Source organism: Myotis myotis, unplaced genomic scaffold (assembly GCF_014108235.1).
Source record: "Myotis myotis isolate mMyoMyo1 unplaced genomic scaffold, mMyoMyo1.p scaffold_m19_p_6, whole genome shotgun sequence".
Taxonomy (NCBI): domain Eukaryota; kingdom Metazoa; phylum Chordata; class Mammalia; order Chiroptera; family Vespertilionidae; genus Myotis; species Myotis myotis.
Genome location: NW_023416368.1, coordinates 14,293,463 through 14,365,551, shown reverse-complemented (window position 1 = coordinate 14,365,551; position 72,089 = coordinate 14,293,463). Strand labels below are relative to the sequence as shown.

Here is a 72,089-nt window from a genome sequence, read left to right as displayed (position 1 = left end):
GCCACTGAGCCAAACCAGCTAGGGCAGTGGTTGGCAAACTCATTAGTCAACAGAGCCAAATATAACAGTACAACGATTGAAATTTCTTTTGAGAGCCAAATTTTTTAAACTTAAACTATATAGGTAGGTACATTGTTATTAACTTAATTAGGGTACTCCTAAGGCTTAGGAAGAGCCACACTCAAGGGGCCAAAGAGCCACATATGGCTCAAGAGCCACAGTTTGCCGACCACGGAGCTAGGGCAAGTTTTCTTTATTTTAAAAATTTGTGTTTTTATTTTTAAATTGTTGATTTATAGGAATATTTAATACATTTGCATTTAATGTGATTAGCAATCATTTGCTATCTTGCTATTTGTTCTCTTTTCCTGACTCCTTTTGGATTAGTCAGGTATTATCTATTTTTCCATTACATCTTTTCTAGTGGCCTTTACCTACATTTCCTTGTATTGTTTTTAGTACTAATGGAGAGACTATAATATTCACCCTTTAATTCATTACAGCCCACCTTAAATTATTATTATACCAACTCATGAACAATGTTAGAACCTTACAGAAGTGTCATTCTATTCATCTTGCTTCTGCCTTTGCTTCTGCCTCATATATTTTAATTCAAAGATATTGTAAACCTGAGAATATGTTATTATATGTACTTTTAACAATTCATAGTCCTATCAAGAAACATTTTAAAATCTTCTTTTATATTTATGCACATATTTATCCTTCCCAGTGCTTTTTATTTCTCTCTGAAGCTGTGGATTGATATTTGGGTCATTCTTTCTTCAGTCTAAAAATTTTTTCTTCCTATTTTTGTAGTGCAAACCAACAGGTCATCATTCTCTCTCAGTATTTGATTGTCTGAAAATACCTGATTTCTGCCTTCATTTCAGAATGATGTTTTCACTGACTACAACATTTTAAATTGATAGTTCCTTTTTTCTTTCAGCACATTCAAGATGCCATGGCATTGTTTCTGATGAGAATTCAGTTGTAATTCTTACTGTTGCTCCCATAGATGGAATGATTTTTTTCCCCTCTCACTGAATTTTAGATTTTTAGCAGCTTGACAATAATGTACCTAGGTGAAGTTTTTCTTCAAATTTATTCTGCTTTGTGTTGTGCTTTTAAAACGTGTGTGGGTTGAAGTTTTTTATCATTTTGGAAATTTGGGGCCATTATTTCTTCAAACTTTTTTTCTCCTCTAGTCTCTTTGTCTATGAGACTCCCGACTATACTTGTTAGTTGAGTTTATATTGTTCCACAGGTCTTTGATATTGTTATTATTTTCTATTTATTTTTTCACTGTGCTTTAGTTGAATAATTCCTATTGACTCACAGTTGGCTAATCCTTTGTTCCACTCTTCAGCCTATCCAATATTTTTAAAGATATGGTATATTTCAGTTCTAAAATTTCTATTTGGTTCTTTTGTACCGTTTTCATTTATTTGATGAAATTCTCCATCTCTAACCCCATTTAAATCCTTCTTTTTTCTAAGTTCTTTAACATACTTATAATAATTATAAATAAGTTGTGAAAATTTCATCAAATGGACCCAAGTCAGTGAGTCTGAGTGTACTGACATGCATTTCTGTCTCTTAACTAAGGGTCACATTTTCCAGCTTTTTCACATGTCATGATTATTTATTGTATTTCAGACATACTGTGTAAAAGACCAGTCGAGACTGAAATAGATTATCTTTTCTTCCAGAAAGGGCCCACCCTTTTGTCTGACATGAAGCTATTATTAGGGGCTGGGCTGATCGATTTAATTAGCAGTTGAGCTGAACTTGGGCTGGATGGACAGTAGAGTAAGTCTCAGTTCCCCTCTTGTTTCAATGTCTTGAGGGAGATCGGGCCCCTTGCTCCAAGGTTCTGGGATCTCAGCACCGCAGGACTAAGATCTCTTTCTCTCTCTCTCTCTCTCTCTCTCCTTCCCACACCTTATTCCAGGCTTTCTGATGATTCCACTTATGGAATAAAATTCTCATGGGGAAAATTGGTGGATGGGAAGGGCTAACTCTGAGCTTGGAGCTCTTCCAGCTTCCAATCTGCCATGCCAGCCTATGCATAGCCTTTAAAAGCTTGGCCGATTTCTCCTTGTTCCCACAAAGTTGCTCTGCCTATGGCAAGCTTGCTTCTCACCCAGACTCAGCAACTCCCCTAAGAGATTAAAACGTCTCTTGTCTGTATGTATCTAAAAAAGGCCTTCTTCCTCTCTGGATTCAGTTTATTCAGATTTTTTTTCCCTTTTGTATCCCTAGACCTTAAAGTCTTTAAAGAAAACTAAGATGTGTGTGTGTGTGTGTGTGTGTGTGTGTGTGTGTGTGTGTGTGTATCTGTTTTTCTGTGTTGCTTTTATGATATGAGGGTGTTTTATGGACCCCTGCATCCTAACTGATAATAGAACTCTTGAATTTGATTCTGATGACTGAAATAGTAGATTCTTTTACCAACTCATTTTCATTTTTAAATAAGGTGATTAATAACTTATCAAATTATAATCTACTTACAGATAATTTTCCTATCTGTTGTGCCCAAAGTCAGCTAGCCTTTAAGGTTGTACTTCACTGGCTCTGGAAAGGTTGAGATAGAGATGATATGAGGGACCTAATTTACAGAAGGCAAATGAAGGGTAACTAATGTTTATTAAGTGCTGTCATGTAGTAGTAGGTGCCTAAGAGCTCTGCCATGCCCTTTACATTCATCATTTTATTTTTTAAACTGCAAACATATTTATTGGGCATTTACCCTGCAGTGGAAGAAACTGGTAGAGATGAAGGGTGCGTGGGAACCGTGAGGCCAAGATCCCAGCCAGGGACATGAATAGAGATGAGAAATAGGTCTTTCCAAGGAAGGAGGGGAGCTGAACTGTTAAGGGATGAGGCTTGGGAATGAATTTTACTTGTTCCTGATTTAGTGAGTACCAGGAACCAGAAAATGAGGCACCTGGACCCCACGTGTAAGCTACATACATCAGTGCTTGGTTCTCTGTCCAAAAATAGGACCTTTATGTGCCACCAGCGTGGGAATCTCCAACATAAGACAACCGTGCAAATGTGAAATGCTTAGCTATCCTGAATTTTTCATATTTCAGTTACTTTCTTTGTTCTGTTTTTTGGGAAAGATTTTGTTTGTCATTGAAATGATCATACCACATGGCACTTCCCTAAGGTGAAGGGCTGGCTCCAATGCTTTTAATGCAGCTTGGGCACAACTGATGAAATTGTGGGTAAGCCACATTATTCTCTGTGGGAAATGGTGCACTTTGAGTGATATTCTCCCAATGTTACAGTGATGCCTGCTGAAAAGAAAATGAGCAGTTTCTTCCTTTTCTTGTCACTCAGCCCTTATTTCCACTCTGTGCAATTTCACTTACTATAAATTTCCTTCTCCCTCCCCTCCCCTCCCCTCCTCTTCCTCACCCTCTCCTCTTTCCCTCTACTTTCCAGCACCTCCTATCTCATTCTCTTCTCTTCTTTTCTTTTGTTTTCTTATCTCTTCTTTCTTTTTCTTCTCTAGGTAAAATCTTAAGTCCTGTTGGTTTCACTAATATTCTTTATTCATAACCCGGGGATGCTATTTTATCATTATCCTCTTACAACTTTCATAGTGCACTTATATTTTTCAAAGCCCTTTTAGATGTGATGATGATGATGATGATGATGATGATGATGATGATGATGATGATGATAGGGGACAGTTATGTAGTACTTATTTTGTTGGTTACTATTTTAAGTGCTTTACACATATTAACTTATTAGAGACTAACAAAAGCCCTTTGAAACAATTATAATTTTAATTCTCATTTTGCAGATGAGGAAACTAAGGCATAGAGAAATAATTTGCTCCTATAATTTATAAGTGGTAGAACTGTGATTTTTAACCCAGACCATCTAGTTCCAGGGTACATGCTTCTTAAGCATTGATCTAAATCATCTCTCATTTAAATTACCTTATTTAAATGTTATTATAAGCCCATAGATCTTTAGGGAAGATACTACTTTTCTTATTTTAGAAATGAAGAACCTGAGGTTAAAACTTCTCAGAACACCCTGAAATGATGGACTTGAACTAACTCTCTAAGGAGAATAGGTTTTCAGCCTTGGGAGTGGGAGGGAAGTGTGTGTGTGTGTGTGTGTGTGTGTGTGTGTGTGTGTGTGTGTCTTATTTTAGGGCCTCAGATGTTTAGGAAAGATCCACCCCTTATATCTTTATTCCAGGCCAAATGTATCAGTTGGAATACTTTGGACTGGAAAATAATAGAAAACCTAACTAAAAATGACTAAAACCATAGATAGATCTATTTCTTACTGAAAAAAGACAGAAGTCCCAGGGATGGTCGGTAACTCAACAAAATTATCAGAACCCAGGCCTTTCCAAACTGCCATTCTCTCATTTTAGTTTTTCATTCTCAACCTGAAGGCCTCATGATTGCAAAGTGGCTGCCTCGGCTACAAGCATCACATTATTACCTGGCCACATACAGAGACAGAAACGAAGTCACCCAAGGTGCTGAGAAGTTGCTTTACATGTGTCTATCTTTGATCAGGAAGGAAAGTATTTCTCAACACACTTCCTCTTCTATTTCGTAGACCAGTACTTGATCATATGGCCACCCATGACCACAAAGAGAAGCTGGAAAAGTGAATACGTGACAAAATGAGGTCAAGTTTGTCATGATTGAATTAGAGGAGCAATCATAATTCATCTCTCAGGGTTAAATACTCAGCAGCCCAAACAAAATCAGAGTTCTGTTAGTGCTATATTGTGTGCATGGTAATTTTAAATTGCTTCAAAATAAGTGGTGTGATGTGTATGAGTGCAAGTTAATTCTAATCAACACTCTAGGAATGAGTGGTTAATTAGTATGTGAAGAGTCCTTATCTGAATCAATACTTTTGGGTTAATTAGAATAAAGAATGTTAGGAATATGTATTTATTGGAAAAATGAGTTGTGTTTAAGATGAGTTGGGAGTGAGTTAGCAGGAGCCACAAATCTGTGCATGAGTAAGATAGAAGAAACTAGTATGCTTAGCTGTCAATACCAGAGGTGGAAGTTCTAGAGCCCATATGGGAAGTTCATCCCATAGAGGATCCTACCAGCTGGCTCAGTAATGAGGCCTTCAATTATACTTTAAAGGAATCTAGTTCTGATGGAGCTTTCTGCAAGGGGCTTGACAGGGAACCTGAAGACAGAGAGAGGAGGAGAATCTCTAAAGAGACAGAGCTGTTGTTTGCCCACTTGCTAATAAACATGTGTAGGTTTGGTGAATTTTGCCTGAGACTTGCTTGCACTTTAAGATACCATCTTGTAAGCAACATTGCAGAAAATCGCCAGAGGCTACCAACCTACACTAAGAAGAATCTGATATTTGCCTAACAACCAAATTAGCTTAGGTCTGTTCACTTGAGTTAGCCAAGGGGGAAAGGGGATGGTTGGAGAGATCACCAGATTAATAATATCACTTAACAAGATGTTAAAATAAAAGCATTCAACAGAAGCACCACAATACAATGAGAATGAAATTCCAAAGTGAGGTGATAAACCAAAATACAGTTTTCAAAAATAACCAATTTCAAGGCATTGAATGATCAAGAGTAGAGGTTGAAGGAGAATTTGTGACAAACTGTCCTTGGATTTATCTGTTCCTTGGTGAATCCCATTGTCAAGATGGGGTGGTTATTCCCTCACCTCAGGTGTAAGGACAGAGCTTCATCAGAAGACCACTTGGCAAGCTGATATATGCCCCGTGAAGTTGGAGATGGACCCGAGAGACTGTTTGATACTCGTGAAATCTGAAGACTTCCTAGTGTAGATGGCAAGGTAGAAGGAAACCGAGTTGCTGCTTAGTTGTGAGTAATTGCCCTCTCCTCCACTGACGGAAGAGGCTACATGATGATTTGGGACCAGATGTAGAACCTGTGGTAGAAATGTTAGCATGGGGCTGTTTTAAAAGGAATCCTGCCCCAAAGGACTACTTCCAGAAGGCAAGTCACTCCAAAAGAGAGCTTGTATGATGTGGCCCTTCAGGAAAATAAGCTGAGTTTGAGGAGGGAAGTGGGGAACAGTTATTTGAAGGAGAAATTCTACTTGTGTCAATGGAATATCAAACAGAAGAATCCAACTGGAGAGACACTGCGGAGCTCAAAACATGCTCAGAAAATAAAGAACCTGTGTAGCTCCTACGGACTCAGAAAGTCCAATCTCCCAGCAGAATCAGAGTTCTTTCCTATTGTCTTTTATACCCCAACAGAGGAAAAAGAAGTAGAGAAAGAAATGAAAATCCCCATGCCCTGCTCAGGAGGCAGAAGGCTGGCCTATGGCTGGCCCTATCTGAAGGAAAAGAGAAAGGGAAATCATAAATCTCGTTGACAATACATTTTTTATTATTACAAGGGACTAGGAATCGTAACTACCCCAAATGAAACCATGTTTGCTATTTAAGGTGGTGGTAGGACTTTCTACCAAGAGTGATAAAAAAAAAAAAATGTCATGGGTTGCCTGGCCAGTGTTGCTCAGTGGTTGAGCATCGACCTTTGAGCCAGGAGGTGGCTGTTCAATTCCGGGTCAGGGCACATGCCCAGGTTTTGGGCTCAATCCCCAGTTGGGGGTGTGCAGGAGGCAGCCAATCAATGATTCTCTCTCATCATTGATGTTTCTCTCCCTCTCTCTTCCTCTCTGAAATCAATACACACACACACACACACACACACACACACACGTGTGTGTGTGTGTGTATGTGTATGTGTACATACATACACTAGTGGCCCGGTGCACAAAATTCATGCATGGGAGGGGGGTGTCCCTCATCCCAGCCTGCACCCTCTCCAATCTGGGACCCCCTCGGTGGATGTCCGACTGCAGGGATCGGGCCTAAATCGGTAGTCAGACATCCCTCTCGCAATCTAGGACTGCTGGCTCCTAACTGCTCACATGCCTGCCTGCCTGATCGCCCCTAACCACTCTGCATGCCGGCCTGATTGCCCCCAACTGCCCCCCTTCTGGCCTGATCAACCCTAACTTGCCCCCTTGCCGGCCTGATCGACCCTAACTTGACCCCCTGCTGGCCTGATTGACCCTAACTTGCCCCCCTGCCAGCCTGATTGAACCTAACTCACTCAGCTCCCTCTGCAGGAAGCGACCTGGCGAATCAGGGGAAGGCACCGCCCCATTACCCTGCTGTTGCTGCCACTGCTGGCCTGAGCCTCGGTCCTCGCAGCGCTGTGACTTGGTCTGGAAGGATGTCCAGATGATGTCTGCTCTAATTAGCATATTACCCTTTTATTAGTATAGATATTTAAAAAAATCATGGGTCTGCTAGAGTTTCCATCTGAGTCACTAAACACATTTAAGAGGATGGAGGGAGATTCCTCAGATGGGCATAAAGGAAACCCTCCTATTTTCCCCCCAGGTCATTCACCTCCTTTGCTTTTCTCCCCAGCATTCTGCTGCTTCTTTATCTTGGTTTCTAGATCAGTTATCTATTGCTGTAGAACAAATGACCACAAACTTAGTGACCTAAAAAAGCACACATTGCCCTAGCTGATTTGGCTCAGTGGATAGTGTCAGCCTGTGGACCAGTGGTTCTCAACCGTCTGGCCCTTTAAATACAGTTCCTCATGTTGTGACCCAACCATAAAATTATTTTCGTTGCTACTTCATTACTGTAATGTCGCTACTGTTATGAATCATAATGTAAATATCAGATATGCAGGATGGTCTTAGGCGACCCCTGTGAAAGGGTCATTTGACCGCCAAAGGGGTCGCGACCCACAGGTTGAGAACCGCTGCTGTGGACTGAAGGGTCCCAGGTTCGATTTTGGTCAAGGGCTCGCTCCTCAGCAGGGGCGTGCAAGAGGCAGCCAAGCAATGATTCTCTCTTATCATTGATGTTTTCTATCTCTCTCTCCTTCACCCTTCCTCTCTGAAATCAATAAAAATATATATATTTTTTTAAAGCACACATTTATTATCTCATATTGGCTGTGGGTCAGGAGCCCAGGCCTGGCTTCGCCGGGGCTTCTCATAAGGCTTACATTGAGATATCAACTGGGACTGCCCATCTCAAGGCTCCACTGGAGAAGCATTGCTTCCAAGCTCACCTGGTAGGCAGGATGCAGTTCCTGTGGCTTGTTGGACTGAGGGTCTCCGTGTCTTGCTGACTGATAGGTGGAAGTCACCCTTAGTTTCTGTTGGGTTATTTGTAGAAGGCTGCCCTCAATTCTTTGTCACATGGGCCTTCTGAACATGGCCACTTGCTTCACCAATGCTGCAAGAGAGTTTTTTTTTCTGCAAGATTGGCATTAAAATCTCTATATATAAAGAGCCAGGGGCCATCGCAACCGAACAGACGACCGAACAGGCTGAGTGGTGCAACCCGGCTGGCTGGGGGTTAGTGAGGGACGACCAAACGACTGAGCAGCAGGCTGTGTGGGGCAACCAGGCCAGCAGGGCGGGCAGTGAGGGGCGACCAAATGACTGAACAGCAGGCTGTGTGGGGCGGCCAGGCTGGCAGGGGGGGGCAGTAAGTGGTGACCAGGCCAGCAGAGGGGGCAGTGAGGGACAACCAGGCCAGCAGAGGGGGATAGTTGGAGGTGAACAGGCCAGAAGGGGGGGCAGTTAGGGATGACTAGGCCAGCAGGCAGAGGTGGTTACAGGTGATCAGGCTGGCATGGGAGCCAGTAGGGGCGATCAGGCAGGCAGGCAGGTGAGCAGTTAGGAGCCAGTGGTGCCAGATTGTGAGAGGGATGTCCAACTGCCGGTTCAGGATCGGGCCTAAACTGGCAGTTGGACATCCCCTGAGGGGTTCCGGATTAGAGAGGGTGCAGGCTGGGCTGAGGGGACCCCCCCCCTCCCGCACGAATTTTGTGCACCAGGCCTCTAGTCTTTTATAATATACTGAGGCCTGGTACGGGTAGGGTCCTTAGGCCTGGCCGGTGATCAGGGCAGATCAGGTTCCCCGCATCCCCACCTCCCTGCCTCCTCCTTTCCTTGCTTCCTCAGCGCCCTGCTGCTGTTAGTCACCTACCATGTTCCGTGCCACTCCCTGGTGGTCTGCGCACATCATAGTGAGTGATCGAACTCCCATTCTCCCAGTTGAACTCCCGAGGGGACACTTTGCATATTAGTTTTTTATATAGATAGATAGCGGATGTGACATCCCATCACCTTTGCCATCATTTCTATAGTTTGGAAGCAGGTCAAAAGAGGGATGACACAAGGCATGAACACCAGAAAGCACAGAATGGGGGCCATCTCAGAGTGAGTCCAGCACAGCTTCTAATCTCTTTACCTTGTGCATCTCTAGCTTGGGGATCGGAGATGGGAGGAGTTGCTGAAACGACTTCAAGGTGGCACGTCTATTAGAAAAGTACACCGCCCTGCACTGTAAGGGAGGCTGACGGGGCCATTCCCGGCTGACCCAAGGAAGGTCTGTCAGCTTGAAACATATCCAACAAAGAACACAAAATGCTCCTTTCTAAGGTCCCAGAAAGGTCTGAGAATATCCTTGCAGAGGAGCGAGGCAGCAGGATTCAGGTCAAGCACCATCGGGTTCGCTTGGACCGCCTTCTTTGGGCTCAGGATAAGAGAGACAGGACAACAGAGTTTGCTTTCTCTCTCACTAAGAAGGGAGGATGGAGTTAAGCTGGATTTGCTTTCAACTCTTGAATCAACATTGAGCTTGCCTTGTCTGCCAGGCCATATGGTTTGCAGAGAGGCAGCCTCAGATTGGGCTTTTTGGCAGGTGGAGGGAGCTATGCTGAAAACGACAGAGTCTAGCAACTGGAGAGAGGCAGAAGAGCGGGAGGAGCACTATTTGTCTTGGAGAAGAAAGTACCCAGGAGCCCTGAACACAGTACTTGCATGGTGCCACATGTGTTATACCATATTTGATTAATATTTGTCTTCATACTAACTCTTGAAAAAAAAACACTTAAATTTATTTTAAAAGGAGTATGTCATCACTGCCACATGTGGAAGGTTTGTTGTAATTGGATGGTAATTATAAGCATAAATAAAAGAAAAGCAATCTGGTGACATTAAATTCTATTGCCTACTGAAGGCTATAGACTTGAACCTACTCTTTCTTTAAAAATATAATTAGAGTGTTAAAGACATAATAGCATCCAAGTAAGGCTTCTTTGGTATGATCAGAAAGTTTGAAAAAAATGATTGTTTAATGCAGCAGTATGTTCATGATTGTGTTACACTGGGACATTTTGGAAAACCCTCAGGGAGAGGGCAGAACAAACATGGCCTTAGGAAGTAAGAGATGGACTTCCAGTTCTAGCTCTGCCACCATCATCATGGACACATTTCTTTTCCATGGGTCTCAATTTTCTCATGTATTGGGAGGAATGGAGTTGAGCTTCCCAATAGATAGCAAATTGGTCTCATTTTTTGAAGTCACATATTGGGAACAATTCTGAGGCTGTATTCATTCAACTCAATGGGAAAAAATGCCTTCATAGATTAGTGATGTCTGCTACAGACACAGAGCTCGAAATGGTGAGATGCACGTTGTTCATCTGCTACTCCTAGATTAGAAAATCTCTAGGATACTCCAATTCAGGCAACCTGTGGTTGTATGATTTACATAATCACTCTAAAACAAGTCATACTTTGCTCATGACTGGTGAAAAAGTAGGAAACAAGAGAATTTTTGTAAGTGATAGGCAAAAAGTTTACACATATCAATCCAACATACACATATCCACTTCTAATCACACTAATCACTCTTCAAGGGTAGCCACTCTCCTGACTTCCAACAGATTGTCAACTGTTTTTAAACTTTATATAAGTGGAATCAATCAACCTGCACATTTTTGTTGGACTTATTTTATGAGTTTCATCCGTGGTGACAATGTACTAGAATTCATTTCATTCTATGGCTATAAGGTGTTTCATTGTATGAAACTATCAGGATTTGTGTCTGCACTCTTCTCTAGGCAGGCTGTTTCTAGTTTTTAGCTATTGCGTATCGTGCTGCTATAAACTCTTGTACATGTCTTTTGCTGCACATAGGTGAGCATTGGTGTTGAGGGTAATCTGAGGAGTGGAATTGCTGGATGGGAGAGTATGTGTGAGGTTGAGCTTTAACAGAAACTGCCAAACTGTTTTTCCAGACTGGTTGTACTAATTGCACTCTCAGCAGCAGTGTATGGGCATTCCAGTCTCTCCACATCCTCCCTAACAGTTGGTATTGATTCTTTTTCATTTTAGCCCTTCTAGTTTAGGTTAGGAATTTAGTCTTGCTAAATATGGTGAACACAAGTGGTGAGGTGCTAATTTGAAGACTCTTCAAGCTTTTCCCTGGTTACTTCTTGATGTAGGTGACCCACTCTCCTCCTCCGCTCCTTTTGTTGGGGGAATTTGGGGATATAGGCACAATTTTGTTTTCACCATCATAGGATATTGAAACTGAAGAGGTGTCTTTTAGGTTCACCTATCTCACCTCCTGATTATACAATGGAGAAAACTAATGGAGCAGGGTAGATGAGTTTTTCAGGACCTTCAAGCCTGGTAGTTAGTGCCTGAGGCAGGACTCAGACTTAAACCACCAATCATGAGTCCACTGTTCTTTCTGTCTCCTTGTGCTGTTTCTTTATTATAACTTCCAAAATTCACTACTAAACCTGGCAGTCAAGGATATTTTCTGGGGAGAGTAATACATACATATCAGCCTCAATCTGGACTGTTCAATCACCCATGCAGCCCATCCCTTTGGGTGGTAAGAACAACCAGGTGAGGGTTTCTAGATAGAATAGATAAACTACATCCCCCAGCCTTGTTGTTTTCCCTGGGGATTGAGGTGAGATTGCATTTCAAAGCTTCCAGAAACCTCTTTAATCCTCATTTCTCATCAGCCTTGGCATCTGCTCTCTAACTCTGTGTCCTAGTTTCTAGTTAGAGCCATGACATCACTCAGGGTAGAGTGTGCATTCTCTAGCTCTCTTTCTCTCCCCACATCATGCATCTTTTTATGTCAATAAATTGATCTAATCACTTTTTCTTATGTGGGGGTAATCCCACCACTTACTGGGTGCTTGCTATATACCAGGCATCGTATCATTTAATGCTCATGACAGTCCTATGAGGCCAGTACTATTTTATCTCTGTTTTATAGATGAAGCGTGGGCGTCTTACAGAAATAAACTTGTCCAAAGACCCAGTAAGACATGGTTAAGCCAGGACTTGGACCCAAGAAGTCAAGGCCACACTCTCAACCATTGTTCAGCAGCCTCCATTCCTATAAACCATTATCATGGGATTGAGTACTGGTTCAAGGAAGGCCTTTCTTTAAGAAAAACATATATAGGAAAGTCTGAAGCTATAAAGCAGATGTGTTTCCTTGCAGAAGGAATGCAGTGTTGTTTAAATCTAGTGTTCTACCGGGAACACTTAGTGTTTGTTTTCACAGAATTTACTGCTACTTGACTTGCGGGCTTGGCAGAGTCAGAGAGAAACTCAACCAGAGTGGTAGGGAACTTCTAGCCTCCAATAATCATTCAGAAATTTAGAAAGGAGGTTAGAAGGCATGGGTAATCATAGATTTTGGAGCTGCTTTACAGCTAAATACATCTGTGAATGTAAAGGTAGTAGGGGAAGAGCATTGAATTTCACAGGATAATTTCAAGAGGACTTCCTGTTCTTTTCCAAGAGTAAAGAGAAGCCTATGGCAGAGTTAAGGTGGAAGGTTTAACAGGGAGATGTCAAATGTGCATCTTGTCCGGATGGTAACATAGAGAAATAGTTAGATCAACTTACATTAGGGAGAAAGATGTCGAGGAAACCGAGTTAAGAAACTATAAAAATTCATGTGGAATTTTAGCTGTGGGTAGAAACCAGTGTTGGAAATTCTTGTTTAAGCATTTGAAACCTGCTTCTCACAGAATCCCCTTTGCATATCTATTATTGGACAAAAGTGGGTCCCATAGCTGCCCCTCGATACAGAGGAAGCTTGAAAAAAGGCTGATTAGTAAAAGTGAAAAAGTGCCAAAATTGGCTTAAAACAACTTCTTGAGGCTGGAAAAAGTATTTTCTTGAACAAAATCAGTATTCTATGAGCAAAGAGGAAGCTGAGACTGGCCGTGGGGTAGGTTTCTCACAGCACCCGCCACAAGTGCCATCCCATCTTCTCTTTCCAAGCCTTTTTCCATTCACATTCCTGTCTCATCCTCACACCCTTCCAGGGAGTCAGGTAGGTTCTGTGTGTTAAAGATAAAAAGTTGAATTTTGGTGGGTGAGTAGCTCAGAGTGCTTTGTACAACTTTCTAAAATATGTTTCTCAGAGTGAAAACGAATTTCTGTGAACAAAATCTTTTGGGGGAAATTGGATGTTTAAAACATATAACACTTGCTGAGCACCTCTTGTAAGACAAGAACTGTATGGGGTGCCTTAGATGTACTATCTCATTTAATCTTCTCAGATACCTTATGATGTAGCTTCTGTTATGATCATCTCATTTTTACAGATAAGTAAGCCAAGTTTTAGCAGGTTAAATACCTCTTTCAGTGACATACAGTGGGTAATTGGTAGAAACAGGATTCAGATCAAGAGAATCTCTTTCCAATGACTTCATCCTTATGAAAGTGAATTACAAAGATAGTGATTTTTCCCTAGGACTTCTCAGAGCCTTCAGTGTACTGGAATTTATTTTGTAAAATAAAGTGTATTAGAACTTCCCAAAGGAGGATCTGAATCATTGACCACGGAACTCTCTACAGGCATACCTAGTTATTATTGTCCTTCACAGATTTTGTGTTCTTTACAAATTGAGGGCAAGACCTTCCACCAGCAAAAAATATTATGACTTTATTGAAATACTCACTTTATTAAATTGGTATGTATTGCAACTCTCAATATCACCTAAGTCTGCTTGTATTCACACAAAAATCTAGCAGGGCTTTGAAGGATTAGTGTCCTCAGTAACACACTTCCAAAAATGTTGGTGTAGTGAAAAACACATGGAACCATGAATCAAAAAACATGGGTTCCCTCTGCCCCTCCCTGAAGCCCTAATTCACCTATCTGACTCTAACTTGCCTCTCAAAACTTCAACCTCTTGTTCTAGCTTTTCCGGATACTCTAGCATCCTGCAATGCATAGGACAACCCTCCTTTCCCCACAACTAAGAACTAGCCATCCCAAAAGTCAAGAGTTCTGAGGTTGAGAGACCCTGCTTTATGATTATTTCTATCATAGCACTTATCATACTTCCTGACTCTTGTATTTACTTGTCTACGTTCGTTCCTTTCTCAGCTTCAGTTTCCTGATCAGAAATCAGGGTTTCTCAGAATGTATAGGTCACAGGCAGGTCTTAACATTTCCTGATGAAGGAATGAAGTTAGTGATAGGTTGTAGTCAGTGCATTTGGGGTTGTCGACTAGTATCTAGTGCATGGCCCCCACTGCTGCATATTATAGTGGTGGGTCCGGCAGCTATATTTGTACTACACAGCGGTGAACACCAATCCCTACCTCATCCCATCATATTTCCCCTACAGAAAATTTCGAATTGATAGCAAGAGGCACTAGGCCAGCCGTGGGCAAGCTACGGCCCGCGGGCCGGATCTGGCCCGTTTGAAATGAATAAAACTAAAAAAAAAAAGACTGTACCCTTTTATGTAATGATGTTTACTTTGAATTTATATTAGTTCACACAAACACTCCATCCATGCTTTTGTTCCGGCCCTCCGGTCCAGTTTAAGAACCCATTGTGGCCCTCGAGTCAAAAAGTTTGCCCACCCCTGCACTAGGCAGTCTCTCTGGTCACTTGAACTTGAGGACTATAGAGCAGCCATCTTTGACTATGGCCTGTGAAAAAATCTAATCAAAGGAGGAGGTTTAATTCATTACACATGGTACAGACATGAGAAAATGTGGCATACTAGAGACAGTAACTTTGATTTTTAATGGCTCTCCACTTGCTGGTTCCACAGAATCTATGAGCCATCCCCTTGCATTTTCCTAGGGTTTTATTCCTACACCCTTATAATAAACTCCCTCTATTTTAGTCTGAGTGGGCTTCTGTCTACACAGAATTAAAGAGTTTTAATTAAGCTACAATTCAGGAAACAGCCCAATTTTTATAACCTTTAATACAAGTTTCTTCCTCCAAAACAGGAGAATTTGGGAGAAAAAAGAAATAGTGTCAGAGAGTCTATGAAATGTATATTAGAAGGCACCTCCATCATCCCATTTTTAATGTTCTACAAAGGATAGCTGGAAAGGCCATCCCTATTTTTAGATGATTACCCAGAAAGAGTGACTAATGTCTGGGGGGCTTGATTTAGATTCTAAACTCTATAATGTTGCAGAGCCATGAATTCCCCTCTGTAAATGAAAGGCATTAACAATTTATTTCAGTTTCAATACATCAAAAGAGGCTGTGGAGACAATTATTTGCTGAAAGGACACATGACCTTGTTGGACCTGACATTTATTTTATCTTCCTTTGAAAATAGTTAAAATTGCACAATTGATATTTTGTACTTCTAATCTTTCACTTCTTGGTAATTACCACAAGGAAATAATAGTTATAAGGGAGAATGTAATGGAGGACATCTGCAATAGTGTCAATGATAAAAAAAAAAAAAAAAGTTAAATTAAAAAAGAATAAAACCTCAGAAAATTAACATTCTGTCAACTAAATCGCTTTGGTGATAAATAACTTAATTAAAATGAATCTCATTGTCAAAGAAAAAATAATAAATAATTAAATCTGGTTGTCCACTTGGAATAGACTTAGGAATTTTTTTAAAGGAAAACAGACAAATATAAAACTTCTCTGGTTTATGAAAATAAATAATGGAAAGCCTCATTCATATAGAGTGAAGAAGCCTTTAAGGGGGAGCTCTCATGCAGGCACCATCAGTAGCTGCTTTACAGATTTCAGCAGGAAGAAGCTTACTTTACTACACCAGCAGGAGGAAAGGAGATTTTTCTCCTTGCCCAGCAACATCCCAGCCAATGAGAAATCAGCACACTCAGCCAATGAAAAGCCAACACAACCTGGAGTCTCCTCTCCTCCAATAAATCTCTCATCAAAACAGCTCCTTCTAACTTCCTCTTTTCCTCTATAAAAGTATGCTCTCTCCTTTGTTCTCCTGACTTGCCTATGCTTCACCATGGTTTGCATGTCCAGAATTACAATCCCTCTGCTATCTCTGGATAAACTCATTTTGTTGGTAAAATAATTGACAGGTTTTACAAAGGTTTCAAGTATATGGCCCAGCAAATGGGTAGCACATCTGGTTGCCTCTAGCTATGAAGGCTGTAGAAGAACAGGAAACAGCAGCTACAGTTGCTGGTGTAAGCCCAGACATCAAGTTTGATTTCGGTGGTTGGCTTCCGGTTCGGCTTGAGAACAGATTCTCTCAATGTGTTTTCAAATGCAGGACTGACCATTTCCCTAAAGTGGGCCTACCCTTTGATTGTTCCTTGACCTCCTCCCACAAGTCTGGGATAGTTTTCTAGAGAAATAGCTGTAACATTCCCCCACCTATTTTGTCCTTGATTTACCCAGCATAAATGCCAAGTAACATTTATGAGATGGGTTAAGTACAGACCCTCTGAGACCATCACTGTTCTCCATGGCAGACTTCGTATTTGCAAAAGCTTGACTACATTCTTGTCAATCACCAGACATTTGTTCTTTTCTTTGCCTATCAAAATCCCACCCCTTATTATGTTTTTTCTGGGCTTACTCATCAATGCTTTCAGATCTCAAAATGATTTTTTCCTAATCTGTTTTCTTTGAATTACAAAAACAAAATAACAACAACAAAAGTCTGTTTTTTTACAGTTTTATTTTAGGCTATAGACTTTCATTGATGCCAAGTGTATGAGGGGAGCCCCTGGCTTGGCAAGTCTTCACTTTCTGCTCCCTAAACCTTCAGTGTCAGGATTAGATGTGGAGTAAAGAGTTTAAAACATTTTATTAATTTAGTAGTCAAAGAGTATTCCCAGATGCAGAACATTTTTTACCCACATGAAAGAGTTTTGTACATTGATTTTTTGAAAGTAGCCCTGGCTGCTGTGGTTCAGTTGGTTGGGCATCATCCCATACACTGAAGGGTTGTCATTTTGATTCTTGGTCAGGGCACATGCCCGGGTTGTGGGTTTAGTCCCCAGTGGGAGTCATGCAGGGAGCAGTCTATTGATGGTTCTCTCTAATTGATGTTTCTCTCTCCTCCTCCTTACCTCTCTCTAAATCAGTGGTGCTCAACCTTCTGGCCCTTTAAATATAGTTCCTCATGTTGTGACCCAACCATAAAATTATTTCCATTGCTACTTCATAACTATAATGTTGCTACTGTTATGAATCATAATGTAAATATCTGATATGCAGGATGGTCTTAGGCAACCCCTGTGAAAGGGTTGTTCGACTGCCAAAGGGGTCGCGACCCATAGGTTGAGAACCACTGCTATAAATCAATCAATCAATCAATAAATAGAAAAAATAAAGATGATTCCTTGGATGTAAGGTCAGTAATCAGAGTCAGGATGTCTTTGACTCTCTGGAGAAAAAATCCCATGCTAGCTCCTTACATTTTTTCTTTCAGAAACCTATATTAGAATGTAGAAAAAGCAGCTGGGGGGTAGGGGGAGAGTCTGTAATTTTAATGGGCCTGCAGAGACCACTTTGAAATTTTGAACATCTTCCCAAGAACAAATATAATAGCTTCCACCTGATGTCATAGCTGTATGTCCTCTTTAAGGATCCAAGCGTGTAGGCGAGTGGTTCTGACGTAGACTGACTGGATCCTGCAGGACACTGAAGGATGTCACTCACAGGACACTGCTGGCTCTCTGCCTGTGACGCTTCCATGAGCTGGGGCTTTGGTTCCAGTGTTCCTTCTCTAAAGCCAGGGCCTTTGCAGCCAGCAGTGACTCAAGCAGATGGCTGACTGTGACAAGCCTCCTCTGATTGTTAATAAAAATACCAGAAGCTACACTGCATTGTGCATTGTGTACAAATACGTGAGGCTATTGCTGATTCCTTTGTATCTCTAGATTCTATTTTGGGAACGGGTTGATCTTTTCTACACAGAACTCTCACAGAATCAGCAAGCACACCAGGTGTGTGTTTGAAGCATCCACTGCAGTTTGTGAAGTCAGAATATTTTTATTAGCCTTCTGAACCCTCCAAGGTTTTGACAGACTGCCTGTGATTTTGGGGAGAGAAGAATTTCAGTCTTGTACAAAAATCATCAGAGGCACTCCCAAATTAAAAGTTTAACTCAAATTTTATTGCCTCTTTCTTCCCTGAAGAAATGCTGCTAATGAACAAAACAATGAGAAAATGTAGAATTGGGGTTTGGAGTTGCAGTGGGGTCAGAATCTAAATGCTGAGTAATCCATTCCCTGGGTAATGAGTCCAAGATTAGCTGAGAGTTGATTTTGAACTGGCTTTGCTTCGTGTGTTGCATTGATTCACAGACACTTCAGCATCACCTCCCCCCACCCCCGGACTCCCGGGAGCTTGTATGAAATTGCAGATTCCCAGGCCCCACCTCAGAGGTTCAGGTTGAGCACATTTAGACTGGCGCCAGGGAATCTGTATTTTGGCCAAGAAGCCTAGGTGATCCAAACCTGCTGTCGCTTCATTAAAATGTGGTATTATTACATTTAGAAGTCACAGGGCCAATTGCAGCTCAAGTCAGCTGATGGCTAACTCTGTGGCCTCCATGAAGATTCTGGGTGGAGTGGTGAGAAGCAGCGGGGTGGAGAGAAAAGATAATGGATAAGGGATCAGAAGGTCTAGTTTCCAGTCTTTGCCCTGCCATTTATTAGCCACATGACCTTGGGCAAATGTCACTGGGAGACTCAGTGCCTCATCTGTAGAATTGGACCCATAATTCATTCCTGGCTTACCTCATTGGGTCATAAGGATCAAATGAAGAAATGACTTTGTAAAACACTACATGTTAGAAGTCACAACACTTTTATAGAGAGAGAGGCAGTATTCCCCCCTTCAATATAATGGTGGCAGACTCAGATTCAGCATCCCTAGACCTAAGCATCTTTGCTCAATGAACAAAAGGTAGTGGTTTTCAGAATTACCAGCTGCATCCTGAATCAGAGTCTGCTATGATGGGAACCTGCCATGTTAATAATGCCAGAGATCATTCTTATTATATTAAAAGTAGGGGAGTCACTGGGCAGGTAATAATGGAAGCTATTATGAATTAACTGCAACCTTGCATGCCTTTTCCTATTGCCTGTGGCCCAGGATAAAAATGTATTGGGGCCTGATCCTCTCCTTTTCCTTCCCCTGCCCTTCTTTTTTGTCCCATATATTCTTTTTACCTCCTCCAGGCCAGTCTAGCTATATACCACTCCAGCCTTTGTCCTTTGCTTTGCAATCATCTCCCTCTATCAAAACTCCTTTCCTTCCTGCCAGGTCTCCAGTTAACTGGCCCCAAATCCAGTTCCCATGAAGGTGTGTGGCATAGGTTCTGGCACTCTCAAGACTCAGCTTTTGTTGTTACTGTTGTTGTTAATCCTCACCTGAGGATATTTTTTCCATTGATTTTTAGAGAGAGTGGAAGGAAGGTGGAGAGACAGAGACAGACACATTGATGTGAGAGAGACATTGATTGGTTGCCTCCCGCACACACCCTGACCAGAGCCAGGGATAGAGTCTGCAACTGAGATACGTACTCTTGACCAGAATTGAACCCACAATCCTTCAGACCACGGGCCAATGCTCTAACCACTGATCTAAACCGTCCAGGGCTCAGCTTTTGTTTTTAAACAGATTATTTGCATTAATTTTATCAGAGTATTTTGTCAAGGAATTCCTAGAGAATTTCAGTAGAGAAATATGAGTCATTAGCACCAGGTCAGCCAGGATGACATTGGGGACAAGGGCCCTGTACCCTAGCCTGTGTAGCCATCACAAGCCAAGCAAAGTGGTGTCCAGCCAGTCTGCTTGATTCCAAATGGCCAGTTTCTGGACTCTTTCATCCTCTGCCCTGCCCCCTCCCTTCCTCTACTTTCTAAAACAGGGCAACAGGGTGTTTCCTCTCTGCATAAGGAAGGCCTCCTTCCCTTGGCCGGCCTTTCATCATTTTATTACCCAGCTCCAGAGAGCATCCAACTCAGCTTCCAATTCCTTTTTCAGGGAGCTAGCAGCTTCCCTCCTGGGCAGAGTCTGGCTCATGCTGCCTTGTTTTTCTGTTTTCTGACTTCTGGTGTGCCATGGGGCTTAGTGTATCAGAATCATCAAGGCCAATATTCCTCCAAAGTGCCATTAATAAAAACCCATTTCATGAGTACTGTGTTTTGATGAGGGCAGTGTGTCTTCTGCCAACATTTTTAAGGATTGTTTTCGCATGGCTTGAGGGATGATTTTCTTAAAACTTTTCTTTTTTTAATGGAGAGGAAAAATAAAATGGACAGTAGATTACGAAGATAAATATAAGGGAGTGAGGTTGAGGAAAAGACTAATTTTTCTGGTCTCCAGTGGGGGATCAGAGTTAACGACCCCTCCAGTTGGTAGGACATAAAAGTCAGGAAGCTAAGGGTGAGAGAAAGCTGAGAACTAACAAAATGGAGAGGAGCCAGCACCTTGTTACTCTTTTATGATATCCTATGTCTTACATAAATACTTTCAGGAATGTTAGGCTTAAAAGTCCTGCTGTATCTCATCAACTTCTAAAGCAGGGGTCAAAAATTAGACTGTCTCCTGTTTTTGTAAATAAAGTTTTCTTGGCACAGAACCATACTCATTGCCATTGTCTACAGCTGTTTTTTACTCTATACCAAGAAGAGTGGCTACAGCAGACCAGATAGTCCACAACATCCCAAATCTTTGCTATCTGGCTCTTTACAGAAAAAAGTTTGTCGACCCTGGTCTGGAGTGATGAATCCTCTAGAGCAGTGATTTTTCAACCAGTGTGCAGCAAGAATTTTAGTAATTAGTTTCATGTGTGCCATGAGATGAAAAAGTTTGAAAATCGCTGTTCTAGAGCACTCCTTTACAAATTTTTTCTCTTAGCAACAGAATGTATATTTTAAAGAATATTTTAAATGTAGAAGCCCATGAAAAAAATATGGGGTGATTTGGGGAGGGATAGGAGTCCAGAGCCCCATGCTCAGTCTTTCCTCTGGTCTCCCACCCCTAATAGTATTGCAACTACCCAGGGTTCCATGGACTAGAGTTTGAAAGATCACTCAGAGCACATGCTTCTTGAGGCAGGGTACTGCCTGCTTTAGTTTCTTCTGTGTCTAGAGTCTTGTGGGGATATGTTCTGAGAAATGTATTGTTAGGTTATTTCATCATTGTGTGAAACATTATAGAGTGTACTTACATGAACCTAGGTGGTATGGCCTACTGCTATAATTGTATGTGCTATAGTTTTATATGATTGACTGCTCAGTAGGTTTGTTTACATCAGTATCATCACACAGGTGAGTAATGTGTTGCACTAAGACATCACGATAGCTATGAGGACATCACTAGGCGATAGGACTTGTTAGCTCTCCTATAATCTTAAGGGACCACGGTGGTATATGTAACCCATTGCTGACCAAAATGTTGTTATGCAGTGAATGACTATATTTAGTGCCTGGAACATAAAATATATCAAGACAGATATGATGAATGAGCAATGGAAGGATGTGCCTCCAGTCAAGATCCCATGGCCACTGTCAAATCTCTCTCTGCCCTCTGTCATCTAAACTGCCCCTAGGAGTGATTTAAACCCACTGTCTGTCCTATATCCTCACATTGCTAGTTTCTGATTTTAACCCCATTGCTCTGCTGGAACTGTTGGCACAGAGGTCCCCAAAGATATTCTTAACTACCACAGTCCATGGACATTTTTCAGTTCCTATCTTCAGGTGACCCTTTAAGTATTTGACAATTCCTGAATTTCACCACTTCCTTGGATTCTCCTGGCTATTTTTTCTCTCTTTGACCTTTGCTTCCCTGTATACCCTAAATGACCATATACTTTAAGCATTGACATCACCTCACTCTAAATCTAAATGTTAAGTACTCACAAGTCTGTACATTAAGTCCATCCTCCTTTCTAAATTTCAGACTGTCTTATCTAATCTCATGTTAGACAGCTCCACTGGCACCCCAAACAACCTGTCCCAATCTGAACTTGCTAGTCCTCACAAGCTGCTTTCTCTTTCACTGGATGACACCATCACCTGGCAAGTTCTTATCAACTTAACTCTAGGACCTTGGCATCTCAAATCCAACACCAAACACCAAATTCTATCCATTTTGTGCTCTAAGGATTTCTTGACTCAATCCCCATTCTCTACTTATCATAGCTTTTTAGTTGGCCACAGTAGTATCTTAACTGGTCTCCTAAAGTTTATGCTATAACCTGTTCTTCACTGTGCAACTACAAGGATTATGTCACTCACCCACCGCCCAACACTCCCTCACTTACATGCTCTCTCGCCATTGCTTCCCAGTGTACATGGGATAAAGGCCAAAAGTTGTTAACATGGCCTACAAGGCCCTAAAAGGGCTGGCCCCTGTTCATCTCTCCAGCTTATCGTGCATACTTTCTTCATGTTACTGTCTCTGAGCCATGCTGCTTTCTCTTTTAGTCAAACATTTCAAGCTCCTTATGACCAAAGAACCTTTATCCATACTGTTCCCTCTGCCTGATATGGTCTTCCCTACATAATTTTTATTAATTCTGTGAATCTTAGTTTGAACACCACTTTCCTTGACCAAATCAAATGAGCCTCCCTTGAAGTTGAATGTGTAGATCTGTGGCCAAGTTCTAATGGCAGTGATGTTTGAACCATTACATAATTGGGATCAATTTGTTGTATCAGCCAACATCACCAAATGAGGTTAATGATCCTTTATGGAAACAGGACAAGATATATCTTTTTATCCAGAATCTCTTATCTCAAGAGAGAATGAGAAGTGTAGGGAAGGCTTGGTCATAGCCTGGGAAATGGGTGGTCCAGGGAATTAAAGCCCTGAACCAGAGAAGGAGTGGCAATTGATGTAGGAGCTCAGCTCATGGAGACTTCTATCCCAGATCTCTGTCTTCCGTGTGTGAGTGTGCTTATACCTAATTATGCCTTTGTGCATTGAAATTCCATTTAAATCTTAAGTAGCGCCAGAGAAAACAGTCCACTAGAAGGCCTTTTATAAATGCAGGACTAACAAAAAGTTCACTTTAACAATACGAAAGTAATGTAAATAAATAATTACAGCCATTATGTGAACTTCTCATTTTGTCTAACTACCATGCAGAACAATATATAATAAGGTTTATCATTAAATATGTCAGATTCAGTTTGTGGTTAAATTTATTTGATCGCAATTCTAAACTTCGTTCTTGAATGTAGAGCCAGCATTGTTTGTTCATGTTGCTACTCACAGCTTTAAAAAATTAACAAGAGAACTTACTACCCTCCTGTCATAAACAGCTTTATGGCTGAGTAAAATTTGAGAACATTTCGTTGGTATCTAAATGTTATGGTTCTTATTAACTTGTTTTAATGTTTGGCCATGTGGACTGAATTGGAAAGGAGTGAGGAGTGAGACGTGCTGCTGAGCCAGAGACCTGAGGCTTTTGATGGGTCCTGTGGTCCCGCTGCTGGGAGGCTTTCTACCATACTCGTGGTCCCTTAGACGAGGCTGGGGCTGGCCAGTCTGACTTTGCTTCCAAGACCTCAGCATCTCTGTATATTCAATTAATTGCATATGTTACTTGGAAGATTCCTTGTATCTATTTTTTTTATTATTTTATTAAATCTTTATTGTTCAGATTATTACATTTGTTCCTCTTTTTTTCACCCCATAGCTCTCCTCCACCCAGTTCCCACCCCACCCTCTGCCCTTACCCCCCCACTGTCCTCATCCATAGGTGCACTATTTTTGTCCAGTCTCTTCCCGCATCTCCCACACCCCTTTCCCCTCCCAAGAATAGTCAGTCCATTCCCTTTCTATGTCCCTGATTCTATTATAATCACCAGTTCATTCTGTTCATCAGAATATTTATTCACTTGATTCTTAGATTCACTTGTTGATAGATGCATATTTGTTGTTCATAATTTGTATCTTTACCTTTTTCTTCTTCTTCCTCTTCTTAAAAGATACCTTTCAGCATTTCAAATAATACTGGTTTGGTGGTGATGAACTCCTTTAGCGTTTCCTTATCTGTGAAGCTCTTTATCTGACCTTCAATTCTGAATGATAGCTTTGCTGGATAAAGTAATCTTGGTTGTAGGTTCTTGGTATTCATCACTTTGAATATTTCTTGCCACTCCCTTCTGGCCTGCAAAGTTTCTGTTGAGAAATCAGCTGACAGTCGTATGGGTATTCCCTTGTAGGTAACTGATTTTCTTTCTCTTGCTGCTTTTAAGATTCTCTCTTTGTCTTTTGCTCTTGGCATTTTAATGATGATGTGTCTTGGTGTGGTCCTCTTTGGATTCCTTTTGTTTGGGGTTCTCTGCACTTCCTGGACCTGTAAGTCTATTTCTTTCACCAGGTGGGGGAAGTTTTCTGTCATTATTTCTTCAAATAGGTTTTCAGTATCTTGGTCTCTCTCATCTTCTGGCACTCCTATAATTCTGATGTTGGTACACTTGAAGCTGTCCCAGAGGCTCCTTACACTATCTTCGTATTTTCGGATTCTTTTTTCATTTTGCTTTTCCGGTTGGGTGTTTTTTGCTTCTTCGCATTTCAAATCTTTGCCTTGATTCTTGCACTCCTCTGGTCTACTGTTGGGAGTCTGTATAATATTCTTTATTTCAGTCCGTGTATGCTTAATTTCTAGTTGGTTCTTTATCACAACATCAAGGGTCTCATTAGATTTCTTGTAGATCTCAATAAGTTTATCGGCGGCTTCTAGACAGTTCTTGAGAGACCTTAAAAGTGTGGTTCTGAACTCAATATCCTCCATTGACAATTTTGTCCTGTTTCTTTGTCTCCGCATTTTTTATGCTTTCTTGGTGCACCCACTAGTGGTCTTTGTGCACAGTCTTGTTGTAGTTAAGCCTTGATTGTTGTAGTTAATACTAGGGGGATTTGACCTCCAGGCCAGCTGGCTGTGAGAATCAGCTGTGTCTGCAGTGGGAAAACTTCTGTCCTCTGGGGAAGTGCTAATCTAACCTTTGCCTGAGGCTATCTGGCAAATGGCTCTGTGCAGGGCTTGGGCAGGGCGGGTCGCACTGGATCAACAGGGCGGGTGGAGGGAGCAGTTATGGCTGCTCTCAGTCCCGTCCCCAGAGGCTCTGCCTCTCAGAGTCCCAGCAACCGCTGCAAACCTCGGAGAGAAAGCTGCCCTCGTGTTCCGACCGATGCCAGACAGTCCCGCTTTTCCCGTTTGAATCTGGGTCCCTAGAGACTCACCCAGAACTGGAGCTCAGAATCTGAGACTCCCTCCCGATTGAAAACAACAACCGCGCCCTCAGCCACCAGCCCGCTCTGCGCGCACCTCCGCACCTTTGTATTTTCCGCACTGCGCCTCCTCTGAGTCTCGGTATGCTGTTCTCTTTCCTTCTAGTTGAAGAATTTCCCCTCAGCCAGCCTTCCTGTGGTTCTGGGCAATGTCCATTCCGTCTTTTAGTTGTATTTTTGAAGTGGTTGTTCAAGGCAGCAAACTCCGGTGTTTACCTATGCCGCCATCTTGGTTTCCTATCTCCCTTGTATCTATTAAGTGAATAATAACATCCCAGTGACATTAAGGTGTTCAGGCAGAGTTGCTCTGTATGAGTAGAAATGGAAAATCTCACACTCCCACACCAGATGATGCTAATAAAATAATAACAGCATCTGACACTTACTGGGCAGATACTCTGTCAGGCACTGTGCTAACTGTTTTACATCTTAATGAATCTTTACAACAATCCCATGAGGGAGGTGGAGTGGTTCATTGCTTCCTCACATAAACTTTGCAAATGAGCCTTCCTTGAAGTTGAATGTGTGGATCTGTGACCAAGTTCTAATGGCAGTGATGTTTGAACCATTACATAATTGGGATCAATTTGTTGTATCAGGATGTGGGACTTGCCCAGGGTCACAAAGCCTGGGTAATTGGGGCCAGATTGAGGTCCGTAATCTTGTTTACCTCTTCCAGCTTCTCTCCTCCACTTTCTTCTTAGTATATTGGAGAGAATCTCAGTCCTGACTGAGACAACGTGGTGAGGTGGGGGATTCTGTATCCACTGCTTCTCTACTGGTTCTGGAAGATGCTAGGCACATTAATGTTGCTTGGAAGTGAGGTAGGAGGGCTTTCATTGCATCTGTTTCAGTGAGTATATATTAAACCAGTGTATATTTTATTTAACATATACTTAACAAATATATAGAGAGAGATATTTTAAAATGTATACCATGTGCTGGGTGCTGAGGGCAACCTCATTCTCAACAAACTTATGGTCTACTTGGGGAAGGCTAAAGAGTTAACAGACAATTGTAATACAGTAGGGCAAGTGTTGTGATGGGAAAAGTATAGGATTCTGTGGGAATCTCTAGCCCACATTTTGCCAATCAGGAAGCCTTCCTGGAGGAAGATGTGTCAATGCTGAGGCCTATCAGAGAAAAGGAACTAAACCAGGAAAGGGGGAGAAAGTGGGAAAAGGGAGTCCCAGACAACAGAACCAGCCCTGTGGTGTGGGCCAAGAGAGATTTGCATATAGCCTGCTGATAGTACACTGGCTTCTCTAGATCAGCACTGAATGGTCCTTCCTAGCAAGTTCTCCCCTGGCTGCTACAGTGCCTGATTTTCTCAACAAATACATCTATCAATAAATCAATCAGATTTATTATTTACTACATGGAAGGCACTGGGTGAGGCATTGAGGAGAATTTGAACTCTAAGACGTTGCCTCTATCTTCATAGCGTTTACTGAGTGTTGAGTTGGAACATTCTCAGAGGGAAAAGAGAAAATGTAAATAATAATATGGGCACTGAAGCAGGAGAAGAAACGTGCAAGGATGAAACACTCAGACTGTGGATTCAGATCCTACCTCTACCACTTCCTCTCTGTGCACGCTTGTATAGGCTACTTCACCTTTCTGAGGCTCAGCTCCCTGTTTATGAAACTGGGATAATAAAAGATCCCTTTCAGGACCATGGCAGGGATTAAACAGGCTATGCCTGCCTAGCACTTAGCATGCTGCTCAGCGCAGAGCAGGCTCTTACTAAATGTTTTAGCCATTATGGTATTATTATAATTAACTAGAGGCCCAGTGCACAAAAATTTGTGCACTCGGGGGAAGAGGGGGTCCCTCAGACCAGCCTGTGCCCTCTCGCAGTCTGGGACCCCTCGGGAGATAACGACCTGCTGGCTTAGGCCTGCTCCTGGGTGGCAGAGGGCAGGCCCAATCCCTAGGTGCAACCCCTGGTCGGGCTCAGAGCAGGGCCGATTGGGGAGGTTGCAGTGCCACCCCCTGTCACGCACAGAGCAGGGCCCATCAGGGGGGTTGGGGCTCCATACCCTGTCATGCACAGAGCAGGGTCAGTCAGGGGGTTGGGGAGCTCCCCCCTGTCACGCACAGAGCAGGGCCCATCAGGGGGTTGGGGAACTCCCCCCTGTCACAGAGTAGGGCCGATAGGGGAGTTGGGGCACCACCCCCTGTCACACTCAGGGCAGGGTGGATCAGGGGGTTGGGGCGCCACCCTCTATCACTCACAGAGCAGGGCCGATCAGGTGGTTGGGGCGCTGCCCCCTGTCATGCTGATCCCGGTGCCGGGAGGCCTCGCGGCTCCGCTGATCCCGGTGCTGGGAGGCATATTACCCTTTTACTATATAGAATAGAGGCCTGGTGCATGGGTGGGGCTGGCTGGTTTGCCCTGAAGGGTGTCCTGGATCAGGGTGAGCATCCCCACTGGGGTGCCTGGACAGTCTGGGTGAGGGGATGATGGCTGTTTGCAGCTGGTCACACACCCTTCAGGGTGGGGGTCCCCACTGGGGTGCCTGGCCAGTCTGGCTGAGGGGCTGAGGGCTGTTTTCAGGCTGGGACTGAAGCTCCCAACTGCTCCTTTTTTTCTTTTTTTTTTTTTTTTATTCTGGGCCAGCTTTAGCTCTGAGGCCTCGGCTGCTGAAAACAGGTTTCTGGCCTTTGTTTACCGTCTGTATTTGATACAATGTTGCGGTCTGGCTGGCTGAAGCTCCACTGAGTAAAGCAGGTTTCTGGGGTTTTTTTAGCTTCTTTATTCGCAACATAGTTGCTTAGAGTTGCAGCTGAGAGGCCGGCAAGTCAGGCGGAGAACGTCTCCGTCACTGAAGCAAGCCTCGCTGTTCACATCAGCTGCCTGGCTGCCTGCCGCCATCTTGGCTGCCAGTTTATTTGCATATCTCGGCCCTACTCTGTGAGTGACAGGGGGATTAGCCAATGGGAAGGGTAGCGGTCGTACGCCAATTACCATGTTTCTCTTTTATTAGTGTAGATTCCCTCCATAAATACTTGAGTACCTTCTCTCTGGTGCCTTTTTTACGTTTTATTTGTGGTTGCTGGCGTCATGCCACAACAGCCATTGTCCGAGCACTTGACTCTCTCCCATTGGATCCTACTCCCATATCAGGTGTCCTCTTGCCAAAAAGCAGAAACCATAAGCTCTGGGGAAGCTGGTTTGTCTTTCCCACAAGTAGGCCCCAAAGTCTCCTCCCTAAATCTCCTTGGACTGCTTGTCTCCCCACACTGTTGGGAAGACAGAGGATCCCCGTCTTCCTCACCCCTCAGCCTCCTATTTTCACTTACTTGGCAATTAATTGTATACATCCAGTGACAGCTTTAACCATGGTAAGGTATACTTTTATTTAGTATAAATGTTATTAACATCTAACATTTTCTGAGCCCATACTATGTGCTGGCAGAACTTGGTGATGGCCTTACTTAAGGGCTTCATAATCACTGGATTATGAAGTTGGGTTGAAACATCTAGTCTTAAACTGTTATGGAGTGCATGCTCAAATAGTATCAGTGACTCAAAGCATATTTATTCAAAAACAAAAAATCCAACAACTAAGATTTAGTCAATTTATCTATTAAAGAACAAGTAAGGATTTGTTATGTGATAGTTTTGACACAACACTAAAAGCAGCTTATCTATCTATCTATCTATCATCTATCTATCATCATCCATCTATTCGATGCATGATGTATGTATGTCCCTTGTATTTCCCAGCCCAGTGCCTAGAGCACTCTCAGGACAAGGCACAGGGGGTTGGGGGGTGAGGGGCGGGGGCAGGCATGACAAAGGAGAGCGGGCTTACTGGTGCTGGTGGGGAATGGTAGGTTTGGAGTTGTAGATAAGTTTATTTCAAGACCATGGTAGGCCATACAAATTAAAATGTCCAGTCCAACAGTTGGCAATTTGGAGATGGAGTTGAGCAGAGAGTTCAGGGCACCCCTAGGTTTAGGCATCCTTTCCAGAGGGGATAGCCACTTTAAATAAAGTCATCTGACATCAGAAGTGGCAGGGAAGGGGTCACATTTGACCAGGGTAACACATCACGAGTGCTGCTTAGACATTTCTGCCCAAAGTGGCTAAAATTGACTGAGACCCCAGGGGTCTGGGGCTGCAGCTCCAGTAGCTTATCTTTGAAATCTCCTGTTCTGTTTTTTTAAAATATTTTTGTTGATTTCAGAGAGGAAGGGAGAGGGGAAAAGAGATAGAAACATCAATGATGAGAGAGAATCATTGATTGGCTGCCTCCTGCACACCCTACTGGGGGGTCGAGCCCGCAACCCAGGCATGTGCACTGACTGGGAATCGAGTTGCGACCTCCTGGTTCATAGGTCAATGCTCAACCACTGAGCCACACCAGAGGGCTCCTGTTCTATTTTAAAACATCATGTGAATTTTCCATTTTACTTCACAATATGCAAATAAGATTTTAAATTACCTTTAAGTAAAACTGATTTTAGGATCACAGGCGGCATTTTGTCCGTGGCTTCACATAGGCTGAGTTATCCCTGGCACATGCACAGGGAAGGGAGCTCACACTTCAGCTTGTGAAGCCAGACATTCAGCAAGGTGTGTTGTTTTTTTATTATTTGGAGGATGGGGGGGGGGGGCATGAATCTGATCATCACATTGGCTAGCCAATTAACAGGAGCGGTCCTAGAGAGTGAGTGCGACCCCAGATGGAGAAGTTTTGATGAGGATGAGACCATCAGGAAGGGTCTGGTTGCCCAGAGAGTACATGGTTGGGGAGGTTGCCTGGGTGACATCACATCTCTGGACCTCATGGAACGGAGTAAAGGACCCCAAAAGGGAGAAAGAAGTGTTGGGCTCTGGCAGTGCTGTTGATTCCAAGTGGAAGGTGAAGGAGAAAGCATTGGGTTGAATGATCTGGGGCTCTGTGAACCAAGGACACTTGACAGTTCTCTGCCAAGAATTTCCACCACTCTGTTTCATGTCACGAAGTTGACTCTTCCACTGGCCTCCCAGCAGAAAAACCAGAAAGAAGGCCTACGGAAGCAGGGCACTAACAGGCTAAGATTTCTCTCCAGGGTGGAAACAGATTGCTAGAACTTCATTCCCACAGCATATTTCAGTGGCAGATCGGGTGCAATCCCCCCCCCCCCCCCCCGCAAGATGGGGCATTTCAAAAGCAGAAGAGGAAAGGGAGGCTGGGTAGGGAAGGCAGCTGTCAGCTTCAGTGTGGCTTCAGGACAGCTCTTGCAGATGTGGGCAGAGCAACAGCTGCCATGGGATGGGCGATTCACCAGATCCAGGGATATAGGAGGGCTAGAGCAATTCAGATTACACAAGCGACTCCCATGGCTTCCGGACACAGAATTTAGCCTCAGGACAGGTTCACTTCGAGTGTGAAAGGAACATCTCTCCTTGGCACCAAATTAAGCCAATTTGATCAAAATTTGTAATGCAGAAGAGCATAATTAAATTGAAGATTTTAATTAGGCACAGTTTTGATGAAACTTAACAGGAGCCAGCAAGAACACTCTGGCTGTCTGTTAAACATAATCCTGCCTGGTGAAGAGCTCTTTAGTTGATGATCTTTAATGACTGCCCAGCTCAGCTCTCAGCTTCCTCCTTGGTGTTCCAGGCAGCTTGGAGGAGGGTAGAGACATGGGAGATGACTGGGGGGCCAGGAGGAGGGAGTGGGACATGCAACCCACAGAGAAGTGTCTCCTTCCAAGGAATGTTGGTGCTAAGCTTTCAGGGTGCCCACTTACTCATCTGTCAGAGTGGAGAAATGGTGGGAGATTATGCCAAGGGCTGTTTCACAGTTAGGAGTTGGGAAGGAGAAGGCAGGGCTCCCTGCTGGCTGAGACTCCTCCACTGGCCTCTGCCAATTGCTTCCCCCTCTCCATTTCATGTCACCAACTTGACTCTTCCATGGCCTCCCAGCAGAAAAACCAGAAAGAAGGCCTCTGGGAGCAAAGAATTGGGCAGCACCTTCAGCCCAGAGGACTGGATGTTAGCAAACACGGCATCTTTTAAGAAATGAAGGCATGAACAAAGTAATATGTGAATAAGTGATTCACCCTGGAACTGTGCTGACAAAGGGAAGAGGTTTAAAAATAGGGGCCAGCCATATTTACAGAAAGTGGGCTCCAAAGAGAAATTCTCCCTTCCTTTCTCATCTCCCTGTTTTTTCTTTATTCAAGAGATACTGAGGCCTCACTTTTATGGCAAGAGCTCTACCAGGCACTGTCTTCATGATGCTAATAGACTAGTGGGAAAGATAGAAAGTGGGTACATATTTAGGAATTCTGAGAAAGAATAACAGAAAAGTCATACTTGGCTTAGGTCAGGATCAGTAAACCCCAGTTGAGGGGCCAAATTTGCCTGTTGCCTGTTTTTGTAAATAAAGTTTTATTGGAGCACAGTCACACCTATTACTTTTCATATTGTCTACAGATGCTTTTGCTACAAAAGCAGAGTTGAGTAGTCTTGACAGATACCTCATGGCTCACAGAGCCTAAAATATTTACTATCTTGCTCCTTACAGAAAAAATGTGCAAATCTTAGCTTAGACAATCAGGGCAGACCTTTAGAGAAGATGAGATTTGGTACAGACCCAGAGGAAGAGAATTTAGCCAGATCATGACTTCCATATGAGGGAAGGAGAAGGAGTGATGGCCTTGCAAGGGGAAGAGTTAGGAGTTGGTGTACATTCAAGAACCTGGAGGGTGGTGATGGAAGGACACAGCCTGGATAAGATGGAAGAGGAGGGAAGGCCATCACTTGGACACGGCAAAGGGATTTGGATATGATACAGGGGCATAATGTGATATAATTTTTAAAGAGGCCCCTGGTCCTGGCCCATGTGGCTCAGTTGGTTGAGTATGGTCCCATGCATCAGTTTGGCATGTGCCCCGGTTGCAGGCTCTATCCCAGTAGGGGGCGTGCGGAAGGTAGTCGTTCGATGTTTCTCTCTCCCTATCCCTTCCTCTCTCTCTCTAAAAATCAATAAGAACATATTTAAAATAAAATAAAGAGCCCCCTGGCCCTTGTGGTCAGATGGCTTGAAGGAGAAATGGTTCCTTCACCTGTTAGATAAGGCAAGAGATGGTGGTGGCTTGGATCAAGGTTTTATCAGTAGAGGTAGAGAGTAATGGGCAGATTTGGAATACATAATGAAGTGTTGGATGGGATGAAAGTTGGCAGGGTCAAGAATGAACCCACCCAGGATTTTGGCTGGAGGGAATAGGTTAATGGTGGTACCATTAGCTGATGTTGAGAATGCAGGTTGGGAGAGAAGTTTTGGTGGAATGATTTAAGTAAGAATTAGGTACTTCCATCCTCCTTAAAATTAAGACTTGTGTGAAACTACAAGTAGAGATGACAGGAAGACATTTGGACATATGACCCTGAATGCACATGAGAGGCCCTGGCTGAAGTTAAAAGCGTGTGAGTCCTGGGCATGTAGGTGGCATTTAAGTAACAGGATTGGAATAGCTCACTTAGGTTGCAAGGTAAAGAGGAAAGGAAACAGAACCCACAGCTGATGGTTTTCTGCAGTCTGCTTAGCTTCAGTTTGGCTTCTTACTCATTGATATTTATCAAAGCATTAGACTGAGTATAAATGCTAAAGAGACTTAATTAAGGAATATTCTAAAAATGCAATGAATTATTCTAAAGTGTATTCAGTTATTCTCAGGTGCCCCTCTCCCAATTGGGAGCAAATGGAAGGCCTTACATCTCTTTAAAGTACAAGTAGCATATGTATTGTTTGAATAGTGAATAAATGGTTTACTCTTCTGAGTTGTTTAAAGTGGTGGCTCCTAATCACAGCTTCCTGGCCAGTCAGTGAAAAGTATGGATTCCATGGGTTCCTACCTGAAGTGATTTGGTAGATCTGGGGTAAGGTTCCAGGAATCTGCCTTTTTAATGAAAACCCCAGGAAATTCTGATATGAAAAGTCCATAGTTTGCATTTGGCAACCACGATTTTCCCAGACATTTCAAAGGAAAACTTGAGATTGCCCCACCCAAATAGCAATACCTTTTAAACTCACAAGGATTAGAATTGTGAGGTGGGGGTAAGGTATAAATAGCATGCTTATGCATGCAATGGAATTATAGAATTATCACAATCAGAAAATGTATATTATGATATGTACACACAAGTAGAACCACATTGTTCATTGTGTTCATTCCTGAAAATTAAAATGGGAACAATGAAGGCGAGAGGCCATGAAAATTCACAGTAGGTGTCCTTAATCTGGAGACCACAGATGGACTTTATTCAATCCATGAGTCTTCCCTATGTCATATACGACTTGTGCGCATGCATGTGGATTCTTTTGGGAGTGGGTTTGTAATTTTTATAACATTCTCAAAGGGGCCTGAGACCTATAAGAGTTAAGACCCACTGATTTAGAAGATATTTTTGTGCCTTTCTTTTTTTAATGCCCATCTTTATACTTAGCACATGACCCTTAAAAGACTTTGTGAATATGAATGATTTTAATGCTATATACAAATTCCCAAGTCTTCTCAAGAATCTCCAGACTTGCTTCCTTTACTCATTATTTTAGCCTCCTAGACAAGGAGAGAGCAAAGCAGTATCATTTCTACTAAGTCCTGTAAGTAAACCAGGCTTCTGCTATATTAGATCACTATAAAACAATTCCCTGAGGTCCAAGGGATTTTGTGCTAATAGAAGAAAATGCTTTCTACTAAGCCATGCAGATGATAGAAAATATTCTCGCTATGATAATTTACACAGATTACTCCATGACAAACTGGTTGTTTTTGCTGATCATGTTGATCACTAAAACACTGCAGATTTTTTTCTGAGTTTGGAAATGTTGCAAATGCGTTGTGAGGCCCAAGGCCTTTGTTACTGACTCACCAGCATGCAAATGCACTTTAAGAAGTGCACATTGGTCTTAAAGCCAGAGGTAACGTGTTTTGCTTACAAAACAGTTGTCTTCAGTCTTCCACATCAACACATAGAAATTGCCAGGGTTTATTTAACATTCTTTGAGTGATTCTGACATCAGGGTCTGCAGAGGAAAGGACACAAGAAATCTCATGCTGTTGGATGGCCTTGGTGGTTTTATCTCTCCTGATCTCCCACTGTCCCCAACCTGTTCATCCTCATGTATTTCCATCTCATTGAATGATGTCCATTCACCCACTTGACCAAAAAGGAAACCATGGGTACCATCGTAACCCCTTTCTCTCCTCACTGACCACTTGTAAACCCAGTCATACTTACTCCCCCATCTTCTCCTATCCGTCTGCTTCCTTTGGTTCAGGACACCAAAATTTCTTGTCTGGATGACAACAGTGGCTTCCTAAATGATCTCCCTCATGTCAACTTAAATCTTAAATCTGATAAATAGGTGCCCATATCCATCCCACGTGACCATCTGCCTCCTGGGCATAGGGTGGGTGGGTAGCATTCCATATCCTTGTACATTCCACCAAAGCCTGCATTTCATAATATATCCTGAGACAGAGTCCACTTCTCTGCTGCAAGTTATAGGCCTATGGAATTTGAGTTGAGGCCATGCCCTAAGGATTCAGTCACTGGTTTCTTTGATTTCAAGAGGTTTAGAAGATTCAATTTGAGAAAAGGTCTTGTTTGGCAGCAATATTTTTTTGATTGCCTGTTTCTTTTCTTTTCCAGGAGATTTCTCATTCTCTGAGGTCCCAGTGGAGCTTTCAATCCCAGTGTTCCCACAATAGGAAGGATCTATGATCCAGACTGGACAGTCCATGTGCCCTTCACTTACTAGGTCACTGTGACTGGCTCATGTCTGGGCATGGAACTGAGCCAGGCCAGTTAGAATCTCCTGGGATTGATCATTAAACACAGATGAAAGGAAATCCTCTTTCCTTTGAGGATGCTAAACTTCAAGATGTAGGTGTAGCTGCCGGTAGCTATTTTCCCACTGATGGGATCTTATCTGCAAAACGCAGTCAACAAAGATGAGTGATGGTAGCAGTGGTAATGGTGACAGATAACATTGACTGAGTGCTACCCACATGCCAAGACCTAATCTAAGTGCTTTACATGCATTCACATACCTTATACTCATGATTATTATTGTCATGATTATAATTAGTATTGTTATGTTTATCCCTGTTTCACAGATGTGGAAACTGTGTCACTGAGTGGTTAAGTAACTCAAAATTATAAAGCTGTTAAGTGTGGAAACACAATTTTAACCCAGGCAGCATGGCTCCTGAGCTGTGTGTCTCTAAGCAGTATTGATAGGGATTGAGTCTTGTCTGAACTCAGGGCTCCTGGATCCCCAGGAGTGACCAGTACATTTCCTTTTTTAAAAAAAACTTAAGCCAGTTTGAGCTGGGTTCCTATCCCTTACTACTTGCCTACACTACTCTGCCTTCCATCATCTTTCATTCTGTGTTTTGTCTTATTGCTTTGCCTTAAACAATAACTTTACAACTTAATATTAGAACATTGTGGAAATCTGGAGAATACAAAAAGTTATGAAGATATATAAAACTAAGATATCTTAACTAAAGATATAATAAAATTTGCAAGCGATAAACCAATTCAAGATAATTATATTTGTTTTCTTCTCATTTTTTCTAATCATTTACATATAAGCACATATGAGGATACACACACACACACACACACACACACACACACACATACACACATACATATACACACACACACTAGAGGCCCGGTACACAAAAATTTGTACACTGGAGTGGGGTGTCCCTCAGCCCGGCCTGCCCTCTCTCACAGTCCAGGAGCCCTCAGGGGATGTCCTACTGATGGCTTAGGCCCACTCCCACAGGAGGCAACCAGGCCAATCATGGGAAGGCGCCGCCCCCATCACCCCGCTGGTCGTTGCAGCTGCTGGCCCTCAGCCCTCAGCCCTCACCCACTGGTGGGCGGGGGACGATCTGGGGCCAGGCCAGCTCGGGGAGGGGCTGTGGGAGGTTGAGGCACAGCAGGTTGCATCCCATCCAGCCTCTGCGGAGGCGTGGCGCCAGGACCAGACCCATGCTGCTGCCTCTGTGGCTGCCTCTGCAGAAGGGGCAGCACTGGGGCCGGGACCGTGCAGCCCCCTCTCCTGCTGCCTCTGCGGAAGGGGCCGCAGCGCTGGACCGGCGCCGCCTCCTCTCCTGCACCGCCCTGCCTCTCCCACGCCCCTCGGCCCTCACAGCTGCTGTGGCTTTGTCCAGATGGACGTCCAGAAGAAGTCTGGTCTAATTAGCATATTACCCTTTTATTAATATGGATATATATGTACAGTATTTTCACTTAATACTGGATCATGTACATTCCCCCATGTTAAATATTTTTGAAAGCATAATTTTAATGGTGGCACAATTTTCATGTGTGTGTGCAAGTGTGTCTTTCCACTGACTTCTATGTGCTTGACCTCTTTCCTGATTTAACCTTATGCTCTGGAATCAGGAAGGATACCATGGGCTGTGGAGACAGGCTTGGCTTTTCCCTGTGTTTCTTGGCCTGCATCCTAGTAGTCAGGGCCCTACAACCCACATCAGCCCCGGTCACAGCTAAGCCTCCCAGCCAGGACGGCGACTATGTCAGAAATGTCAGAGGCAGAGACCATCTTGTTGCTGCTTATCCCTCTGCCCACAAACAGAAGCCAGGAGGGCTCTGCTGCCAGCGGGCTGAGAATAAGACATGCTCAGGGAAAGGTCCAAGCCTCTGTCACAGATCAGCAAGTGGAGAGCCAGGATGGCTCGGCTGCTCTGGCGTGATTTATTCTAAGGCATGCAGAGTCACCAGTTAGCACAGTAAGAGAAGTCTTGTTCCTGCCTTTTTAACTCCATGCATCAATAACAATTTGCTTGCGAAAGCCCCGGGTGCTGGACCTAAATATGCAAACCACCAGGGGGAAACACAAGAATAACATTGAGAAATTAGATTTAAAATGCCAAGTAAACTCTTTTTGCTGAATCCCTCCCAGTTAGTGCAGTATAAAGGCCCATAACATTTATGCAGCATTAAATGCCACATAAATAACTAGTTATTGATGTGTAGATGAGAAAAGGAGGAGGTGAATGGAAGGAGTAAAAATAGCACAGCCGAATAGGATGCGGATGTCAGTCTCATGTTTGATGAATCTCTGGATGTCACCCCAAGCCATGAGCAGTGGCGCATTAAGAAGATAGGCACAGGCTAGAGACAGATGTGGTGTTAGACACAATGTGAAGCCAGAGGACTTCAGAACAAGGCAGTCATTTCAAGTCAAGTGCAATCATAATGCAGCATCTACCCATCCATCCATTCATTCATATGTCATTCTGTACTACTGCTATTACAATGATTAATTACTCAAATGTGGACTTACTATTAATTACTATCATTTATTGAGGGCTAACTTTTGTCAAGGTTTATACAAAGTGGTTTATATGAGTCATCTCAATCCTCAAAACCATCCTTTGAATTGGTTGTTTTTATCTTTAAGTTGATGAGAAGCTGTAGCTCAGAGTGCTTAAGTGACCTGTGGAAGGTCAAGCAGAGAGTATGTGTCAGACCCACAGACCCATCAATCCCGCCATCTTTTTCTCTGTATTGTAAGTGAGTTTCTACTATGTGTCAAGCTTTGGACTAGGCATTGGGGCTACAAGGGAACCTACAATATGGCCCCTACAACACTAATCATGGGGTAGGTGAAACTGGAATTGACTTGAAGAGGCCTTGGAGTCAGAAGGCTGGTGGTCCCAGAGGTTGTCACTGGGACACCCAAAAAGCAATGTCCAGAGTGTCATGGTGGCCTCAGGAAGAGATATTTAACTCTGTGTGGGTGGTTTGGGGATAACTCAACCTGGATTTTGAAGAAGGAGTCGTGTTCAAGCGATAGAGACATGAGAAACATACTCTAGGTGTGTGTGAGGGGGGGCAGTACAGGCAAAAACAATAATAATTTTTTTTAAAGGTAGAACATTGTAGGACTTTGGAAAATACAGGAAAAAAATCATGAAGAAAATCAAATTTGTAGGGATACATGAGAAGTATGGCTATAGGGAGAGATTTATTGATCACACAGAAGTGAGAGAATCTGGAAACGAAGGCATCTCCTGTACTAAACTGTGTACCTTTCCATACAACTTATTGTAAGGACCCGAAGGTACAAATGGATCAGTGTCATCATAGAGCTGACAACTAGGCAGCCAGGCCCTCCCAGCCATGCTCTCCATAGGTCTCCCCCCTATAACCCAACCTGTTACACTGGCTCTCCTTATCTGCTTGACTTTTTCAAAACTCTTATCACTGAAATATTATATAAAACTAGAGAGCCAGTGCGTGAAATTTGTGCATGGGGGGATGCCTCAGCCCAGCCTGCACCCTCTCGCAATCCAGGACCCCTTGGGGGGGGGATGTCCAACTGCCGGTTTAGGCTGAGGGATCAGGCCTAAACTGGCAATTGGACATCTCTTTCACAATCCAGGATTGCTGGTTCCTAACCGCTCACCTGCCTGCCTGCCTAATCACCCCTAACCACTCGCCTGCCTGCCTGGTCGCCCCTAACTGCTCGCCTGCCTGCCTGATTACCCCTAACCACTCTGCCTGCCTGTCTGATCACCCCTAACCACTCTGCCTGCCTGCCTGATCGCCCCTAACCACCTCTGCCTCGGCCCCCACCACCATGGCTTCATCTAGAAGGATGTCTGGAATGATGTCTGAAAGGTTGTTCTGCTGTCCAGTCTCATTAGCATATTACGCTTTTATTATTATAGATTGCTTCTTTACAAGTTTTTGCCACTCTCTCCACTAAAATATAAGTTCTGTGAGAGCAGAGATTTTGTCTTTCTATTTCTCTGCTTTTTCCTAGTGCATAGAATAACGTTTGGCATATGGTAGACCCTTAATACTTGTCAAATAAATGAATGGACCTGACATAGAAAAGAATAGAAGATCCTGCAGCTAGTGAGATGTAGGAACAATGAAGTTCTGTGATGGGCCAGAGTCCTGTTTCTCACCTGGGATGCATGCTTTTTTCCTCATCGCTTTTTTTGGGCAGTTTTATAACTTTATTTGACAATCAGCAGTAGTTTTCATCCACATTAACTGTTTTCAGAATTTTGAAAGTGGTCACAGGTACATAGGTGACCAACATATAGAGCTTGTTTGGTGAATTTTCATACTCATGTTTTCTAGACAACTGTATCTGGTTACAATATGGGACATTACTTATTCCTTTGGCCCAGGCAGCTTTGTTCAGCCTGAGGTCAATACATACATTTGGAATTCCCATTTCCTTTGTGGCAAATTTCTGGATCTCTTTGAGTGCCCAAGGGACATGCTTCTTGAAACCCACTCCATGAATGTACTGTGAATGTTGATGCTGTATCTCTGGTTACCACCTTGTTGATGGCAGACGGCCCTTCTTCTCACCACCCTTCTTTGCAGGAGCCATTATGCTGGGCCCAAGTAAGTGGTTGGGAGTCAGCATCACTTCTATTTCCCTTGAATGCCTTGTGGCTTTTAAGAAGCAGTGGTCTTAATCCTGCCATCCAAATGTTTCTTTTCACCCAACTTGTTTGCTCTTGGTCAACATTTACCCCTCCCATGCCCACAATAGACATTGCAAATCAGTCATGGCATTTTTTTTCTTGTAGCCTTAGAATCCTTGTCAATATCACTCTCTAGACAGACACTGCTAATCAATAGGAAGTGACATTAGAGAAGACATTACCTTTCATCTGACCATGACCAAAACTAAACAGATGTGAGAAGAGAGTAATATAGTAGATGTAAGGAGGAAGGGACCAATTTGTATTCCAAAGAGATATTACAACCTTCAGGTCTTTAGACTTCCCCAGCGATGACAAATGAAATAGCTTGGAGATTATGTAGCACAGTGATTATGAGCATGAACATTGATTTCAAGCTGTCTGGAATGCAATCCTCATTTTACAGCTTTCTGACTGTGTAGTTGTGGGCAAGCTACTTAACCTCTCTGAGCTTCAGTGTCCTCATCTGTAAAATAGAAACAATAATCATATCTAAATCATCAGAATTTTATAGAGGGAACAATAAAATCACCCACATAAAGCACTTAGCCCACTGCCTAGGACACAGTAAATAATCAGTAAATACTAATTACTGATTTTTTTTCAAAATTGTAAGATTTACAGGTATAAAATTAACCAGAAGCTGGATCTGGAACTCCAAAAATATTTGAGCTAAAATTGGTCCACTCCCTCTCAGGAATATATAAGACAAAATCATTCTCCACTCAGCTTCATCAAGTTTTCTATTTCCTTTATCCAATTTTTATTCATATTTCAACCACTATTAAAAACATTAAATAAAATGTTTTAAACAATAAGCACTTACCCATAATCATAGCCCTTTTACACAACTCATTTCATTTTTCACATTCCTTCCCAGTCCTTTCCCAAATGTATGTAATTTTTCAAACAGTAACCACTTCAGCAAAGGGAAGAACACAAGGTTCAGAAGGAACATGTATCTCTTCTCCTCACTTCTGCTCACATTACACAGAGGGAAGCCAGTCATGTGGTCACACCTAATTTTAAAGGAAGTAGGGAAATGTAATTCTACATGTGGCTGGGAAGAGACCCAGTGATGTTTGATGGACAGCAGTAATAACCATCATTACTCCTTAGATATTCTTTTATCTCTGTTCTTCCCAAGGTAAGTTGGGAAACAAGGGGACATAAGCAAAGGGAGGGGGGAGATCCTTAGTCCCTCCATTTCTTATTTGCAGTACTCAGGCTTCCTAGTTTCTATTTCCTTCTAGATCATTTACTAGCCTCTAAATTCCCCATTATTTTATCATGAAGAATAATTCTACTGTGGCATATAAGTTATTGCTCCCAAATTTTCATACAAATCCATCACTGGCCTCAGCTAATAAATGGACCTTCTATTAGCATATCTTACCTTCCCCAGAAGGCTGTGTGTGTGTGTGTGTGTGTGTGTGTAAAAGCCCCCCCTCCACAACCTCCAACTTTTTTTCAGATACATAGATATTTATTGACAGAGTAGGTATTTCTTTGAATTGTAAAGTTCTTAAGGGGTGAAAGTAGTTCATGTTGGAAGTCAAGAGCATGGGCTCTAGGGCCAGGTAGTCATGGATTCAAATTTGGCTCCTTCCCTTATTAATTCTGTGAATTTAAGGGAACTTTTTAACTTCTGTAAGCCTCAGTTTGCTAACCTATAGTATGAGGAATTATGTTAATTCCTATAGAGTTGTAATGAGGATTTAATAAGTACAGTCCCTGAAACAAAGTAACTATTCAATAACTTCTGGCTCCTACTAGAATGCTCTTCTCTTCCATCTAGGAATCCCTTTCTTCACCTTTGTGACCTGCACAGAAAATGATAGAGCCATCATTTCCTTGAATGTTATTTCTTTACTTACATTAAACTAGAGGCCTGGTGCACGAATTCGTGCATGGTTGGGGTCCCTGGGCCTGGCTGGTGATGGGGCCTGATGGGGGCCATCTCTCCCAGTTCCAATTGGGCCAATTGGGGCCCGCCGGCTGGGGGGGAGGAGGGGGGAGGGACCGTGGGAGGTTGGCCAGCCGCTGGAGGTTGGCTGTGGGAGCACAGTGATCACCAGGGGGCAGCTCCTGCATTGAGCGTCTGCCCTCTGGTGGTCAGTGTGTGTCATAGCAACCGGTCATTCGGTTGACCTGTCATAACTGTTGCTTAGGCTTTTATATATATAGATTAAAAAATATTAATTAGGGATTCTCTGGTTAAAAGTGCCAGAAAACCAAGCTCAAAATGCCTTAAGCAAAAAGAAAAAAAAATTATCTGTCTTGTACACATGAAAGATCAGGGATAGATAGGCTTCAGGCACAGTTGGATCCAGCTGCTCAAATAATGTCATCAGAGCTCACTACTGTTTTTATTTTCTTCTATTTGGTTTCATTATCAGGCTGAACTGCCCTTGATGGTATTAAAAAGACTGCCAGACAACTTCAATGTTATATCTTATTCTCTCAATAACCATGCTGAGCCCAGACCATTTTTAATAAAAATATGAGCATTACCTTCCATTGGAACTAGATAAAGCTGATGGTTGTAAAATATTGCAAGTGTATTAAATACCACTGAAATGTAGGCTTTACAATGGTTAATTTTATACTATGTGAATTTCATCTCTATAAAAAATAAAGTTAAAAAATATCTGCCAGTTGCCATAGTGCCTGCAGTGCTATGGTTCGGAGTAAAACTGACCATCCTCTCCCATCGCCCCCTTCCAGCCCCTACTCTTGTCTGGACCCCTTAAACAGGACCTTCTGCTTTGTCTGAAACAATGAGAAGTTTCCTTCCAGGCCTCCTTTTCTCTCTTGTTTTCTCTTCCCTGTGAGAAGAGGCAAGTCCTCCAAGATGGTGAGGTTGAGGAAAGGAAGTGAATCCTCTCATGCCTTTGTGTTAAGGACATCCACAGACCTAGATAGCAGCTCTGGGTTTATATTGTTACCAGTTAATATACAAAGGGAACTGAGGCCTTTCCAGTGCTGCCCAGAGCCACCACCTTCCTCACCAGCTGCTCCCTGAGTCTCTTCCCGCCACCAGGTCAGAGTGGAGCTCCCTATCTGTGTCCATGTTCTTGCTGGCAGGAACGCATTGGCCTTGTGTCTGGGGGAGGGGCTTTGCTTTAGGGAACATCCTACCCACTTCCTCATCCACCTTGACATTCTTAGTGTTTTAATGACCATCACCAAAAAAATGACATGAAGCTATTTTTTATAGAAAAATATGTATTTATTGATTTACTTTACATCAGCTTGCACTTTAAATTCAAGGCAAAGGCCTTTCTCACCGTCAATCACCAGCTGCTTTGGCCCTATTTGTCCTTCTAGGTAGATGGACATGTGACCATTTAAAAGGACAAGTAAGCTCATTCTTTAGAAATCTATCATGTTTGGAAATCTGGAACTTCAAAGGAAAACAAAAGGACCTTTTCATCCCCTTCCTTAGTCTAAGCTGTTTCTTCTTTGGAAGCTAATTTCTAACTGTAATCACAGGAGAAAGGAGGTTTGGGAAATTATGCTGTGAATCTGGTCTGCAGAGGCGGCCCACTGCGATGCTGTTTTCCTCAGGAGCTACAGTTCTGGCCAAAATCATCTGGGAAACTTTTCTCTCCTTCTCATTTATTCTGCCTATGGAGACCTTGTTAATCATGCCAAAAATGCTTCACATTTGTATAGCCATTTTAGCTTTTTCCAAAGTCTTGTCACATTAATCATCTCATTTGATCATTACAAGTCTCAAGAGAGGTGGGTAGAGAAGGGACTAGGATTCACATATTACAGAGGAGGGAAGTGAATCCCAGAGAGGTTAAGCAATGTGCCCAAGGTCACACAGCTTTTCAATCGAGAGAACTAAGCCTAGAGACTGATCATGCAGACCTCCAGCTTTGGTCATAGCTGAATCACAAACATGGATGGCTGCCCTCCGATCTCCATCAGAAACCCACTGTCAAAGATCCAAGGAGTGAACTTCTCCCCCAGATATATTTGGTTTGCTCTCCTCATTAATATTTGACTCGGCACCGCAGTTGCTCCTTTGGAGTTACGTTTATCAGGCTGGTGACTTGTTCTTTTTGCCATCAGCCTGATGCTTGCAGAAACCAGAGGATGGCAGAGTGACTTGGGTGCACCTTCCTTTGATCTGTTTTAAATGACATCGTATTTATAAGATACACTTCCCTTCTTTTGATGTGCAGCTCACTAATTAGCTCACATCTGAGTGCAGGTTCCCTGGGAGAGAAAAAAAATTAATTAGCTCATTCCACCTTGAAAAGACACAATTCTTGAACTAATTATGGTATTTGAATGATTAATTTCCTTTAAATACACATGTATACAGGAATTTTACAGTTAGGAAGAATATATAATGAGAAAGAAGATAGAAAGCTAAGGGGAAAGGAACATGATAGCAATTCCAGGCAATAATCATGTTCTTGGGGTCCAAGGAGAAAGTTTGGGGATTCTTTATTATCCAGGTAAAACGTCATTAATCTGCAGAGTTTGTTCTTAACCCTCCTTAGGTCTCTAATGTTTTCTTCTTTGCCAACCCCTGGTGACTAATGTCTTTAAGGCCAAACTACATATGTGAATTTGCTGTCAGAGAGAGAGAGAGAGGGGAGAGAGAGAGAGAGAGAGGTATTTAATTTATACTAAATTGCTAATGACAGATATAACTTTCCATCTAGCTTTCCTCTTTCCACAATTATTTATATTTTAATGTGAAGCTGAAAGTGTATCCTGATGAATGCTTCTCTATATGTAGACGCCACAGCTTGTGTATAATATGTTTATGAAAAATGATGCTGTGGTACATTGTGATGTCTGCCATGGGCACAGAAATTGGGAGTGGCCATATCTAAATCACATACTTACTATCCTGATTGTAGCTTGTAGGAGAGCAATATTTGTGGTAGCAGGGAGAGCTTTTCAGGATTCAAGAAATCACACTGTGCAGGGTATCACCTATTCCACTCAAAGGTTGGCTGCCACTACTGATCATATTTCCAGTGGGTGAATGTTTTTATCCATGTCAACATTTATATTATAAATCCCTTGAGAATAGAAACTTTTTCTTTTTGTATCTCAAGGGGTATGGATTTTAGTTGGTCCTGAACAAATATTTCTTGGAAAAGCACAAAAGAGGTAACATACGTAAGTGGGTAAATAAATGGCTTACTAAATAAAAGTTTAAAGCTACATGAGACTGAAGGAACGATATAGTGTCACAGAACTGTATTAGCCATGTTATTTAGAGAAATAAAACCAGTAGGAGATGGATATATGGGTGGGTGAATGTGAATGGATGGATGGATAGATAGAGATTGATAGATATAGTTTCTATTTATCTATTGACTTATGATGAGGAGCTGACTCATGCAATTTATGGAGGCTGAGACGTCCCAAGATCTGCTGTCTATAAGCTGGAGACCCAGCAAAGCAAGTGGTGTAGTTCAGTCCAAGACCAAAGGCCTGAGAACAGGGGAAGTGGAAGGTTTAAGTTTCAATCCAAGGGCACCAGACCAATGTGCCAGCAGAGAATAAGCAAATTCTCCCTTCCTCCACCTTTTTGTTCTATTCAGGCCCTCAACAGATTGGATGATGTTCACCCACATCGGGGAAGTCCATCTGCTTTTCTGAGTCCACAGATTTGAATGCTAATTTCATCTGAAAGTGTCCTCACAGATACACCCAGAAATGATGTTTAGCTAAATACCTAGGCACACAGTGATCCAGTCAATGTGACACAAAATTAACTATCAGAAGACCCTTTGGAGAGAAACCAAGATGGCGGCATAGGTTAACGCCGGAGATCGCTGCCTCAAACAACCACTTCAGAGATATAACTAAAGGACAGAACGGACATCACCCAGAACCACAGGAAGGCTGGCTGAGTGGAAATTCTACAACTAGGAGGAAAGAGAATATCATACCCAGACTCAGAGGAGGCGCAGTGCTGAAGTGAAATACTCAGGTGCGGAGTGTGCGCGCGGAGCGGGCTGGCGGCGGAGGGCGCGGTTGTTGTTTTCAATCGGGAGGGAGTTTCAGACTCTGAGCTCCAGATCCGGGCGAGTCTCTGGGGATCGAGACTCAAACGGGAGAAACGGGACTGTCTGGCTTCGGTCGGAACTCGAAGGCAGCTTTCTCTCCGAGGTTTGCAGCCATTGCTGGGGCTCTGAGAGGCAGAGCCCCTGGGGAAGGAACTGAGAGTCGCCATAACTGCTTGTTCCGCCCGCCTTGTAGATCCCCGGGGACCCGCCCCGCCCAAGCCCTGCGCAGAGCCATTTGCCAGATAGCCTCAGGCAAACGCTAGATTAGCACCGCCCTAGAGATCCAGCACAGAAGCCCTCCCACTACAGACACAGCCGACTCTCATAGCCAGTTAGCCTGGAGGTCAAATCACCCCGGTATTGCCGACATCAATCAAGGCTTAAAGGCAACAAGACTGCGGACAAAGACCACTAGGGGGTGCACCAAGAAAACATAAAAAATGCGGAGACAAAGAAACAGGACAAAACTGTCAATGGAGGATATTGAGTTCAGAACCACACTTTTAAGGTCTCTTAAGAACTGTCTAGAAGCTGCCGATAAACTTAGTAAGGCCCTCGAAAAGACTGGTGAGACCGCCGATAAATGTAGTGAGATCCTCAAGAAATCTAATGAGACCCTCGATGTTGTGATAAAGAACCAACTAGAAATTAAGCATACACTGACTGAAATAAAGAATATTATACAGACACCCAACAGCAGACCAGAGGAGCGCAAGAATCAAGTCAAAGATTCGAAATGCGAAGAAGCAAAAAACACCCAACTGGAAAAGCAAAATGAAAAAAGAATCCGAAAATATGAAGATAGTGTAAGGAGCCTCTGGGACAGCTTCAAGCGCACCAACATCAGAATTATAGGGGTGCCAGAGGATGAGAGAGAGCAAGATATTGAAAACCTATTTAAAGAAATAATGACAGAAAACTTCCCCCACCTGGTGAAAGAAATAGACCTACAGGTCCAGGAAGCGCAGAGAACCCCAAACAAAAGGAATCCAAAGAGGACCACACCAAGACACATCATAATTAAAATGCCAAGAGCAAAAGACAAAGAGAGAATCTTAAAAGCAGCAAGAGAAAGAAACCCAGTTACCTACAAGGGAATACCCATACGACTGTCAGCTGATTTCTCAACAGAAACTTTGCAGGCCAGAAGGGAATGGCAAGAAATATTCAAAGTGATGAATACCAAGAACCTACAACCAAGATTACTTTATCCAGCAAAGCTATCATTCAGAACGGAAGGTCAGATAAAGAGCTTCACAGATAAGGAAAAGCTAAAGGAGTTCATCACCACCAAACCAGTATTATATGAAATGCTGAAAGGTATCCTTTAAGAAGAGGAAGAAGAAAAAAAAAAAGGTAAAGATACAAATTATGAACAACAAATATGCATCTATCAACAAGTGAATCTAAGAATCAAGTGAATAAATAATCTGATGAACAGAATGAACTGTTGATTATAATAGAATCAGGGACATAGAAAGGGAATGGACTGACTATTCTTGGGGGGGAAAGGGGTGTGGGAGATGCGGGAAGAGACTGGACAAAAATCGTGCACCTATGGAAGAGGACAGTGGGTGGGGAGTGAGGGCGGAGGGTGGGGCGGGAGCTGGGAGGAGGGGAGTTATGGGGGGGAAAAAAAGAGGAACAAATGTAATAATCTGAACGATAAAGATTTAATTAAAAAAAAATAAAAAAAAAGAAGACCCTTTGGATAAGCTGGTAGTAAGTCCTGGGAGAAATGTACCATGTGGCTTATCCTCATTGAGTAGTATAATGGCCAATATCTTTGAAAAGTATTATGTAAGTGATCCAGTGATATCTTTTAAATGAAGTTTCTTGTATCAACTCTCTAAGATATAGTGGAGAAAGCATTCGATTGTGCCCACTGAGGGTATTTCTGAAATCATGTGAAACAAAGGAGTATGATATAGGAGGATTGCCATAGGATTTCCCATCTCCCTCCCAGCCCCAAGGTGGGCTCCAGCCTTCTCTGTCAGCCTTTTCCTTGTGCCTTGCTCTCTGCTCAGGGCCCTCCTATGCCCTGGAATGGAGCTGAGTCTCTCATTGTGAGGTGGAGGCTGAACCTCAGCTCCATCAGGTAAACTGAGGCACACGACAGTCAAGAGTACGGAGCAGAGACAGGTGCAACCCTGCCTCTGTCTCACATGTTCAGGTGCCCTTGAGTAAGTCATTTTTTCTCCCTGGGCTGTGCTTCCTCCCTTGGAAATATAGAGTTGGGTTATCAGGGGACTGCAAACTGTTTCTATAAAGGGCCAGATAATAACTATTTTAGGTTATGCAGTCCCTATGGTCTCTTTCGTAACAACTCAAAGCCGACATTACAGTGCGTACATACCCAGAGACAATATGCAAAGAAATGGTGTAACCGTGTGCCCCTGTGACTTCATTGAAAAAACCATTATAAACTTATGAACAATAATAGATACAGAGGCAGAGCTGCCTCAAACTGATTGTCAAACTGCAGCGGGAAGGCCAGGGAGGGTTGGGGGGCAGGAGGGAGGGGGGTAAGAGATCAACCGAAGGACTTGTATGCATGCATATAAGCATAACCAATGGACATAAGACACTGGGGGGTAGGGGAGGCCAGGGGATTGTCAAGGGTGGGGGGGGGGAAAGGACACATATGTAATACCCTTTGTAATAAAAAAAAAAATTAAAAAGCTTATTTTAAAAATAAAAATAAAAAAAGAAAGAAAAAACCAGACAGTAAACTGGATTTGGCCCACATGCCACTGTTTGCAGCCATTAAATTAGATGATCTAAAGACAGAGCTATGCCATAGAAATAGAATGTAAGCCAGCCCGGCTGACATGGCTGAGCATCAACCTATGAACCAGGAGGTCACGGTTTGATTCCTGGTCAGGTATATGCCGTGGTTGCGGGCTTGATCTCCAGTGTGGGGTGTGTAGGAGGCAGCTGATGGATGATTTTCTCTTATCATAGATGTTTCTGTCTCTCACCCTCTTCCTTCCTCCCTGAAATCAATAAATTTATATATTTTTAAAAAAGAATGAAAGACAGAAATACTAACCATGGACACGATTCTAACTTTTCTGATAACCACAGTTTTTAAGTTCCTCTATAAAAGTAGAATCAATGTTAATAATATATTTTATTGAACTAAGTATATCCAAAACATTATCATTTCACCATATAATCAGTATGGAAACTTACCCATGCCATAGTTTTCCCTCTTTTTTAACAGCAGGTCTTTGAAACCCAGGCTGTATTTTACACGTCAGCACGTCTCAGTTGAATGAGTCAGATTTCAAGGGCTCAGTAGCCACATGTAGCTAGAGGCTACCACACTGGACAATGTAGTTCTAAGAGGTTCTGATCTACATCTCTGTCCCACATTCTACCAAAAACACAAAGCAAGGCAGGCAGCTTTATTCCGTTTTCTCATCCTTGATAATTTAATATACAAGTCTGCAAAAAATGTGATGAGTGTTAGTAGGTCAGTGTAGCTTCTGGGTGACTTGTAGACTAGCTCTGCTGCAATTAGTAAATAGCTGAGCTTTAGGCAATGCCTCCTCCCACCTGTCACCAGGTTAGAGGGCTAAGTTTGCCCATGCACTCCTCCCAAGCACTCTCCTAAGGGGAGAGAAGTGTGAACACTTACTTATCCTGGTGGTGGTGAAGAGTGGGGGTGGGTGAAAGGCTCTGCTAGAAAAAGCCATCACAAATACAATATTTCACTAGAGTTTCATGTTATACTTTAAACTGTATTCAATTTTGTTTTCTTTACTACAATGTATTCTTTCTTTCATTTTTAATTTGTATTTCTTACCAGGTAATAGATTTAGCCGCTCTGCTTTCATACGGCCTCCCTCCCCCACCCCCAGAAGAATGTACCACCTTCACCACAGTATCCTTGGGCATAGGTTTATGCAACGTGTTAAACTACAAGTTTTAACTGAGGCCTCAAGACACAATAATTATCAAATGCTAAAGTCAACTGTGGCTGACCACAATGCAAACATTTCCTTTGAGAATCAGTTAGGTGACTCTTACATTGGTTACCCAGGGTGAGGGTATAAAAGGGTTGAGGACTTGTGGTATTTCTTTGGAGGGAGCTGTGCTGTCTCACCCTCCTTTTTACTCCACTCCCCTCTAACCTGGTGACAGGAGCTTTAAAGGTAAACAGGAGGCTTGAGGGCACACAGGGACTGAAATCTGAAGGGCAGAGAAGGACAGATTATAGCCATGGGCAAGCTGAGGATAGGTGGCTATGCTGGGATTGCCTTGAACTCCCAGATTTCCTATAGTCTGGGTACCCTCTGAATCAAACATGGTCCATGAGTGAGGAGGAACAGATGGGCATTGGGGAAAGAGATGGAAAGAAAGACATTGGTCCCCTTCCCGCACACCCTACCTGGTTGAGGGTAGGTGATGAATATGAGTGAACGAGGAGCTTTGACCTTTCACCTTAGGACCCAGTGATAGGGCACTTCAGAAGTTATAGTGATGAGAACACTTTGTGTTGTCTAAGAGTGACCAGAAAAGCACTCCTCCCCCACAAAAAGAAAGAGAAAAGAGAACAAAATATGACTGTGCAATATACTGCTTTAGGATTCTTGACCTCAGGAGGTTACATATTCTTGGATAATATATCTATATTAAATGCGGTACAGCTTCCTTCCTATTGGATTAACTTCAAAGATGGGAATCTCAGGCCACATTCACTAGGCAGCTCAGGGGGACATTTGATGGGAGTTGGTGGACTTTCTGTCTCTTCAAATTATACCAGGTTACCACCTATACCAGCAGTGGTGTCTGTGATGTGTAGACAGCCCACAATCCTAGAAAAACAGGAAGATCCAGGCTAAAGAAAGGGAGAATAGTAACAGTAACATCAGTATTCACTGAGAGATCACTGTGTGCTGTGCACTGCACTTTCTTACAACAAAGCATTATTATATCATTTAAAGAAGAGGAAAGTGAGGCTCAGAGAGGTTAAGGAACTTCATCCGCATCCCGCAGGCAGTAAGTGGCGAGGATGAGATTTGGATTTGATTTTACTCATCCTCTTTCCCAGCCCATACGTGGCCTTGGGCCTTCTACTGTACTTTTCTGCTGCTGTTCTCTTCTTTCTTTATCCTCCTCCTCTCTGCCAGGGATTCCATTCTTAGTTGAACACAAGCCCCTCTCCTTTCCCCTCACCTGGGGTACATAAAATGAACAGAGGCTCAATAATTTTGAGCCAGTGAAACTCTCTGGCTTCAGAGAGCACAGCAAGAATCTTAGCCAAATCCTGCAGAATGCTGGCCAACCAAGAAAACAAAGATGGAGAGAAGCAAGTTCTCACTACTTGGTGTAATCAGGTCAGAATTCTTTTAACCTGGGATTGAGGATGAAAAGGGATCTCCAAGAAAATATCATGATTAGGACTTGTAGGATAAAAGCAAAATGCCACTATGTCTTTCATTTGTCCACCCTTGCTGGCTGTCCTGAGAAAGCATCTGTTTTGTATCTACCACTGTAAAGCCCTTTGTCATTGGGAAATGGGTCAGCAATTTGGCCCCGGTTTCTTGCTTCCTTCTTTCAGGGCAGTGCTAGAGCACAGTAGTTCAAAGCTACAGGAGCAACCCAGCCACAATTGCTAGACACCCTCAGAAAAGCTGCACCCCATTAACATTGTCTGAGAGGACATTATCTCTTGCTTGTTCTTCCCTGAATCTGTAGAGTTATTTTCTTAGGCTTCCATGATAGAGCTGTAGAAACTAGTGTTCCGGCAGCTGATAGCATCAGCAGTTCGGCTGGCCTATTGCTAAAGCAGCATTAGATTCAAATGACATTTTTTGTCAAGTAGCATCAGATTTCAGATTTACATGGGACTCTTCCCAGAACGAGCTTCTTGACCTGGAAGGAGGCCAGAGGAGCATTTTTTGCCTGGGTCTTCATGTGAACTCTGCCCTTGGATGTACATTTGAAAGAAGACGATAGAAATTCCTCTCTGTAAGGAGATGTCTGATCCCTGATTAAAATATGTTCAACTCTGACATTAGTAGAAATGAGTGAAAAGAAATGAGTGATGGTTTGATTCTGAATGTTGGAGCTTCCTGTCCAGGAAGGGGCAAGACCCAGAGTTGGGAGAACTAACAATAAATCATTGCTGAAGTAGGGCCAGACAAGGAGGACTCAGAGATCCATCTACAAAGTCTTTTATTGATTCATTGATTAAAAAAATATATAGCACCTAGTGGGTGCTAAAATACCAAGATGGATGATAATAACAACAGGAAACATTTTTCTGAGCGTGAATATTTTAATCCGTTTACTCTGCTATAGTAAAATAACATGGACTGGGTGGCTTAAACAACATTTGTTTCACACGGTTCTGGAGGCTGGCAGTCTGAGATCAGGGTACCAGTGTGGTTAGGTTCTTGGTGAGGTCTGTCGTCCTGATTATATCCTCACATGGCCTTTCATTGGTGGGTGTACATAGAGCAATCATGTATCTCTTCCTTTTTTTATGAGAGACCCCTTTTCATATTAAAAACATTCAGCATATGAGAGATTAAAGGGAATTTCTGTAACCAAATAAAGGGTATCTATCAAAACCTCTATTGCAACCTTATTCTTAGTGGTGATATAGTAGCAACATTCTCCTGAAAACGAGGACCCAGCTAAAGAAGCTGCCACATGTAGGCTGTGTTCCATAGGAAGCTGACCTTGAGATAGAGGTCAGCACATAAGATGCTAGTGATGGGGTGTTCCTGGAGTCAACCTATGCAGAAAGGAGAAGAATGAAGCTGACGTGGGCAGGAGAATTTGGGCTTGGAGACAGTTCTAATAAAGACCTCGGCCAACTCACAGCGTTCTGGAGGCTGGATGGCCCTTTAGAATGACACTAAATTAGGTGACTGAAGGCCCAGGGTCTAATCGGGTACTGACCACAGTCACCATGAAGGGATAATTGCCTACAATCAGAGCAAATGCAGAATTAATAGATTAATAGATGGAGAGGGACAACTCCCTGATGATGGAAACTGAAGGAAAGCCCTTCTGTGTTGGATGGGAAGAGGCACTGTGGTGTGGTGAAGTTAGAGAGACATGACTCTGGTTTTCCCTTACTACAAGCTCACTTTAGGAGCCTACAAAAATTAACACCCTAAGTTTTTCACCTGTAAAATGGAGATCAATAAGAGTAAATATCTGATAGTTTGTCAAGATTAAGTGTGACAACACAGTGCTTGACACACAGCTCAATAATATGATCTACTATTCCTTCTATGAGCATTCTCAACTACCTCCTTTTTTACCCTCTGCTACCCTGCCACTTGCCCCCCTTTTCTTTCTCTGTATAAAATTATTCATCCCATATCTACTGGCAAAGAGGGAAAGTGAGAGATTGAGATTATTGATCGAGTCTCCAGGACAAATAAAAGCAATTTAAGCCTGAAACAAGACAAGAAAAAGTAGTTTCTTGCCAAGGAAGTTGCTAGCAATGACTGTGTAACAGATGCCAGCCCTGAGGGCTTTCTTTGACACTGTCAGCCAAGCTTCACTTCAGCCTAATCTGACTGTTCTGACCCTAGAGAACTTGTCTGGAAGTTGGGGAGGGTTAACAATTCTTGTAGTTGCGTGGACACCTAACATTCGTTGCATCAGTTGTGTCCAGATACACATCAGAATGCTTAAATCCTAGTATGTCATGAGAAATCTAGAGCTTTGGGATAGCAGGGTCACAGAGATGCCCCTATTTTCCAAAAGGGGTAAGGATTCTAGAATCAAAAAAACAACAACACAGAATTCTTGAATGGAGAGGTCCAGGGAATTTTCTTTTTATAAATTGGCACCCAAATTAGGAAACTTGCCCTGTACCTTATCTAGTTTAAATTACAAACTTTTTCTTAATACTTTTCTCTGATGGAATCAGGAAATTTGAGCCCAGAATGGCAAATAGATTTCAGCTAACATGCCAACTTCAATCCGTTGTTGGCCTTTGGAGCAGCACTGTATTGAGAAATATTCTCAGTCTGGCTTTAGAAGAAAATAGTGCTGTAATCAATTAGCAATGTCTGACATGGACAACAGTCAGGAGTGAGAGATCTGTCTGCTACAGATTTGCTGACCTTGAATTCTGGGATAACAAGGTAGGTGGAGCAGGGATGGTAGTGGGATGGTCCGAAGTTAGGTTGCCTATTGTACTCTCTGTCCTCCTTCCTATACTGGCCCTGTATTTTTATTTATCTCATTGCGTATTCTATTTTGCACGGGGTTGGAATGGCTGTGAATCATCACTCCAGATTCCCCATCCTACCTGAGTTAGGAAGATAAATTGGAACATCAGGTCCTGGGCCAGCCAGATAACAGCTTTTTGCTTGTTCCTCCTCTCACAGAGGGGTGATCTCTTGGTCAAACAGATACTGCCCCCTGCAGAAGTCTATTGTTGCCTTCTCTTTTATTTCTTTGAGGCGGAGATAGCAGATTCTGGAACGCAGGAGAGGCTTCTGGGATCATGTGGTGAGATCTAATTTTACAGATAAGAAAACTGAGTCCCAGAGGAGGGAAATGGCTTGTCTGAAGTTACAGAGGGAAATGCAGGCTGCCAGTCTTCCCACAACAGCCCATTCATTTGCTTTACTCCTTCTCCAACTTTGTCTCCCCAGTTAAAGTAATCAAACTTCCCATGTGGGAATATGTCCACAAATAACAAATAAATTAATGGCCATGTGGCAAGCTGCAACCATAGCAGAAAGGAGGCCACATAAATACAAAGTGACAATGACTAGCTTGTGTCTCGAAGGCACATAATAGAAAGTGACAGAAGACTTGAGGTGTTGGTGATGGTATTACTCTACGAAGGAGGCTTTGCATTTCCTAAGGCACATCAGAAGTCAGATTAGAAATCTTTTCTCAAGGCCCAGAATGAAACATATTCCTTCATTTATAATATCTGCTAAGATAATATATGAATAGTTAGTTTTACATTTTGAGAATTTGCAAAGTTTTGATAGTTTTGCATTTGAACAAAAATGTATTGAGCCCTTTGTTGATGGATTTAGTAAGACAGAAATGATAGAGCACCTGCCAAGCTTTGCAAAGCTCACAGTCTGGTTGGGAACACAAATGGACACACACGCAAAAAGTATGGTGCAACATAAATGAAATTATAAATGTGTATGTAAGACTCAATAATAGTTCAGAGGAGGGAGTGATTAACTTTGGAAGGCAGTGGGAAATTTTTTACAGACACAACCCTGAGTTAGGCTTTGAATGGTAAAAAGGAGTTCTTCAGCAGCTCTTGTACCTGATCCATTTGATAAACTTAATAGCACACCCAACACATGCCTATCTCTATGTTAAGTACTGAGGGTTGAAATAAATACATAAGACAGAGTCTGTGACCTCTCAGATCTCATAGACTAGCCAAGAGGTAAACAAAGAATTATATTACAGTGTATTAAGAGCAATAGTCATTTGGTGAACACAAAACAGTCATAAGAAATGCCATATTAAGGCGTGGACTTGGCATTTTTCCTCTGTGTTTGTAATGCTCCTTTTCAGCAAGTACTTATGAGTCATCCTGATAGCATTAGAATACCAACAAGAAAATGACTATAAAATAATTGATAAGAAGGAAACTATATTAAAAAAAAACTGGTAGAAACCTAGCTATCAGCATCTATTTAATAAAAATTACTGAATACCTACCAGACACTAGGCACCATATTGATATGTAGACATACAAGAGAGAGAAATACCAAGTGGCCATAAAATCAAGGGGGTAATGGCACGGGTGATGGAGTCAGCCTGACTGGGTTCAAATCCCAGTTTCCCAATTGACTAGCTATCAAATCTCAGACTGGTTGTTCAACCTCTCCGTGTTTTAACATTTGCAAAAAGGTAATGACAGATAACTCTGGTTGTTGTGATATTTAAACCAATAAAACAGGTATAAGGTTTAACCTAGTTCCTGGCACATGGTAAGTGCTCAATAAAAGTATTATCAATGAAAAAAGAGATGATGAGGATGAACAGATGCTGAACTTGAAGAACCTTGGAATGAGTTTGGACTTTTTACCCTCTGGGTAATAGTATGCTAAAAGTTTTTTGTTGTTCTTTTTAAATTTTTTAAATTACAGTTTACATTCAATATTATTTTGTATTTGTTTCAGTTGTACAGCATAGCAGTTAGACAATCATATTCTTTACTAGTGTTCCCCCTGCTATTTCCAGTACCCAACAGGCACCATGCATAGTAATTGCTATATTAATTACTATATTCCCCTCATGCTGTCCTTTACATCCCCATAACTATTTTGTAACTTCCAATCTGCACTTCTCAGTCCCTCCACCTTTTCACCCAGTCCCCCAACCTCCCTTCCTTCTGGCAACCATCAGTCTATTGTCTATATGAGTCTGTTTCTGTTTATATTGTTTTTTAGATTCCACATATAAGTGAAATCATGTGGTATCTGTCTTTCTCAGACTTATTTCACTTAGCATAATAACCTCTAGGTCCAGTCATGCTGTCGAGAATGGTAGATTTCATTCTTTTTAGTGGTTGAGTAATATTCCATTGTATACAGCTGAAAGGTTTTTATCAAAGCAGTGACATAATCAGATTCAGTTTTTAAAATATTTTTATTTAAAAGCTTCAAATATACACAAAACAAAGAACATAACATACTCTCTTACAGATAACACTCAGAGTCCACACTTACCTAGATTTTGCCCCTTTTGCTTCATCTATTAATTTTTTCTTTGCTTTCTTTACAATAACATATTCCTAATTCAACTTGTCTATTTTCTGCAATTTTTAAAGGATCACTGCTTCCTTTTAGTGGGAAGGTATTTAGAGGCCACAGTCTGGGTCCTAGGCTTACTCTGGGTTGCTATTGTTTCTAGGCCTTTTTAGTGAACAGTCAGGAAATAAGTATTTTTGAAAAATAATCATGAGTTCATACTGATATTTGCAATTCAATCGAGGTCATATGCTAAGTGAGATAAGTCAGACAGAGAAAGACAAATACTGTATGATATCACTTATCTGTGGAACCCAAAAAGCTGAACTTGTAAAAACAGAGTAGAATGGTGGTTACCAGGTGGGAAAATTGGGGAGATGTTGTTTAAGGGTACAAACTTGCAACAATAAATAAGTTGAGATCACCACATAGTGATTAAAGTCAAAAATACTGTATTACAAACTTCAAAGTTGCTAAGAGACTATATTTTTATTGTTTTCCATACAAGAAATGATAATTATGTGCCATGATAAAGGTGCTAGCTAATACTATTGTAGTAATTATATTATTGCATTATATAAATGTATCAAACAGCACATTGTCCACCTCAAACTTACACGATATTATATGTCAGTTGTATCTCAATTTTTTAAAAAAATCAAGCTTTTATTAACTTCTAATATAATAGTTGTATTATTTTATTTTGCTGAAAATCTCTATTCTAACATTAATATGATTACTTATTTGCTTTATCCTACAATATACACTATTTCCAAAACAAAACCAGTACTGCTATAATTATACTATATTTATAATATATTTATATGAATGATATTATACTTATGTTATATATAAACATGATATTTTTATATAAAAATATTACTATATTTATATTATAACATATATTTACAACATAAAAATTATTATTTTATAGGTCAAAAATGGTCAAATATAGGCAACTTCATATGGTTCAACTTAATATAACAATTAGATTCTGAATGACATCTAATATTTACTTGCAACTATTTTTTGGTTCTTAAAATATATTTCACAAGAATGTAAAGTCAAAATACTTTTTATGAAAGTTACTAAAATAATTATTTCTTGGTGTAGTTAATGTTACCAATTTGAGGAACAGTTTTTTCAATTAAATTTATTGGAGTAACATTGGTTAATAACATTATATAAGTTTCAGGTGTACAATTCTATAAAAATATCTGAAACACTTCATGAATTTGAGTGTCCTTCTTGTACAGGGCCCATGCTTACCTCTTCTCGGTATCACTCCAATTTTAGTACTAGTATATGCCATAGTGAACACCAGTTGTACTTTTTTACATTTCAACTTGGTTTCAATTTTTAGAACTCTCTTATTTTATTTTACTTTTACACAATGTTATTATTTTATTCCAAAGTCAAGATTTAGAAGAGGACATATTCAGAGAAGTTTTGCCACAACCCATGTTCTCCACTGTGTACTTCCTCCCCTTATTTCTTTTATTAGTTTTTGGTTTATCTTCCCAGAGTTTTCCTCTGCAAATATAAGCAAATAGTCTGTACATATGTGGGTGTGTGTATGTATGTGGTTTCCCCTTTCTTACACAAAAGTTATATATACTGTTCTGCATCTCGCTTTTTTCTCATGAGAGTTTCATATCAGCATTTTTAAAAGACTGGAAATAGACATTCCTGCTGGAAGCAGGGAGGCCACTTCAGTTGTCTAAACAAGGGTGCTGGGGTGGCTAGGACAAGGGTAGTGGTAGTGGCATTGGAGAGAAGTGGACAGGTTTGAGATAAATTTTGGAGTTTAAAGGGTCAGGACTTGGAAATTGTTTTCTAAGAGGTACCCACAGCTTTGTGCAAAAAATCCAGGCCATCCCCCTGGTCACATTTATATTTCCAGTGGGATGATTCCTTTGGAATAGAAGACTGGACCATATCCACACTATTTTATTTTTTTAATTTATTATAGAAAATTTCAAACATACATTAGACTGGAAGACTATAATGAACTCCCAACACACTCAGTACAGAAGTGCATCAGTTATCAATCTATGGCCTACCTAATGTTATCTCTACTCCCAACTACTCGCATCTATCAGCCATTCCCCACCCCATCCCCAAGATTATTGGGAAACAAATCCTAGGTATCCTGTCATTTTGTCTGTCTGTTTAGTATTTTCCAGCACCTTGGAAAGACATTGTTATCCAAATCCCACTGTCCCTTTTCCCAATGCCTGCCACTCTGCTAACTGACTCATTGACGTTCACTCCTTTAGAGTAAGGCTTTGATCCCTTTAAAAATTCAACAGGGCTTGTGTTTCACAGAGATACCTAATGTACTGTTTGACTTAAAAATAGAATCATTCACTTTGCCGGAAGGTAGTGATGAAGGAAAAGGTCAGGTGTAATGGGGACTGATTCATCCTCAAACACTCCTTGGAGCCCGACTTTCCCATGAAAACACTGCATTGTAGCTGGCACTAGAAAGCCCTAGCTGAGTGCCCCGTGCCTACAGGGCAGAGAAGCAGGTATACCTCATTCACCTGATACCAACCAGGCAGCCTCTCCTCCTTGACTTCTAGAGTTGTGACTCAGAGATAACTTTCTACTCACATCCCCAAACACTTGGGCTGCGTGGTGTCACAGACCATATACTTGCTTAAGTGGAAGGCTCTTTGCCCCACTTGGAGCCTTCATTGTGATTACTTGCAACTGGAAGCTATTCTGACTCCACATCCTCCGCATCAATACCTGCTTTATTACACAAGCTGTGCCTGCAGGAGTGACCAGGCAATGCTCACTTACTGGCAATTTTCTTAACTTCCCTTAGGATTCCATTTTCCCAACTCTAAAATAGAGTCCATTTTACTACCGACTATTCAAGTAAACACAGTACTTTAAGACACCTAGCACCATGCCTCAGACATGCTATTGTTACTGCATTTAATATATGTATCTTGCGGGTACCAGTTCAGTCTTCCACATTTACCCCATATTCTGAGTGAACCTTCTTTGCTTTCCATTGGGTTATTATTATTATTATTATTGGCAGTAGAATTGTCTGACCAAGGAAAGATTCCTAATCATTATGAGCTCAATATCTTCATATGTAAAATAAAATGTTAACATTTTCTATAAAATGATGTTTGGGTTAAACCCCAAAATGGGGGCAAAAGTGGCCAACACTGACCCAGGCACATACTGGTAGTAAGTGCTCAACAAAGACTCAGGTGACTGTAAGAGCCTAGGCTGGGTCCCTGATTGGGGTTGAGGGACACCCCTTAGGGACTCTGACAAGGTCCATCTCCTCAAGATGAAGTAATTTAGGTGTCATCCCTCAGATGGACAGAGAGAAACAAGAGAAGTTGTCCCTGTCAATCTAACAAGTTTGATGTCACAGGGCTGTGAACAGTAGGTTTCTTTCCTTGGGAACTATTTGAGCCCATAAGCGGGTTCACCTCCAAACAAAAAGTTACTTGAACAAACCTGAATAGTTTAATAAATTTACAGAGTTCTAAGGCATCTTAAAATGAGCTTGTTCCATTATTTATCAATTCCTTCCATGTTATCCACCATAGTTAATTAATCCTTTATCTTGTCCTAGAGCTAGGAAATCAATCCGTTTTAGGGAGGCTATGAGTACAGTTCTAGGACTCAGTAGCCTTTGTGCTACTAAACTGAGTTGAATAGGCCCCCAGGGATAAGGGGGTGGGAGAGACGGCACCATAGTGGAAAAAGTGGTTTTAATTTTAACTTTTATTTTGTATTAACCATTTTCCCACACTGCTTTGTAAATCACAGTGAGGAAAGAGAACAAAGCAATAAAAGCAAAATATATTCAAATGAAGCCCCAGAGTGTAACATAGTGGTAGGTGGTGGTGCCGTCGGAGGTTTATTTCTTTTAATGCCTAATTTGCTTATGAACTTGAAATTTTAGCAGGCAGAAGAAAACCTGTTTGACTTGTTTAAAAAGTAGTTTCGAATTTTTTAAAATCAGCACAAAAAAAGGCACCCCCAAAGCTCTCCTCTTTCTCTAGGATACCATCCTTGATGGCCTTATCCATTTCATAAGTAACAAGCAAGGATATTCTAAGGTTTGTTTAGGGCTACTGTATTCATCCATCTCTGTGCACAGTGGAGTTGCATCATGTGCACATTGAACTCTATGAATTCAACTGCCTGTATTTGGCAAAAGAGGAGGGAGGTAGAGAGGATTCAGAAGGTGTGGGCCAGTCCACCCACCATTCCACTGACCCTGAGCCATTGTTAATTGGTTCCAGGGGCTACGCTAACTGCAAAAGTGTTTCTTCAGCCAAGTGTAAGTTTTAATGCTGAAAATTAGAATTTTTTAATAGTATGATCTTGAGCATCTTTCTTTAGTGATCAAAAAGAAGAAACACCTAGAGAGAAGTGTAATGCACTTTCCAAGGATAGTATAAGCTATGTGCATCAACATCAAACCAACCCCCACAAAAGATGCGACTCTACTGCATACCAGATGTGGGAGACACAATCAGGGCAGCTGCCCATATCACAGCAGTTTCCTCTGTGGTGTCTTCTGTCCTATCTCCTATGGCTGAATGATCCTGGGCAGAGACACCAGGCCCAAATCACAACGATCAGGTTCTCCCTTCCAGGAACCTGGCACCTGAGCAGAGAGGTACAGACAGAGACGTCTGTGCAGCAGAGTTATTTGAGTGGCAGCTCCAGGGACTCCCAGGGCTGAGATCCCCAAAACTTCCCTCTTTAAATCCTAATTGTTTGGCAACTCTTATGATTCTGTGTTTTCCTAATATCTTTAAGGAAGTTCGCCAGAGTTGCTTTTTGTGTTTGCAATGAAGGAACCTTAATTAATAAACAAAATTATCATCCCATTAATTTAAAAGCTTCTTGGAATTAGAACTGAGTTACTAGTAAGAGCCAAAGGGCCCAAAGGGTACCTGCTGCACAGACAGCTCTGGACAGTACAAAAGGAAAATGCCAAAAAGCAGAACCTGGTAGTTCAATGCCCAAGACTGATGTTTCCCAAAGTGGATTCCGTGGAACCCAATGCAGCAAGATTGTTCCTAATGAAAAGTTTCCATGGTCAAATAAGTTAAAGGAATGCATTATACTCTATTCTTCACCCTAGACAGTCATCAAGCCCTTTAGACTTACTTAAAGGCACTGCAAAAAAGACGTAATTTGCTAAACCAGAATTTTTTAAAACATATCAAATAACAAGTAATCTTCACCATCTCCATCCATCTAACCCAGTGATGGCGAACCTTTTGAGCTCAGCGTGTCAGCATTTTGAAAAACCCTAACTTAACTCTGGTGCCGTGTCACAGATAGAAATTTTTTGGTATTTACAACCATAGTAAAATAAAGATTTATATTTTTGATATTTATTTTATATATTTAAATGCCATTTAACAAAGAAAAATCAACCAAAAAAATGAGTTCACGTGTAACCTCTGACACGCGTGTCATAGGTTCGCCATCACTGATCTAATCCCTTCCCCCCCAACTCCTGTTAACACACATTTTGGGAAGCATTAACAGAAGCTATGGGAGCTTTGACTTTACCCTTACACCTCTGGTCAAAAGATTTGATCCCTCTGTCATTCCTCAGGTGTTTACCAGGACTATAATGTGCCCAGCCCTGTGCTGGTTGTTCTAGGGCAGCGGTTCTCAACCTGTGGGTCGCGACCCCTTTGGCAGTCAAACGACCCTTTCACAGGGGTCGCCTAAGACCATCCTGCATATCAGATATTTACATTACGATTCATAACAGTAGCAACATTAGAGTTATGAAGTAGCAACGAAAATAATTTTATGGTTGGGCCACAACATGAGGAACAGTATTTAAAGGGCCAGAAGGCTGAGAACCACTGTTCTAGGGTCATCCATAGCATGATGGGAGGAGTCCTGCAGGAGGAGCAAGAAGACCTAGTTAGAGTCCCAGCTCTGATCCCTAACCGAGAACTGGCTTTGTTCCATATCCTTGTCTCTCAAATGGAGCTAGTAATACTGACCTCACCTCACCACTGAATTGTTAAAAATACCTAATAGGATAATGGATGTGAGAGCACTGTGTAAGCTGCAAGGCATTAAATGAATATAAGCTATTGGAAGGAATAGATAACTTGAGAATGATGTTAGATATGAGAGAGAGAGAGAGGGAGAAAGAGGATCACAGGCTTAAAGCTGTGATTTTTGGTTGTAATAAATGTTTTCATATCACATTAAAACATTAGGTGCATCAAGATAATTTGCTAATATACTAAAATATGAATTTTCATTTGTATGTGTATCAGTTATTTTGCATAACAAACCAACCCCAAACTCAGTAGTATACAATAATCAATATTTATTTCTCATTCATGTGTCTGAAGATCAGCTGATCTGGCCTAGATCTGGCTAGGTTTGGCTCTATACTGTGAGTTGGTCCAGATCTGCCTGCCCTTTATGTCTCTTCTCCTCCTTGGACACTTGGCAATGATGGTGAAGGAGCACAAGAGGGCACACCCAACTACACAAGCACATTTCAAGCCCTAGCTTGATCAGATCCATTAACACCCAGTTGGACAAAGCAAGTCACATGACCGGTTCACACCCATAAGGAATTACTTCCGAAAGGATTATTTTGTAGGTGAGTGGTAGGTGAGAAATAGAAATACCTGAAGACAGAAACTCTTCCTGTTTTTCATAAATAAAAGCCTAAAAATTACTGAGGCCCACCAGAAGTAAGAGAATGCCTTCAACGTTAACTAGTGAAGAAAGGAAGAGAGTTCACAATTTTTTTTTTTTTAAAGTCAGTGTTAGGATGGAGAAATTATCAGTCAAATACCCTTTTTTTTTTTTTTTTTAAAGTCAGTGTTAGGATGGAGAAATTATCAGTCAACTACCCTTTTTAAATTGTTTGGCAACTCTAAGTAGCTCCTAAGTGCAAAGCTACTTTGACTTAAAAAAAATTCCCCTAGCCCCACAGGAAGCTCAAAATAGAGCCCCTATTCCTAAAGTGACCTCTGAGCCCCTAGCCAGGAGGGTGTCACTGGCCACCATGACAGCTGGAGTTTGGAGCCTGACCCCTACTCTTTGGATACCATCTGAAGTCCTAGATTGAGATGGGACCCTGGGTGGGCTCCAGGTCTCTTAATGACTGAGGCTGCATTTGCTGCTGGCGTAGGCACTCAGAGGCAGAACCTGTTGCTCTCTAAAAAATGAGAACAGCTGCAAGATTCATATTTACAGCCTGACATTCATACCTGTTACATGGGCTATTTCATTTTATTTTTGCTATTCATAGCTGCTGTTGGGGCCTTTTTGGGTGATTTAAAGTCTGTTGCTAAATTAAGCAAATAAAATCACAGGACACGCAACTATATTTGTATTTCAGATAAACAACAAATAAAATTTTTAGTATAAGTTTATCCTATGTACTATTGGAGACATACTAATACTTTAAAAAGCTTTCTGTTTTAATATTTGAAGTATGCATATAATTGAGTGTCCTGTATTTTATCTGACACCCTATGTAGAGTTCTACATACTCAAAGCATTTTTGGATCAGTAAATAACTTTTGGATGGCCTGGCCATTTCTGGCCTGTTCAATAGCTTTTCAACATACTTTTGAGGACTGGGGTTACTCCGAAGTCATTAAGGAAGAAGTAGAAGGTAGACTTCCCACTGGGACACATGAGGGGTGCTGAGCTCCTCTGTCCCTGGTGACTCCACTGCTTTGCCAACAACTTGTCTCTCCATTCAGAAGACATGACAGGCAAGAGCAGCGGGAATTCTCACATCCAGCTCCCTTCTTCCCTGACCTTACTAATTTAGGATGGTTTCCACAATCTTGTGGACATAATTGGGTAATCTAATAAAGGTAGATTAAATTACAGCTGAGTATTTTCAGATCTGAACATGGGAAAAATGTATCCTGTTTCAAAAATCTGTAAACTGCCCCACACTCGTTTTGTTTTTCTTTTATCTGGGAACAGGGCAAACAGGAACTATCTAGGGTTATTATATGTGAAAGTTCTTACAGCTGTGTTGGTTTTTGTAAAAAAAAAAAAAAAAAAAAAAAAAAAAAAAGCAAAGCAAACCCCCCCCCCCCCGCAAATCCACAAAATTGTATTTTACCAAATAACAAAGATAAATATTTCATGTAAAAAAATAAAATAAAAGCTCTAATCTTGACCACCACCACACAACACACACACACACACACACACACACACACACACACACACACACACACATATCTGAAGGCTCTTCAAGTGAGAAATGCTGGCTACCGAACCACTTAGGTAATTCTGTGAGCAGAAAAAAAAAACGTGGATTTGAACCAAGTGAAATATTGGTCCTGTTCAGGTTCAGCTGGCAGCATATTTGGATACAGAGGTTCTGATCTGGTTCAACAGGTTTGGAATATGAGTGTGGTGAACTCTAGTTTTTGGTTCACAGTGGAGGTTGAGTCCCAAGAGAGAGAAAATGATGTTCTCTCCCACTTTGCTTCTTGAAACAAGCCTTGTGTTCCCTTTCTTGACTTTCGACTTTTTGTTTGGCAATGTTAGCTTTGCCCAGTGATTGAAGGTATAATAATCGCATCTACAGTGAAGTAGTTTATTTGCTTTAAACTTGTGGGTGTTTCTTGGCCATTTTCTCATGAGCAGAGTGTGATGGGCAGGACCCCTGTCAGGTCGAAAAGGCCTGGGGTTGGCCAGAAAACCATTGGAAATGCAGTCTAATTCTCTTTTGGATACCCTCCAAGAATTTTTTTTTCCTTTTTGCCTCAGCAAATGGATTTGGAGCTCCCCAGAATTCAGAAGATTCAAGATGGGATGCTTAGAGCTCCAGAAAGCATAAGAAGCTGTCCTTAATTCAGACAGTACAAATCTTAATCTATTGGCTGAGCCTGACCTTTCTATGTTTTAAGAATAAAGTGTCTGAAAGCAAAATGAGAATATATGCAAAGGGAAAAAAGCCTTTGAAGAGTATTATTGAAGTGTCCAAGAGAACTAATTGTTTTAAGTAGTGTAGAACTCTTTAGAAATACCTGTGTAGCTCTGGCCAATGCGCCTAATGGTTAGAGTGTTGGCCAACGCACTGAAGGGTCATAGGTTCAATTCCCAGTCAAGGGCACATATCTGGGTAGCAGGTTCAATCCCTGGCCTCAGTCCAGGTGTGTACCGGAGGTAACCAAGTGTTGTGTCTCTTTCACACTGATATTTCTCTCTCTCTCTCTTTCTCTCTCCCTCCCTCCCTCCCTTCCACTCTCTCTAAAAAATTCAATGGAAAAAATATCCTCAGGTTAGGATTAACACAACACACACACACACACACACACACACACACACACACACACACACACACACGAAATGAAGAAATACCTGTATAGTCAGTGTACAAACTACAAATAATTCTTAGTTGTTTATTTTTAATGTTTTCCAAAGATCTTTAAGAAGAAGTGGGTAAATCTCCTCCTACCACCATCACTCCACAAAGATACCTCTCACATCCAAAGTATGTATAAAAGGCATGAGGGTGTCTATCCTAGTTTGATTACATACACAGCCCAATAGCCTAAAATTGCTGTAAGTACAGACTTTTAAATTCAGCCACATAGAAATTTTAAGCTATACAGAGCCACAATCCCTTGATCTTGCAGATGATTAAACTGAGGTTCAGAGAGGTGAAATGACTTACCTAAGGTCACATGATCCATGCTTTCTGGAGTCAGGACCCAAACTTGAATCCCCTGTTCTTGGGTCAGAGCTTATCATCATGTTCCCAAAGCCTCAACAACAACCCACATCATCCCATAATGATTGTCCTGGGATGACGGACCTTTAGCCATTCTCCAGTCCTTACTAGGCAAGAAAAGAGAACTTAGATGTTCTGGAAATACGTTGCACAAACCCAGGATTGGATCAAAAGGATTTTCTGCCAGACCTTTTATTACTCATAAAAGTTCTCAACAGCCCAATTCCCATATGCATTTGTAGCTGTTTTGCATTGTTTGGGGGCAGGAGGGCTTAACATCCTATATATCCCCTTTTCTCTATCCCCCCAAAATCTGCTATCTTAGGCATAAGCCACAGGATTTTCTAAGCTGTCTTTAGAGAGTCCTGCACGCCTGTAACTTGCTTTTCCTTAGGGTGCTGGGCCTTGACCTTTAGGACCTTGCTATTTGCTAAGCACTGTGAAATGGTTAATCAATATCTTGCCATCACTCTTTCCATTCCATGAGGAGGACAGGGTGGCTCAGCTTCCATTCCATTCCACTCCTTTATGGCAACAGCTGCAAACCCCGACTCTCAGTTGACAGAGAAGAAAAAATTTGTAAACATCCTGGGATTAATTACTACTGGGATCTCTCTGCCCATTCATGCTAATCAAGTATGAGACTTCCTTATATTTCTCATCTTTATTTCCTCAGAGACACCAGAGAACAGCCCTCCCTAACACTAGAATGAATCTTATTAAGGCAGGAGCCCAGCAGCCTGAAACCCTCATCACACCATCAGAAATTAAAAAATAAAAGTATGTGTTTGGTGGGGAGTTGGGGCAGGGACAGTGGCATTCAATAGAGAGTGCCTATGTGACCTTTTGTCTCGTGGAGTCCACTGTCACCAGCTAGATTAGCATCCAAGGCAGGGAATGGAAGGGCCTGACATTCAGCCCTGTGTTTTTGCTGAAACTAATTTCCTTTCCAACACTCGAGGCCTCGGCTACTGGGCCTTTCTGGCAGGTCTGGCTCTTTTACCGAGGAACAAATGTCAGGGCCTGTCTTATCTCTGAAAGGAATGTGTTGTCTACTGGCCCCAAATGCCAGGTCGAAGCCCCAGTTGTGCTGGCTGGTGACAATTAAAATTGTCCAGAAGCAGTGCAAGGCATGGTACCCCTTAGGCAGGTTTTCCCCATCCTTTTGAAAGAAAGGAGATAGCAGAGTTAGGGAAATAGTTTCATGGAACAGAAGGAGAAAGGTAGGAGACAACACAAAGAAGTCATAAAATCTGGAAACTGTTAGAGCCCTTAGGACTCTAACATGGCCTTCGAGGACCTGCATGGTTGATCTTTAATTTTTCAGCTTCCTCTCCCTTGACACCCCCTTGTGTACTAGACACATTGACCTTATTTCAGGGCTAAGTTTTCTTTCTCCCCAGAACCTTTGCACAGGCTGTTCTTACTCCTGGAACATCCCCCATTGCATCATTGATGCCTCCCCTCACCCCTTTATCTAGCTAACATCCCTCAACACTCAGCTCTCAGTTCAAAGTCACTGGCTCAGGTGGACTCTTGGGCTGGGCCAGGCCCACCTGTGTAAAGGCTCTGCACACCTGCTTCAATTATAATTTTACATGTATTGGTGGGATCGTTTGAACAATATCTTTGTTTCCCTTGATAGTAATCTTCATGAAGCCAGTTCCTGCATCTTGTTTTCCTGGTATCTGCGGTCTCCAGCACATGTCATGACACGAAGGTGACATTTGTGGAATAGGTACATTCTGGTTAGACACAGGTACCATGAGGGCAATATTTACCAATAGTAAACTAAGCCCCAGAGAGGGTAAGCACCTCCCCCAAGGTCACAAGCTAGTTAATGGCAGAGCAAAGTAAGTAGTTCAGAGAACCTGGGTTTTAGTCTTGACCCCACCACTTCCCTCCATATAACCTTGACCAAGTTCTATAATTTCTCTAAATCTCATTTTCCTCATTTGCAAAATGAGGTTAATAATGTACCCAGCCCTAGCCAGTTTTCTCAGTGGTTAGAGCATCTGGCCCACAGACTGAAGGGTCTCAGGTTCAATTCCCAATCAAGGGCATGTATCTCGGTTTGGAGGTTGGGAGGCAACCAATCGATGTGTCTCTCTCTCTCTCTCTCTCTCTCTCTCTCTCTCTCTCTCTCTCTCTCTCTCTTTCTTCCTCCTCCTCTTCCTCCTCCTCCTCCTCTTCCTCCTCCCCTCCCTTCTACTCTGAAAAACAAAGGGAAAATCATCCTCAGGTGAGGATTAAAAATTAAGTAAATAAATAAAATAATATGCACATAAATTTATATAATTTATGGACTAAATATCAACTGTTATTCTAGGAATGCCTCAGAAATCCAGACTTTATTAAATAATAATTTGTGATAATTCAGGCAAGAATTTGGCTGGTGTTGACTTTTTCAAAATCTGTGAATGAACTCCAATCTCTGAAGAGCTGTTTAGAAGTTATTTGAGGGGAAGAGGGAACGAAGAGACCCAAGATTTAGAACACAAGTGGAAGGTCTTAACAACACTTGCGAGACAGTGTGCTTAAACTGCTTAAGAGAACAAACTGTTTTTAAAATGTCAAATTAGGCATTTTTAGGAGTGTTTATTTACAGATCATTTTTTTATTATAAGTATTTCTCTGTTCGTCAAAGTTAGGTTCCCTAAGGGTTGCTACAGTAAAGTTCCTTATTAGCCTACTGGTGCTGGTGCTTACAAGTGACAAAACTGCAGGTCTCTTAAAACATTTTGTAATTGGTCTTCTCCCTGGTTCCAGCAAGCCCAAGTCTCCCAGCTCCAATGCTGCCTTTCCATCGGTATCTGGCACAGAGCAAGCCCCCCCTTCCTCCAAACCTTTGCACATGCTGTTCCCTTTGTCAGGCCACCCTTCCCCAGATCTTCACAGAGAAGATTCCATTCCAACCCTCAGGAGCCAGGGCATGGTCACTTCTCAGTGAGCACTGCCCTAAGCACCCCCTCGTCCTCACTCTCTCTACCTTACTCAGGGTGCCCTAGATGACTTCATTCCCAGCCCCCACTGCAAATTACCTCAGATCTGTGTGGCCTTATCTAATACCTGTCTCCTCCTCCTAGGATGGGTGCTACACAAGAGGAGAAGCCTCTCTTGTTTTGTCCCAGCACCTGGAACAGTGCCTGGTGCATAGTAGGTGCTAGGGAATTACTCATGGAATGAATGAAATGTGCAGTTTCTAGACCATTTCGGAGACTGGGTTCACAAAAGTTGATCACAGAGCTGAACCTGATGGACCTGAACAAATAAACAGAACATCCTTAACACCTCTTTAGCATGAGAGCTCTTTGTTTTAGGAATAGCGTATAGTTTCAGCATTTTTCCAGCAAATCAGCTGCAATATTGGCAAACATCTGGTCGTCAGGGAAGTGAGAACTGTTTAAAGGGTGATTAAGATTGACTGAAGGTTTAATGAAATAATCAACAATAAACCTCACCTTTCTCTCTCTCTTTTTACTCCACCAACACAACTCTGCCGCCCTTTATGCAAGCTTTAACCTAGAAGTGCTCGTGAACCAAATGCCTTGCTTTGTGAAATTAATTCAAGCTGGAAGAAGGTAGTAATGGTGTCATTTATACTGTAGTGCAAATTCTAGGCTTAATAAATATTAAATTAATCATCCAGGAAATCCAATCTAAATAGTGTATTGTCATTGATTAATTTATTTAAGAATCTCCATCTAATTTACTCTCAGAGGAGCCTCATGGAAAGTTCATTATTTGATGATGAACATGTTGTGCAACCTTATACTAATGAGGAAAGTTACTGACCCACAAAGATGACACACCTTGTTTAAGGAAATCAGGAAGCCAGTGGGGACAGATAGAAAAAAAAAAGAATTCTGACTCCTCCTTCTCTCTCTCCACCTATCTAACCTCCATTTCCCTGGCCCTGGATTTTTTTCCCCCCACTTTCAAACTCTTTCTCCCTTTTCATCCCTACTCCCCTCTCCACGCTTCTCTATTCTTCATTTAAAAACCAGTTCTAAGATATTGCCTTTACACACAGATCTGTATTTAGGGGGTAGCTAGATAAAGAAGAAGGTGGCTTCACCAACTGGTGCTAAAAACTGATACATACAAACTCAGGCTGCCTAAATCAGATACCTAAAGAAATTAGGCAGACCATTTAAGTAAGTGAACCAGGCTGAGAGCCAGGCAATAGAGAGTGGTGGGGACTGTGGCAAACTGGAGATGGCATGTGCTCCATCTAGAGGAGATAGCTGCTACCCAGCTCCAGTTCATTGTTACCATGAAGAAATGTGAATTCAGTATGACCACATTTTTAAAACTGGATATCTTGGGTCTTATGGAAAAGTTTCCAAATTTTAAGACCTTGTATGGACCTCAAAATTAGTGTTTGGCTTGATTCAGCGTATAAGCTGACCACTTACAACCGCTACCATTAAATGTCCCTGGCCCAGAGTCCCTGTCAAAGGTTGAACCCACTCCACTTCCTGAGTACTCATCTCCCCGAGGTTTACTCTCCCCTCACCACCCCCACCATGCCCAGCATTTACTCCTTTTTTAAAATATCTTCTCCCTCTCCCCTCTCCCCTCTCCCCTCTCCCCTCTCCCCTCTCCCCTCTCCCCTCTCCTCTCTCCCCTCTCCTCTCTCTGTCTCTTAGTCTTCCCTTTGCCTCTGATGTTTGCAGAGTTGTGTTTCCCTGCAGAGTCAGTAGAGAGTAAATGACGGGTGGGACCAGGAAGAGTGGAGACTCATCCACCAGGCTCAGGCTGGTGGTTGTGGGGTGAAAGGAGACAGACAGTGGAGTGAGAGAGTTCAGCTTGGCCACAGCCCCTGGGCACTTGCCAAGATACAGCTTAGAAAAATTTGGAGAATAAATGCCAAGTCAGGAAGGCAGGGGCTCCCAGCAATCCCCATGCTTTTCTTGCACTTTCCTCCCAGCTTCTCCCTCATGGTCTCTAGTCCCATAACAACAGTGTCTGAAGGTTCCAGAGGTCTTTCCACATAATCCGAGGACAAGTAAACAATAGAAGGAAAAGAATCTCCAGTGCCTTCCAAAGCAAAATTCTGGGCTCAAACTATGAGGCCAGAGTGATCACCAGCCTGCAATTTGTCTTGGTGGGAGATGGCCAACCAGGTCAGGGCCCAAGATGGCAACCATGGGAAGGAGTTGACATCAGCCCGGCTCTGGCCCCACATCCCAAGGTACCACCTAATAGCCCATCCTCCAAGAACAGAAAAACAGGACAGGCAGAGGTCACAATTCCTTTGGAAAGGCTCTCGAATGCTTTACACATATTATCCTATTAATTCTAACAACAGCTCTCTGTGGTAGGTACTATTAGCTCCATTTATAAATAGGGAAACCAAGGCATAGAAAGATAAAATAATTTACTCGAGGTCACAAATAAACCATTTTCAAGATTACTGTGAAAACTAAATGGGATTCTGAATGTACTATATTAATAAGATTCGAAGTACCACAGAAGTGTTCATTTTAATTTTAAATTAATTTGCACAAAGCCATTACCGGCAGATAATATGTTAATATATTACCCCTCCCAGGAGACTCATTCATTCAATAAATATTGATTGCACATCCATTATCACACCCCATATGTGGGGATGCATATGGAAGGTTCTAGAATCTACATGACTTAATCCAAAGTGGGGCCATGAGA

General features: G+C 42.1%; 1 non-coding gene and 1 pseudogene across 1 annotated transcript; both read right to left on the bottom strand.

Moving 5' to 3' along the window:
- Nucleotides 1–39,431: 39,431 nt before the first annotated feature.
- Nucleotides 39,432–39,806, bottom strand: LOC118657851 (annotated as a pseudogene).
- An 18,070-nt stretch (nt 39,807–57,876) lies between these two features.
- Nucleotides 57,877–57,986, bottom strand: LOC118659429. Its single transcript, XR_004968555.1, has one exon. It is a non-coding gene; the product is annotated as a U6 spliceosomal RNA (small nuclear RNA).
- Between the last annotated feature and the right edge of the window lie 14,103 nt (nt 57,987–72,089).